The sequence below is a fragment of the Poecilia mexicana genome, unplaced genomic scaffold, assembly GCF_051168715.1.
Source record: "Poecilia mexicana isolate PSO_F unplaced genomic scaffold, ASM5116871v1 scaffold_23, whole genome shotgun sequence".
In the NCBI taxonomy this organism is placed as follows: Eukaryota; Metazoa; Chordata; class Actinopteri; order Cyprinodontiformes; family Poeciliidae; genus Poecilia; species Poecilia mexicana.
This window is the reverse complement of record NW_028263392.1, coordinates 17,746,310-17,814,618: the sequence shown is the minus strand read 5'-3', so window position 1 is coordinate 17,814,618 and position 68,309 is coordinate 17,746,310. Positions and strand designations below refer to the sequence as shown.

General features: G+C 43.2%; 7 protein-coding genes and 1 long non-coding RNA gene across 14 annotated transcripts in view; 4 read left to right on the top strand and 4 right to left on the bottom strand.

The window, feature by feature from the left end:
- sfmbt2 (Scm like with four mbt domains 2) overlaps window positions 1-9,091 on the bottom strand; it is a 25,494-nt gene extending 16,403 nt beyond the window's left edge. For 2 of the 4 annotated variants that reach the window (XM_088003012.1, XM_014985839.2), the window contains exons 1-4: window positions 8,963-9,091; window positions 8,078-8,166; window positions 6,415-6,655; window positions 4,758-4,778 (exon numbers count right to left, since the gene is read on the bottom strand). In XM_088003012.1, coding sequence (XP_087859138.1) covers window positions 4,758-4,778; window positions 6,415-6,655; window positions 8,078-8,166; window positions 8,963-9,020 — 409 coding nt within the window. In that variant the 5' untranslated portion in view covers window positions 9,021-9,091. The remainder of the gene's footprint in view (window positions 1-4,757; window positions 4,779-6,414; window positions 6,656-8,077; window positions 8,167-8,962) is intronic. The other 2 variants (XM_088003013.1, XM_014985840.2) reach the window with 1 other exon arrangement.
- On the bottom strand, window positions 2,511-4,522 carry LOC148152554 (uncharacterized). The gene is made up of 3 exons (XM_088003518.1): window positions 3,574-4,522; window positions 3,342-3,446; window positions 2,511-3,243 (listed from the first exon to the last, which is right to left on the bottom strand). Exons 1-3 carry the CDS (start codon window positions 3,778-3,780, stop codon window positions 2,953-2,955), a joined length of 603 nt encoding a protein of 200 aa, XP_087859644.1. The 5' UTR covers window positions 3,781-4,522; the 3' UTR covers window positions 2,511-2,952.
- Window positions 4,646-9,055, top strand: LOC148152553 (uncharacterized). Its single transcript, XR_015762083.1, has 4 exons — window positions 4,646-4,767; window positions 6,188-6,286; window positions 6,373-8,817; window positions 8,922-9,055. It is a non-coding gene; the product is annotated as an uncharacterized LOC148152553 (long non-coding RNA).
- Window positions 9,092-17,954: 8,863 nt separating the features above from the next.
- tmem110l (transmembrane protein 110, like) lies at window positions 17,955-25,813 on the top strand. Its single transcript, XM_014985842.2, has 8 exons — window positions 17,955-18,303; window positions 19,235-19,283; window positions 19,365-19,460; window positions 19,639-19,760; window positions 20,526-20,638; window positions 21,333-21,416; window positions 21,496-21,627; window positions 24,753-25,813. Exons 1-8 carry the CDS (start codon window positions 18,105-18,107, stop codon window positions 24,861-24,863), a joined length of 906 nt encoding a protein of 301 aa, XP_014841328.1. The 5' UTR covers window positions 17,955-18,104; the 3' UTR covers window positions 24,864-25,813.
- A 158-nt stretch (window positions 25,814-25,971) lies between these two features.
- itih5 (inter-alpha-trypsin inhibitor heavy chain 5) lies at window positions 25,972-41,134 on the bottom strand. The gene is made up of 14 exons (XM_088003359.1): window positions 40,916-41,134; window positions 40,799-40,843; window positions 37,950-38,113; window positions 37,233-37,334; window positions 35,404-35,639; window positions 35,046-35,215; window positions 34,847-34,963; window positions 33,204-33,375; window positions 32,741-33,050; window positions 29,955-30,595; window positions 29,309-29,362; window positions 28,622-28,738; window positions 27,589-27,966; window positions 25,972-26,412 (listed from the first exon to the last, which is right to left on the bottom strand). The coding sequence occupies exons 1-14, from the start codon at window positions 41,009-41,011 to the stop codon at window positions 26,147-26,149; spliced, it is 2,868 nt and encodes a 955-aa protein (XP_087859485.1). The 5' UTR covers window positions 41,012-41,134; the 3' UTR covers window positions 25,972-26,146.
- A 1,018-nt stretch (window positions 41,135-42,152) lies between these two features.
- Window positions 42,153-55,337, top strand: itih2 (inter-alpha-trypsin inhibitor heavy chain 2). The gene is made up of 20 exons (XM_014985844.2): window positions 42,153-42,368; window positions 43,315-43,347; window positions 43,434-43,472; window positions 44,720-44,892; window positions 44,961-45,228; window positions 45,296-45,403; window positions 49,131-49,259; window positions 49,344-49,460; window positions 49,571-49,739; window positions 49,812-49,937; window positions 50,011-50,192; window positions 50,372-50,557; window positions 50,642-50,781; window positions 51,631-51,803; window positions 52,086-52,223; window positions 52,294-52,407; window positions 53,167-53,365; window positions 53,434-53,606; window positions 53,959-54,070; window positions 55,062-55,337. Exons 1-20 carry the CDS (start codon window positions 42,273-42,275, stop codon window positions 55,207-55,209), a joined length of 2,823 nt encoding a protein of 940 aa, XP_014841330.2. The 5' UTR covers window positions 42,153-42,272; the 3' UTR covers window positions 55,210-55,337.
- Window positions 55,261-59,463, bottom strand: kin (Kin17 DNA and RNA binding protein). 3 transcript variants are annotated; one of them, XM_088003040.1, is made up of 12 exons: window positions 59,231-59,463; window positions 59,039-59,133; window positions 58,920-58,963; window positions 58,697-58,819; window positions 58,440-58,624; window positions 58,306-58,354; window positions 58,178-58,223; window positions 57,903-58,080; window positions 57,703-57,834; window positions 56,896-56,995; window positions 56,724-56,824; window positions 55,261-55,479 (listed from the first exon to the last, which is right to left on the bottom strand). In XM_088003040.1, exons 1-12 carry the CDS (start codon window positions 59,342-59,344, stop codon window positions 55,420-55,422), a joined length of 1,227 nt encoding a protein of 408 aa, XP_087859166.1. In that variant the 5' UTR covers window positions 59,345-59,463; the 3' UTR covers window positions 55,261-55,419. The 3 variants fall into 3 exon arrangements, with proteins under 3 accessions (XP_087859166.1, XP_087859168.1, XP_087859165.1); XM_088003042.1 differs by having other exon boundaries at window positions 57,903-58,062; XM_088003039.1 differs by having other exon boundaries at window positions 57,903-58,098; window positions 59,231-59,462.
- A 370-nt stretch (window positions 59,464-59,833) lies between these two features.
- atp5f1c (ATP synthase F1 subunit gamma) lies at window positions 59,834-64,409 on the top strand. 2 transcript variants are annotated; one of them, XM_088003043.1, is made up of 9 exons: window positions 59,835-59,942; window positions 60,244-60,278; window positions 61,284-61,415; window positions 61,488-61,695; window positions 61,774-61,917; window positions 62,709-62,773; window positions 62,900-63,055; window positions 63,829-63,925; window positions 64,260-64,409. In XM_088003043.1, the coding sequence occupies exons 1-9, from the start codon at window positions 59,863-59,865 to the stop codon at window positions 64,261-64,263; spliced, it is 921 nt and encodes a 306-aa protein (XP_087859169.1). In that variant the 5' UTR covers window positions 59,835-59,862; the 3' UTR covers window positions 64,264-64,409. The 2 variants fall into 2 exon arrangements, with proteins under 2 accessions (XP_087859170.1, XP_087859169.1); XM_088003044.1 differs by lacking the exon at window positions 64,260-64,409 and having other exon boundaries at window positions 59,834-59,942; window positions 63,829-63,929.
- The last annotated feature ends 3,900 nt before the right edge of the window (window positions 64,410-68,309 follow it).

The window sequence follows — 68,309 nt, the reverse complement described above, 5'->3', positions numbered from 1 at the left end:
CTGAATGTTTTTAGATTTTTCTGCATGTTTCCTGAATGTTTTTAGATTTTTCTGCATGTTTCCTGAATGTTTTTAGATTTTTCTGCATGTTTCCTGAATGTTTTTAGATTTTTCTGCATGTTTCCTGAATGTTTTTAGATTTTTTTCTGCAGGCTTCCTGCAGCTTCCCTGCGGCCGTCTTTCATCGGGAGCCAAGCCGCCTCCGTTCGGCTTCCTGATATTTGCTTCCTGCTCTCCGTCTCTTACTGGAAGTTATTAAACGCGGCCGTTCTGCGTCACTCAACCAAAATGTTTTACAGATTATTTTTCCTCAGAAAACGATCTGATAATCTGAGAGGAAATGTTTTACTCAGAAACTCAGAAACATTCCCAAAGAACAAACATTTGCCACCGACAGTTGAACATGAAAACAATTTACTGTTAAATTTTAGACTTCATGTTTGGGATGTTTGTAAAGTGAAACTGAACCAAATTCCTTATTTGTGAAAACAAAATGGGCCAATAAAACTGATTCTGATTCGTTGAGTTTATGGCTGATTTTTTAATCTGTCCAGAATAAAAAAGCAAAAATATTTATGTTTGTTTTAAACAACACGGTTAGAAATTCATAATTTTATTAATTCTCATCATTTATTTACATTTTTATTTTTTAATCTTATGATTTTAAAAGTTATATGACTTGAATCCTCTTTAGTACCGGCGGATCATCAGGAGTTTTAATTCCTACCAAAATAAAAGGTCCTGTTTTTGGTTCTACATACAGAACCAGGAAAAACCCAATCGGATCGATCCAAACCGGATCCGTAATGAACAGAATCTATTTACTTCCTGTCCTGACAACTTTGTCCACAACCAAAGAGAAGAACCAGACTGTTCCGGATCAGAACCAGATCCAGAACCAGAACCAGAATCAGGATCAGAACCAGATCCAGAACCAAGATCAGAACCAGGATCAGAACCACAGGCCCGGCCCGTAAGTGTCTTTATTTTCAGGTTTGGGTAACCATTTCTGTTTGCAGACTCTTCCCGTCTTTTTCTCACTTTGTTTTTGTTCGTGTGAAATTTACTGGAACTGCTGTGTGGCTGTGTGTGTGTGTGTGTGTGTGTGTGTGTGTGTGTGTGTGTGTGTGTGTGTGTGTGTGTGTGTGTGTGTGTGTGTGTGTGTGTGTGTGATGTAATCATCAAGTGAGAAGTTGTGGCTTTTAAAAAGCAGCAGTTGTGTTTTCACACTCTGACATTTAACGCTTATTGGTGATAAATTCAGAGAAGTTTCTTCGTTTGGTTCCAGTTTAACGTCGACTCAAATCAGGATTTTAAACAAAATTATTTCAGTTAAATGAATCAATAAGTTGATTAACAAGCAGCTGTAATGTTCTGCTGGTTAGTAGGAACTTTATTTTCTCTCCACCTGCAGAGACTCGTTCAGAAATAGAAGAACTATTTTTACAGATCCTGTCCAGATTATCTGCTCACAGCAAAGCTGCTGAAATTAAAGATGGTCTAATCTGAAATAAACAGATCAATTCTCACAGTGAAGATGTGCAAACCGCGGCTTGAGCAGCTCATCCTCCACACAAACTATGGAAGATCTGCTTCTGAAACAGTTTGCATGTTTTTAAATAAAATGTTCAGAAAATCCACAGAAATGTGTGAAAATCTGCAGTTTCCTGTTGTGTTTGTTGTGCAGGAGGTTTGAAGAGCATCTGGATGAGAGCAGAGGAGTTCACAGTGTTCTGCTGCATCAGGACCGGCTCACCTCCCATTTCATTTCCACCTAAGATAATCTGAGAATAAAATATTACAGCTTTATGACAGAGAATTATTACCTGAGTTAATCTCAAAGTTGGTAAACTTTCAGTTTCAAGCATCTATCATCCTGATGTGAGTGAAACCTCTTCACATCCCACTGAGGGTAATCTGGTTATTTCTTATAACTGCATCAATAAATTTCAATCATGGAAATCATTCTAAGGCTGAGGATGAGCATTTATCACATCGTTTATCATTTATTGTGATAACTGATAAAAAATGTTTAGTTATTGTCACAATGGGGTTTAATTATTGATTAGTTGATTAATAACTGGATACAAATGTTGATTAGTAGGATGTTTTTTACAGAACCAGGTGAAGCTAAAACTGCGTCTGGTCGAGTTCTGACTGAACAGATGAACAAAGTTGTTTTCATTTTTAATGAAAAACGTTTGCATTTTGTAGTTTTGGTTTAATATTTCAGCAAATGGTCCGTTCACTCAGTTAACATTAGTTAATTATTTCAATAATTCATTTATTGCAATTAATCATTTCAGTCTTATTTCACATTCTTGTTTTTAAGATAATTATAATTTTATAATAAAGTTTGAACGAATTAAATTAAAAAATCAAATCAATATTTGACAGATGTGGAATAATTTCTGTGTTTATGCAGAAATTTGATAATCAAAGATTCTTCCTCACAAACAGGAAATGTTTTCACAAAGTTTATGGAAATAAAATCAACTCAAACAGCAGCTAAATGTTGAATTCTTTATGACACAAAACATGATTTATTGCTTAAATGTGAATAAAAACAGATTAATTTCTCTGTTGTTTCCAGGCAGAAATCAACTTCCTGGTTCGTCGCTCTGAACAGGAAGCAGATCAACACAATTTATGAATAATTAGCTAAATTTGTTTAGCCTGAAGTGAAAAGAAACACACACACACACACACACACACACACACAGTTCTGGCAGGCAGGAAGCCATGTGGTGAATTCATTATGCAAATCCTCAGTCAGGAGTTTTTCTGCAAGCAGCTACTAAAGCACATGACCAAATGGAGCCTGAAACATTAGAAAACTATGTCCTACACACACACACACACACACACGCACACTTATGTCTGTTCTTGTTCCAGAAAATATTTTACTAAATGAAAGGGGTCTGAGTTTCTGAGGGAGCCGAGGCGATGAGTCTAACGCTGCAGCGGCGCCTCAACCTGATTGGCTGATTCTGATGAATGAGTGAGCGAGTTAGACCGGAGAGCAAGGCGCGTTTGTAGAGAAAAGTTCAGACCGACCGCCTTCTCCCTCCAAACGTTCCCTGAACGCATCACGCTGTGCCCTGAACGCATCACGCTGTGCCCTGAACGCATCACGCTGTGCCCTGAACGCATCACGCTGTGCCCTGAACGCATCACGCCGTGCCCTGAACACATCACGCCGTGCAGTGCCCTGAACGCATCACGCCGTGCAGTGCCCTGAACGCATCACGCTGTGCCCTGAACGCATCACGCCGTGCAGTGCCCTGAACGCATCACGCTGTGCCCTGAACGCATCACGCTGTGCCCTGAACGCATCACACCGCGCAGTGCCCTGAACGCATCGCGATGCGCCCTGAACGCATCATGCCGTGCAGTGCCCTGAACGCATCACACCGCGCAGTGCCCTGAACGCGTCGCGATGCGCCCTGAACGCATCATGCCGCGCAGTGCCCTGAACGCATCACGCTGTGCCCTGAACGCATCACACCGCGCAGTGCCCTGAACGCATCACGCTGTGCCCTGAACGCATCACGCTGTGCCCTGAACGCATCACACCGCGCAGTGCCCTGAACGCATCACGCTGTGCCCTGAACGCATCACGCTGTGCCCTGAACGCATCACGCTGTGCCCTGAACGCATCATGCTGTGCCCTGAACGCATCACGCTGTGCCCTGAACGCATCACACCGCGCAGTGCCCTGAACGCATCACGCTGTGCCCTGAACGCATCACGCTGTGGCCTGAACGCATCGCGCTGCATTCAGTTACTTTATTTTTGTCTTGAACAACTATTTCTTAATTTTACTTGAGTAGAAATAATTTATTTTTGATCCTCCTCCCACCTGGATAGATTTTTATTTTTAATTAAATTATCAGCTTTGAATGTTTTCTCAGATTTTCTTTGATACTAAAATAATTTTTTGACTTAAAAATTGAAGTGAGACAAAAATGTAAAACCAAATTAAATCTGGAAAGGGGTGAAAACTTTTCTCAGCTCTTTTTACTGCCATTAAATACTAATTATGAAGGAATGTGTCGTAAAACAGAATCATTTGTTTCAGGTCTCTGATTATCTGCAAGTTTTTTTATTTACAGACGTTTGTTATTTTACATGAAAGTCTGAATTTCTAGACACATGAAGAACATTTTACGGTGATTTCTACTGAGTTATTAATATTCATTTATGTTTTGTTTGACTTCTGGATCCGTTTGAGTCCCAAAGCGAAACAAACAGCTTCAAAATAAAAACCATGTTTCAGCGAGTCTGGAGAACAGAAACGTCACGTTTTCTGTTCTGTCTGCGTCTCTGACCAAACTGATGCATTATGGGTATAAAAATGAGAGATGGCTGAGAACAAAAACACAAAAAGAAATCCAAAGAATAATTCACCTTAATACTTGCTTAATATTTTAAAATCCTCATTTTAAATGGTCCAATGAGAAGCTGCAAAATCCAGCTCAAACTGGAATCAAGCGATCTGATTGGACGATCTCCAGCTGTTGGACTGATGACCTTCAGACAGGAAGCTGTTTGTTTTTATTTTATTTTTTATCAGAGCTCCATGTTTCTGTCTGAACCGCCTCGCTTTATCGCCGCTGCACAGCAGCATGTGTGTGTGGGTGTGTGTGTGTTATCTCGGCTAAGACACTCGCTCAGCACTCGCCTACAGAGCATGCAGGAAGAGGAGAGCAGTGAGGAAGAGGAGGAGGAGGAAGCATGCAGCTGGAGCAGCTTACCTGTTCTCAGGTAAAAGTTCTCTGAGAAGTGAAAGAACAAAACGAGACGGAAACAGATTAACACAGGTGTAAGCTGTCTCACACACACACACACACACCAGAAGATAAATTTATAATATGAGGTATTTTAAAAACAATAATTTTATAATAATAATAATGTATAATAATTTTTTTACGTTGTGTAGAAACAGGAAATCAGAGTCGATGTTCAGGTTTGTTTTAAACGGATTAAAAAGTTCCTACGGTTTTGAAAGCAGCCAAACCAGATCAAACTGATCGATTATCGTTAACTGGAATACTGAGCCTGGAAAAGGCCAATCGCTGGAACTGGACAAAAATACCAACATTTTACATTTAAATCAAAACTCATCTAGTCACAACTTTAACATTTTGTAAAAAAATCTCCTATTAGTCACCTTTGACATCCAGTTACTAATCAGGTAATCAATAATTAATGGTCTTTGCTCTGTATTGATGTTCAGCTTCTGTCATGTTGATGGATTTTAGCTGCAGATTCAAACATTCAGTGAAGTGAAAATAATCAATAATATGATTTATAACTAAAATAATGACTAGATCACGATCACCAGGCAGATCATTTATTTAACAAATTCAGCCGAGACCAGAACCAGAACCAGAACCGCTGGCTGAACAACCGGACCTGAAAAACTAGCTTTTTATCAATTGTTCTGATAATTAATGTTCTAATTAATCAATAGCTGTTGCCTTCATGCAGCCTGGTCGGGGGTTTAATGAACTCCTAATATGTTGACCTTTGACCTCTTACATCAGCTGAACTGAAAGCAGAACTTGTCAGAACTGATGGAGAACCAGCGGCTCCTGTCTGAGCTCAGACGGCGTCGTGGTGGAGGAACTCGATCCGTTATCAGACGTTTTCCTGAGTCACGTTTGGCCCGTCGGCCGACACTGAGGCAGAGCCGATGAGTTCTCCAGCATCGGGTCAAACCAACGATAAAACCAACATTTTCTCAGCCAGAGGAGGAATGAGGAGAACAAAGTCTCACTGGATGTGAACGCTGAGCAGAAACTGGTGAATAATCACATCAATGATTCCGGCTTCAGCAAAATGCTTAAAAATAAACATTAGCATAAAAATCTGCAGCATGTTTTCATGCTGTCATAGCTACCATTCCCGTCTACACAGAAAATCAAGCTTAACTATCCTCAGTTACTGATCTTTGATTTGACCACCAATAAGAGGTGTAATGACATAAGATGGGATGTTTTCTACCTTCATACAGAGGAACATGTGGAGGTCTGAACATGAGGTCGGCTGCAGAACTTTAGCATTATTCCAGACTCTGTTTGGGTTTTGGAAATGTAATAAATCATGCTCTGTCCTCTAAACGCTCCGGGTGACGGCTGTGACCTTCATCCTATTATTTTCCTCTGAATTTCTCTGACCGCAGCGCGTCAGCGACGACGAACCCCGGCCATGCTGACGGAGGTTCGGTTCCTCCAGATAACGGGCGACAACTTCAGGACAAACAGTGACGGCCGATTGGCGAGTAGGTCACCAACACGCTAGCATAACTGACAGGTGGCGTCACGCCGACTGATCTGGGTCCATCCATGACGTCGACTTATTCATCAGAAACCAGCAGCCATTATGTGAGGAGCCAGCGGGTGGCCCTACCTTCTGGAGGCGTCAGCGTCTTGTGGTTCTGGGCGCACCAGCCCACCGGGTGCAGCTCGGCCGTCATCACGTCGCACCAGAAGTCGGCCCTGCGGTCGTCGCCGTAGCCGCTGTAGCGCAGCAGCAGCAGCTGGCCGCAGGTGGTGATGATGGTGGCCACCCAGTAGGTCTCTGGGCTGCTCTTACTGGCCACCTCCAGCTTCATGCCAGGCTGGAAGCTGCTCTGCAGGCTGACCTCCACCTGCAGGGGGCAGCAGCGAGAGGAAGTCGCCAACACACTGCGATTAGCTTCCACTTTTAACAGAAGGTTAAAAATGTCCCTGAAACAAACTGCTGCTGATTTACAGCTAAACAGGAAAACACAAAACTGGTGGATATTTATTATTAAAAGTGTTTTAGGCATTCAATAAAAATAAGATGTTGCGTTAGAGAAAACCGCAGAATAACGCATTAATTATGATAAATTATTAAACTATAACAGAAAAGTTGGTGTTAATATCTGACAGAAATACATCCACATATTGATTAGGGCTGAAACAATTAATCAATTATTAAAATAATAAGAATTATGACTTTTGTAAAATAAGAGTGAAATGATGGAATAGTTCAACAATTTTCTTTAGAAAGTTGTTTTAAAAAAAATCACTTTTTGTGACTTAACCTGGACTTTTACATTTCTGGAAACCTGAGAAATTAAATATTAAAATTAAATTTGGTGAAATGAGAGAAACAGCGAACAAAACTAACAACACAATCATTTTTCATTCATGAGTTTTGTCAGTTGAAAATGGAAGAACGAGAGTGAAACAGATTCTACTGAAAATAGTTTGATTGTTTTAAAACCGTCGGCCAGAGAAAGGAAAACCGAATCCATCGGCAGCCAACAGGAAGTTCAGCCTGAATGAAACAAACATCTCAGAAATAAACAATACAGGCGACTTCCTGCTGCAGCGCCGACAACCAGCCGCTCGCAGTCTGCTGGGGTTACGGCCAGAGTGTGTGTGTGTGTGTGTGTGTGTGTGTGTGTGTGTGTGTGTGTGTGTGTGTGTGTGTGTGTGTGTGTGTGTGTGTGTGTGTGTGTGTGTGTGTGTGTGTGTGTGTGTGCGCGCCCAGGAGTCATCATTGTTTCAAGCAGAGAGAAGAACGAGGGCAGCTCTTCACTGAGATTCCCAGAAACTCGTTTAGCCCCGCCCCCTCGCCCACAGAGAGCCAATCACCACGCAGCTTACTCAGCATCAGGACCGACTGCGTCTCCTCCACTGCTGAAACACCAACACACTTTTAAAATCCAGACCAGGAAACCAGCTGGAGTCTGGTGGTTGCTATGGAAACGCAGTGACACCAATTTCACTGCATTTCTACTAAAACTAAATGTTTGTTTTGCAGGAATTATTGGATGTTGGTGTGGAGCCAGATCATAGAAATGCAATAACAGATTCTATTTAACATTTTATGAATAATTTTTGTGCTAAAGTGTAAAAAACAGTTTTATCTTTTTAAACTATTTAAAAAAACTAATAATCACCACTTAGAAATCTAACAGAGGTGAAGAACGGGACTGTGTTGATCAGAGAAAGTCACTAAATGCAACTTCACTTGGAAAAGAGTTTACAAACAGCTAAAGGTCACAGGGTCAAGCAGAAAGAGCGCGGCGGCGGCGTACATGTCTGAAGATGGTGTGCGGGGCGGCGGTGCCTCCCGTCTCCTCCAGGTACTCCTCCCACATGAACTCTTCCTCCATGGACTCGGCACCTGAACGCAACACGAACACACCGCAGCTCAGCGATAACACAGATTATTCCTTTACTTAACATCACATGTAGCAAATATTCAGGAGTTTCTAAACCTTTAAAAACAAGTTTCAGAGATTAAAACATTTTCTTTCATTTTTTCTCTTCCAACCACTGAGCCACAAATGAGAGAAAAAACATTGAATCGTGTTTCTGCTGCTGCAAACTGAATTTAACCACAATTAAAAAATATTTTCCTTCCTTTATAATTATGATCTATGTTGTTTTTGTCATAGCCTGAGGAATATTTACATAGTTTCGTTAACATTCTGGTAATAATTTCCAGCCGCTGCAGGTTTTCTGTTGGTTTGTTAGAAAAGTCGAGCCGATAAAATACTGAGCCAAGAGGAAAAACAAAAACTTTTTATTTCTGAATATTTGTTTTTGGAGCCGTCTGCATCAGGATGACTTTTCTTTGGTGCATAAAAGTTGATTATTAATTAAATGTTGGTGTCTCCCATGCTCAGTTTAGTGTTGTGTAACGGCGGCAGGTGGTGAGGCGTTCAGGAAACCTCTGAATTTCAACACTTTCTACCATCAAGTAAATTCTGTGGGAAGCGTTGGGACAGTCTGCAGGCGGTCAGAGCGGCTGCAGAGTTCTGACTCAGTTTGGGTAAATGCAGATGCATGCCACACTTTTCAGATTTGTTCAGAAATTGTTGAAAATGGCTCCTGATGAATAAAATCCAGCTGAAGTGAAGCCGTCGCTGATTGCAGACAGAAAAACGGTCCTGGCCTCCTGCAGTTACTCATCTCACCTGTGGTCACCTGTTCCTCCTTCCCATTGGTCGGCTGATCCTGAGCGCCTGTCTGCATCCTGCCGCTTCGACCTTTGAACTCTGTGCTTCAGTCCTGCCTCAGAGCATTGCTTCACGTCCCGATCAGACCTGCAGGACAAAAGTTCAGACGACAGGTTCTTCCACAGACACTACAAACAATTTTTTACCAAATTTGCATTTTGATATAAACCTCTTAAAAAACTTTTTTCTGACTTTATATACAGATTTTAATTATTTTAATTTTCTTACTTTTTGTATGAATGTTTGTATCTTGTATTTCTTGTATGGATACAGATGGAAAAAAGCATTCAGATAAATCTAATACATCTACATTGATTGTTTATTAATTATTTCACAACCAGAGCAGCACATGAAACACCAACAGCTTCACAGCGTCGGTCCAACATGATTAATCTGTTGGACAAATCAGGAGCCAAACAGCAAATGGAAAATAAATAAAGTGACAAAAGGTTGACTAAAAGCACTCAGCAGGAATAAAAGGAGAATTTCCAGTTTGTTTAGAATAAAATCAAAAAGATGCAAAGCAAAAATCCTGCAGACATTAAAGAGGAAGTTTGTCTAAACTCTGCAGTTATTTATCAGCCTGTAATTGCAGCGTCTGCAGCATCTGCAGCATCTGCAGCATAACATCTGCCTGACGTCTGCACGCAACAATCTTATAAAATATTTATCCAAAAGAACCAGAGATGGCGGCTTCATAAGAGCAGCTCTGCAACCGACTGAGGTCATTCATGTCGCAGCTGCTGGTGGTTAGCCTAAACCTGCTAGCCGTTAGCCTAAACCTGCTAGCCGTTAGCCTAAACCTGCTGGCTGTTAGCCTAAATCTGCTAGCCATTAGCCTAAACCTGCTAGCCGTTAGCCTAAACCTGCTAGCCGTTAGCCTAAACCTGCTGGCTGTTAGCCTAAATCTGCTAGCCATTACCCTAAACCTGTTGGCTGTTAGCCTAAATCTGCTAGCCATTAGCCTAAACCTGCTAGCCGTTAGCCTAAACCTGCTAGCCGTTAGCCTAAACCTGCTGGCTGTTAGCCTAAATCTGCTAGCCATTAGCCTAAACCTGCTAGCCGTTAGCCTAAACCTGCTAGCCGTTAGCCTAAATCTGCTAGCCATTAGCCTAAACCTGCTAGCCATTACCCTAAACCTGTTGGCTGTTAGCCTAAATCTGCTAGCCGTTAGCCTAAACCTGCTGGCCGTTAGCCTAAACCTGCTGGCCGTTAGCCTAAACCTGCTGGCTGTTAGCCTAAATCTGCTAGCCGTTAGCCTAAACCTGCTGACCGTTAGCCTAAACCTGCTGGCCATTAGCCTAAACCTGCTGGCTGTTAGCCTAAATCTGCTAGCCGTTAGCCTAAACCTGCTATCTGTTAGCCTAAACCTGCTGGCTTTTAGCCTAAACCTGCTAGCAGTTAGCGATCTGTCTGGAAAACCAGACAGATCGCAAAAACCCGGATAAATGGAAACACTCGGCTGCTGTTTGGGCTCAGAGGGAGTGTGTGCAGAGCGGTACAAAGGCTGACAGTCTCCACACACACACACACACACACACACACACACACACACAAACACACACACACACACACACACACACAGATCCCGTTGTGTAAATACACTGGACTAACGTGGCTCACATGACACCTCTCCTTCTGAAGAGTTTGTTCATTTTTTAAAAACACACTTCAGTATCTTCCATGTTTTTCAGTATTTTTATATGGATTTTGTTCAGCTGGCCCTGAACACACCGTCCCCATCATGGTGGTGGCAGCATTATGCTGAGGCTGTTTTCCAGCTAATGGAAGCTGCTTCAGAGCTGATGGAGAGAAATCCAGGAGAGATTTTAAGAAAACTGAACAAAAACAGTCCAGATATTAATTCTGACGTGAATCTGATCACCATTAGATTATTGAAATAATCGTCAACTAATTTAGTAATCAATCGTTAACTGGAGACTTAAAAATGGTATTTTGTTGAAAGAATAACACTCAGACTGTTAGTTTTAGTTTTATCTTCATCTGGTTCAGATTCACTACAGGAATGTTGTTATATTAAATGTTTATTTTCTTATTTTAAAATGATTTAACTACTGGTTTATTAGAATATTTCAATGTATTTCTAATGTTACAAAGTTTTAAGTGGTTCAATGAAAATCTGCATAATGTACCAATTTTGTTTTATTTCATTAACCAATTAATCACTTAAAAATCGGCACATACAGAATTTTCATTTTCACTCTTAAGCCTTTTCATACAATAATAGAAATACATTAAAAGATGCAAATAAACAAATAGTTACTTTTCTTTTTTAAATAAGAAAATAAACTTTTTTGGCCCAAAATTTAATAATTTTCCTTCAGTGAATCTGAAACAGATGAAGATAAAACTAAAACTTTACAACTTCAGAAGTTTTGGTTAAATTATATTTACAGACAAAAAGTTTTCATCTTAAATTCAAAATGTTTATATTTTGTAATTTTTGCTGGTTTTTTTCCACCAAATGGCCTTTTTGAGCCTCCAGTTACGAATTAATCGATTACTAAATTAGTTGATAATTATTGTAATAAATGATTAATCACGATTAATCATTTTCAGCGCTTCAGGTTTTGGCTGAAACTCTCAGACATGATTCACCTGCATGAGATTTGGTCCAACATTTTATTGATGGACGGGATGTTTACGGAGTTTTCCAGCCTCATTCCCAGTTTTCCTCCATGACCCTGTGGAGCGCCCCCTGCTGCTCACACATTTCATTACAATCTCGTAAAAAATCACCCAGTCTGCACTGGGCAGCTCCTTCTGGTTTTCTCTGGATTTTAAGGATGTTTGGTTTCCAGGTCTGGTTTCCAGGTCTGGTTTCCAGGTCTGGTTTCCAGGTTGTGGCTCAGTGGCGCCTCCTGCAGGAAGACGCCATGTTGCTCGGGGCAGATTAAGCGGCCGCTGCCGTTAATCTGAGCGGACGGCTGGAGGCCCCGGCGCCTCAGATTGAGAGTTTTTAACTGATTGGGCCCAGATGGGCGCCGGGCGCCACGTGCCGCCCTTCTGCCATCCACCACAGATTTAACGAGGGATTAGGAGATTAACTCCCACTGCAGGCCCGGCTTACCGCCGGCTAGGTTCTGCTGTTCCTGACCCGTCCAGAAACATTTCTGGTTCTGGTTCTGAATGGATCGACACAAACGACCCAATGAGAGCCAACAGAATCACAGGACTAAAGATCTGATCCGTCAAAAACCTTTTGGGTGATTTTAAACCAAACTGGACTCTGAATAATCTCCTGTTGAGATTTTCACTTTTCATCTAAAACCTTCCGGTTTTTCCTCGTCTTCCTTCTCCACATCGGAACATTTCCACAGGAAAAACTGAAAATATATGAAAAACGGAACCAGAAGCTGAAACCTTTACAGTTCTGCAGGTTTAATGAAGTTCAGGCTGCTTCTGATCAGAGCAATAAAAATATTCAGTTTTCAAACGATTTTCTGATCTTTCAAACCAAAAATAAAAACTTTGGGTGTTTTTTAATTTTATTTTTTATTTTAAACAAAACTGACTCTAAATGGTTAGTTAATTGAGCAACCATTCAGGAAAATGTAGTTTTTAAATGTTCATCTGAGAAAAAATGGGATTATTGAGTTTTTGACCAATCAGAGCTGATCCTGGATAAATTGGCGCATCCTTCAGGATAACTCAGAAAAATCAGAAATAAGAGCTTCAGAAGCGGATAAATATTCAGCCCGATTCTCTGCTCAAATCTTTGTTTTCGGGTTTGTTTGTTTGTTTGTTTGTTTGTTTTTTGTTTTTTTTTGTTTTTTTTGCTTCCGCCGTTGAATCTGGAGCAGGAATCTTCTGGAAAAATGACCAGAACTCCCAGCCAGAAATATTCTGGATGCTCTCGGAGTGCGTGGGGTTTGCGTGGGGTGTTGCGTGACGGCTCCCCGCGGCCCCCGCCGCGTGCCACGATGAAAGAGCGTTTTGGGAGAAAAGTGAAAGAGGAAACGCGGCGCGCTCAGAGGAAGATGAGGCTGGGTGGAACCAGCCGCCCTGCAGCTCTTAGACTTTGCACACTGAAAAACTGCAGCGGAAAAAAACTCCCACGGAGCTGCCCCACGCGCACTTCGGATTTAATTGATTAAATCTCGCGTGTGTCCATCAAAAGAAACCGAACCGGAGCCGGTCGGAGCCGCCGTTCGGTTTTTTCCTCCTTCAAAGATTTTCGGAGGCAGTTTTCAGCTCTTCCACTCGACCAGCTCACAGCCCGCCATGTTGAGACTGCCGTGACATTTCCACACTGTCCGGTGCTTTCCCACGGACTTATTTCTCTCACGGCTGACGAAGAAAAATGTCCCGCGAGTCGCGTCATCGGCAAAAACACACCAAGAAACCATTTTTACATCGCGAGGGAATTCAACTTAAACCCCACGAGATTCGGTTTTTATTTAATTTCCTGTTTTTTCTCAGCGTGGAAAATAAAATGAAATATTTTTTACCGGTTTGCGGGGTCCGCTGCGGTTCTGGGGGCAGGAAGAGTCCCGCAGAAACTAGTTTATCGCTTCTTCCTCCTGCAGAAACACACCGACTCACTCCGAGAGCGTCTAAAAGCAGCAGGAGGAGGAAAGAACTCGCTGCGTGGGTCCGCCGCGTCCACGCAGCGCAAACCGGAACCCACGGAGGTAAAGAGGCGTCGGGAAGCGGGCCGGGGCCCTCACCTGTCTTACCTGTCCCGGTTTGTCCTCCGCAGACCCCCCCTCCTCCTCTCTCAGCTGCTGCCGCCGCTGCCCCCGTTTCAATATGGCATCTCCCCACTGCGCATGTCCGCAAACATGTAGAGATATTTTGGAGCCAACTCCTCCACTGACCTTTCAGCGCAGAGAGAAACGGCGCAGAAAAACCCAAAGATCAGGCTGCGGCGAGCAACCGACGCACACGCAGCGTCAGCGCACGCTCAACCAGGAAGTCCGTCTGTTCGGTGTGCGCGAGCTTCACAGCAATAAAAGCAACAATAAAAAGGTTTTATGGGAAGTTTTTCTGTTTCCATCTCTCTGCTGGAGTTTCTCCTGATTTGGAACCAAATTGTTTTTGGAGTTTTGATTGAAACTTTGGTTTTATTTTATAGTTTACTTGTTGATTTAATCAATTAGTTTCAACAACTTAATTCGGTTTTAATTTTGTCTCATTTATTATTGAGTTGGTATATTTGTTTCAACAGCCAGACTCCAGTAAAACATCTGTTTTCATCTGGCTGAATAAAATTACAATAAAAACTTTATTATTTATTTATTAGTGTTTTTATGTTTCTTCATTCTCAGAATCCTAACCGGGTCATCATCTGTTCTCCGACCTGTTTCCTATCACTGTCTGATCACAGATGGCTGCCAGGTTCTGGTTCTGGTTCTGGTTCTGGTTTCCTGCCCACTGTTGCCACATGCTTGTTCATAAGGAAGGACTGAATCAGAACCAGATGATTCTTTCCATTCTGATCAGTTTTAGGATCTGATTGGTGAATCTGATCGATTATTTTAATCTGTTTTTCTTATAAAATGATATTTTGTTGTGAAATTAATCGATCATCTATTGACTGAGTCTCGGTTTATTTGATCAGATATTTTGTTCTTTTGGTTCCATATTTTCATAACAGATGATTTTTAAATCCAGACATTCTTCACATCCGCCTCGTTTTGTTTTGTGTTTCTGATTCTTTGGACCAGATTAAAATAATCCAGTTTGGATTCTTCTTCTTCTTTTTCAGCATATTTAGTTTGAAGCTTTGATCTGGATCACTTTGGTCTGTTGAATCTCCTCCAGTTTGTTTTCTTCATAATTTCCATGTTTCATTTTGTATTTTATTATTTTAAAAGTTTTTTTTCTCTTTCATTTTCTTCCACATCTTGTTTCTCTGTTCTGCTTTATTTGAAGCCATGTTTCATTCATCATTTATTTCATGCATCCACTTGTTTTTGTCTCATTAATTAATGTTCAGTTTGTTATTTTTATCAGTTGTAATAAAAGTGTTTGATAATCTCATAAAACAAATCATTTTATTTAGCAGTCAGCGAATCAACATGATTCTTAGGAAACCAGTCAGTCATTTTTCTCCCTCAACTCTTTACTAGTTTTTTTTCTCCAGTTAATCCAAATTATTTTATTTTAATTTTTTCCCTTTGTATTATTATTGTTTTTTTCTTAAATCTCACTTTTTCTCTTTACACCTTCAAAGTTTCCCAGTATTGCTGGCCCACGGCGCCCCCTAGCGGCTCCACGCTGCATCTTCTTCCTTCACGAGGCTCTTTGCTAAAATATAAACAATCATTTAAACCAAACTTGTAATTTTCACCAATGAAAATGTGACTTTGTAAAGATGTTGATCCACCAGGAAGCCGCTGCAGGTTTGATGGGAAATTTAAATGTAATTTTAAGTAAATCAGTTCCTGTCTAGAAGTTTGACCTTTGGAAATGATTATGAAACAGAAGGATTATGATTTTAATGTGTTTCTCGGTGTTTCCCAACAAAATCCCAGTTAAATGTCTGACAGAGTTTAAGGAACAGAAACGGAATAAAGTTCAGCCGACAGACAGTTGTGAAGATTATAACCTGATTTTAATATCTAAACGTTTTTATTTTATATAAATAGATGTGTTTTAGCTCCAGCTGGCTGATTTCCTCCGACTGGGAGTTTGTCTGCGGCGCAGTTTTTCTTTGCGTGGCGCAGTCCGCGGCGGTGCTGCATGGCCTGGACCCGTCCAGAACCAGCAGAGGAAGCTGCCGGTTCTGCAGGAACAGATGGCCGAAGCGTGGCTCCGTTTAATCTGCACGAGAAGGAGCTTTTCCGGGCGCGCGGGGAGAGGATTAGCCTCCAGAGAGCGCGCGCAGGCGGACACGTGCTGCGGATGTTTCTGTTCTCCACACTGGACCCAAATATCAACATGTTCAGAACCAACTGCAGGAGACATTCTGTCATCAGTGAAGAACGAAGGGAGTCCGACTAAAATGCATGCCACACTTTTCAGATTTCCCTGAAATGTTTTTCACTTTGTCTCATAAAGTTTCACTAAAATCTCTGAGAGTTTTGGAACAAAGGAAAGGTTGAAGGGTGTGAACACTTTCTGTGTTTATCAAATCAATCTAATTTCAATTTTTCAAAAATCGATGTTTTAAAATGTTTTGTGGTTTTTGGACGTTTTCAGGTTCTGAGAATCTGAACTCGTTCAGAGAGAAACGATCAGATCTACACACAATTATTACAGTCCTTGATTTATCCTCACTGGTCCTGGTCCTGGTTCTGGTTCTGGTCCTGGTCCTGGTCCTGGTCCTGGTTCTGGTTCTGGTCCTGGTCCTGGTCCTGGTTCTGGTCCTGGTCCTGGTCCTGGTCCTGGTCCTGGTCCTGGTCTTGGTTCTGGTCCTGGTTCTGGTCCTGGTCCTGGTCCTGGTCTTGGTTCTGGTCCTGGTTCTGGTCCTGGTCCTGGTCCTGGTCCTGGTCCTGGTCCTGGTCCTGGTCCTGGTTCTGGTCCTGGTCCTGGTTCTGCAGGTTGGTCATCTGAAAACATTTCTTGGTTTTTATAAAATGAGATTTAAATTTTTTCTCGTTTTTCTGTCCAGCAGCACAAACTAAAAAATATTTTTTGTTTCTCGTTTTGCTCATTTTGTCTCATGTTTGATGATTTTTCCCATGTTCTGTTATCAGGTTCATGTTCTTGTATGGTCAACCCGGCAGAACCGGGCCCGACCCGGGCCGTTGGGGCCGGTTTTACTGTGAACCCCCGAAGAATCTGGGTCATCTGTGGATTTGTGGGGATATGAGGCAGATTAATTTCACGGAGTCCTGAGCCGTAAATATAAACGTTTGATTCTTCAAACGTCGGTCAGGAATATTCTGGATTTATTGTTTTCATGGAACGATCCGGGTTCTACAGAACTATTTCTGTTTCCTGTTTCTGATTTGAAGGTCATAATTTAACTCCACTGATGACCCAAAAAACACAAAGACTTCTGGGAAAATATTCTGTGGACTGAAGTTGGTCCGGTTGGATCTGAACACAAGACTCCAGAACCAGAACGACCCGCCTGGTGGTGGCGGTGTGGTGATGTGGGCTGCTTCAGAACCAGCAGAACTAAATGGATCCATGAGTTCTGCTCTGCAGCAGGAGAAGGTCCGACCAGACTTGTCGGACCAGAATTGTACTGTTTGTACAAACAGTACAATTCATGTTTTAGGATGGCCTAGTCAAAGTAAAGTACAAAATCTGATTGAATTGCTCCGGCTTGACCTCCAGCAGGGGTCAGAACTCCTCCAGTCACGGCAGACGGTTCGTTAGGAGAGAGTTTATTATTCTCATAATAAATGAAATTTATAACTTGAAAACATTTTTTTTCAAGTTATAAATTTGAAAAAAAAATATAACTTATTAAAATTATTTAATAACACAAATAAATTTTGTGTTATTAATATTCAGTTTATTATCTAAACATCAAAGCAACAACAAAACACATCTGTAAGGAGTTATCTGTTTTTAACAGCGCGTCGCCACAGCATCCATAAAGTTCATTTAAATTAAATACGTCATATCTGGTTTTTAATATCAAAATAAAAGTCTATTTTATTTGAATACAGTTTTAAAACTAAATACTAATTAAATGTCACAATTTTAAATACTTTTAATCACAATCTGGTGATTTTTTGGTGCTTTATAGAGATATTAATTCGATTTTTTTCCTTATAACTGAAGACATTTGGATATCAGAAAATATTTCACTTTTGTCACTAAAATATTTGACATTATTCCCGATTTTTTTGTATAACATTTCTCAGATAATTAATATTTTCAGTCTTTATTTACTTTATCTGTCATAGATTTTAGAATAAAATATATTCTTAATCGGTGATCGATCCGTTTGAGTTTGTTCCAGCTGGTGCTTTTATTTTGAAGCGGCGTAACCGGAAGCTGGTGTTGGTGTCGCTGCGCCGCTTTCCGGTGGGTCCATCCCTGTTGTTGTGGGTCGGAACATCGATGCTGCGGTTCGCCTGAACTCCCCGGGATGTAGCCACTTTCTGGGCCGGCACCAAGCAGAGCGGAACCGAAGGCCGCGCCGGTCCAAACGGAACCGAGTCGGGGTGGATTCATGACAATAATGGAGCGGTTCGGGTTCGGCGGGGTCGTTCTGGTAAAGCGGGTTTTGGACCTCGGTCCGGTCGTGGTGGCCAACATGTCCGACATTAACAAGGCCGGACCGCACGGCTGCGATAACGGAGCTCTGACGGACCGGTTCGGGGTTCTGATCCAGGCTCTGCTGGCCGTCGTGGCCTTCAGCACGCTGATGTGTGAGTACCGCCAGGGTTCTGGTTCTGGTTCTGATTCTGGTCCTGGATGGCCTTCATGAGCCAACGTGGCATCTGGTTCCCACTGGACAGAACCAGAACCGCTTCCAGAACTTCTCCACCCAGAATGAACGAGCTTCACACACATTGGAACAGAATCGAGTCTTTGGTCCGGAATCGATCTGATCTGAGGCCCGGTTCTGGACAGAACCTGAACATCAGAGTTCTGACCCGCTCCGGTAGGCAGGATGGCTTTAACAGACTCCTCTCAATCAGATTCAGGTCCAGGCTTTGACTAGGCCACTCTGAAAGCTTCTTTGTGGATCCTCTCTGAGGTGGTTCCGGTCAGCCCAGTCTCTCGTGACCTTTGACCTTAGCTTGTGCTCTCGGGTTCATCAGGAATTGATTGTTTTTCCTTTAAGTTTCTCATCTTATCTTTGATTATTGATCGGTCAGAGTCCTGCGGCTCCTGAGCCAATAATCAATTAGGCTGATCGATTCTTCATCCTGACGTCTTCCTCTCTCCATGTGGGGTCAGAGCGCCCCCTGCCGGGCTCCGCTCCGACCTGCAGCAGTCTGAAAAAGCCTGGAGTCAGATTCCAGGATTTTCCAGGATTTTCCAGGGTTATCCAGGAACCCTGAAGGTTCTGACCCGGTTTGGCTCCAGAATATTCAGAGTCAGGAAATCCCTTTTGAAGTTGTTACTGCAGCTCTAAAGCACGGTGGAGGGAGTGTCATGCTTTGGTCATTTCCATCTGTAGAGTTTTTACAACAATTAATTTATTTGAAACAATTTATTGACACAAAACAGCTTTTAATTAAAACCTGAAATAAATATGTGTGTTTCTCTAAAGTAGATAAAACATGAAGTGATGAAGCGTTTCTCCAGCTGAAGTCGGTGTGTGACTGATCTGCAGCCTGTGTGTGTTTGCAGTGAAGCGTTTCCGGGAGCCAGCAGGCGTCAGGCGGCCCTGGAGGATCTGGTCAGGCCTCTTCCTGCTTTTACTGTCCGGATGGAAAACCGAGGACGTTTTTACATTTTTAAGGTGTTTTGTCTTTTCCAGGTTTTTCGACACGTCCAAGCAGGCCATCGGAGCGCTCTTCATCCACTTCGCCAACGTCTTCCTGTCCACGCTAACCAAGGAGGATCCCTGCTCTCTGTGAGTCCCAAATCCAACATGGCTGACCCGACACGCTGCTAGCTACTAGCTGCAGTCACTAAGCCGTAGTCTAACATCCTTACATGTAGTTTTTTCCCCTGTGAGCCAGAATCCTGAAAACAAACAGAAATAAAAAAAAAAAACAGCGGTGTGGTTATTCCGGTGTTTTCCTCTGAAGGTACCTGATGAACTTCCTGCTGGATGCGACGCTGGGAATGCTGGTGATCTGGGCGGCTGTGAAACTGGTTTCCAGACTGGTGGAGATCAAGCAGTGGAGTCTGCTTTCCTTTGGAGAATACGGTGAGAGGAAATCCTTCAGCTCACGAGAAAACACACAGAAACTACACCAACAGCTGGCTGAATCACGATTAATCACGATTAATCAATGATTTAAATAATCATTAGATAGACTAGTTGTCGATTAATTGTTAATTGGAGTAAACAGAGGCTAAAAACAGACATTTGATGAAAGAAGAACACAATCAGAGCAGAAATGAAGCCAAAACTCAACAATAAATATCAACATTTTCCATTTCAGATAAAAACAAATGATTTTCCTGTAAATCTGTTCAACCAGAACTCCTCTAGTGGCAGCTTCAGCTTCACCCGCTTCACGTTCTGTGAAATAATCACTTCATTAAAACAAATAATAATCAACACATTAATAGACAGAATTTTTTAGCTGCAGATTTATCCTTTAATACAAATAATCAAGCATTCATAAAATAAATGCTGTTATTACGTTTTAGGTAAGAAAATCTCATTATTCAAAAATGTAATTGAGTTTTTTGTTTATTTGCATCTTTTAATGTATTTCTAATATTCTGTAAAACATGGCTTAAGTAGTTACATAAAAACTCTGCAGAATTTCCTATTTTTAAATCCAATTAATTGATTGACTGTCAGAATAATTGATACTAAAATAATAGTCTGAATACAAGTGAGGGCAGGAGGAGCAGTTCCAGAGTCTGCCACTAGAGGGTGCTGTGGTGAACTAACCCAACCGGTTGTGCTGCTTCCTGTGTGCCTGGATCAGCTCAGGTTGTGAACGTCTGTCTCCACCAGGCGACCCTCCGCAGGCGGCGGCGTGGCTGGGTCAGGGCGGCGTCTACCTGCTCATCATGGTTCTGGAGAAAGGCGTGATCAGCCTGGTTCTGCTCGTCCCCGGATGGTCCAGAGTAAGTCGGGTCAAAATGGACTGAAAGTTTGGGACCTGGGGTCCAGATCCGGTCCTGAAGATCCGACATCCTGCATGTTTCACATCACGTGTGTCAAACTGAAGGCTGGGGGCCAAATCCGGCCCACCGTAGTTTCTCATGTGGCCCTCCAGACTCCAGAGGGACGCATGAATATAACCTTCAATATTACAACTGAGCTGAAATATTATTTCATTAACCACATCAGAACCATTTTTATCTGTTTACTGACAAATTGAATCAGTTTTATTTTGCAGAAATTTAAGTAAAAATCAAAACTTCACAATATTTTGCAAATGCATAATTGTGAGTTTATTGCAACTTTTCTGCAGAAATAGTTGAAAACGTTGGATTTAAGTGATTCTAACTCCCACCTGCAGGTGGCAGTATTTCCTTCTTATACTGTACTGCCTTATAGTTACTGTCATACATAAATGCAAATATTGCAAATTTCCTTATAAATATTTGTAATTTAGCCCAGATTCAGTGATTTAGTGGGAAAAAAATCCCCAAAATAATCCTGAATCCTGATGAGTTCACTAAAGACGTGCTCGGCTGTTCATTTTTATTTTAACTTTCATTTTCTGGGATCACCGGCCCTTTAAGAACCTCCCTGATGTGGAAATGAGTTTGCTTTGGATGTTCCCCTGAGTTAACTGTAGTTCCTCTGTTCCAGCTGCAGGAGGTGCTGCTGAGCTACATCGCTAACCCTCAGCTGGAGCTGGCGCTGGTCATGCTCATCGTGCCGTTCATCGTTAATGTAAGCTGATTCAATGGCCGGGTCGGGTCGGGTTCGGTCAGAGAGCGACTTCATGCTGTTCCTCTGCTGCCCCCTGCAGGCCATCATGTTCTGGGTGGTCGACAGCCTGACCATGAGGAAGTACAAGACCATGACGGGCCTGGAGCACAGCGGAGAGTCCAAGCAGAAGGCCGAGGCTCTGCCAGCAGGGGGCAGCAGCGAGGAGGCCCAGGTGAGCATGAGTTCATTGTTTCTGTACGGCGCCCCCTAGAGGCCATGGGAGCTGGAAGTGTTTCAGTTTTAAGGTTTGTTAATATTTGAAGTTTTATCTTTTTCTTTAGGATATAAATGAACCTGAAACTTATGAACAAAAATCGAAACAGGTCAAACATAAACTTTCCGTCTATTTTCATGAACAGAAACTTTCTGTAAGAAAGAAAAAACTATTTCCAAACTATTTGGAGTATTTTTGAGCTATAAAGTTTTTTTCTTTTCATGCGCCGTCTCCTCTCCTCTTACACAAACAAACATGATTAAAAATCAATTTTCAGCCAGTTTCTGCACCAGTTAAAAATGTAGAAACGTGTTTGAAGGTTAATTTTAAATGAACATTTGTTACTAAACGCAACACGGTGCTTTTGCTCATTTATTGAGAGGGAACTCAGAAGAACAGACATTGCCCCATGTCCCCCACGGGGCGCCATTCGTCTTGGCTTTCAGTCCAGGTTCTGGTACAGTTCTAACCTAAATTGGGTTCTGGATCAGAACCTGGTTTGTTTCTCCAGGACCAGATGAGAGATGGTGTAAATTAATATCCACAACATGATGCAATAAACCGGTAAAAATAAACTCAACTCTTCAAATGATTCGATAACCTCAGAGCTCCAGTCGACCGCTGAGTCTGTAAGATTGGAGATGTAAAGTTCTGACTGTGGGAGAACCTGAGGGCCCCGAGAGGCCCCTGTCTGTCTGCTGCAGCTCCATCACTGACCCGTGCTCCGGTCCACGCTCCAGTAGACGCTCCGGTAGACCAGGGTTCCCCAAACTACGGCCCGCGGGCCGGATCCGGCCCGCCACGTCATTTGGTCCGGCCCCCTGAACAATGCCGGATCCGGCCCGCCTGCTCATACCAGAGAGCATTCAGTGTTTTTTTTCATATATTGTATTTTCCGGTTTATATGTGGATTTTTCTTCAACCACCAGGGGGCTTTTGAGCAAATGTGAAACTTACTTTCCCTCAATGGAATATATACTCGTCAGTCACCGTTTCACTCACGGTTTTTTCCATTTGCATTCTGGGTAAAAATCTATCCAAAAGCGCGAATGTGTCGTCGTCTCCCCCCCCCCCCCCCCCGCTCGACAGTTTCAAATACAGAACAACCCCCCCCGTCGACAAGAATTTTTTTGTTTTTTTTTACTGCAAAAACTAAGACCGGCCCCCGACCACAGAAAGGAACAGCTATGTGGCCCTCGCAGGAAAAAGTTTGGGGACCCCTGCGGTAGACAATCCGGTAGACACTCCAGTCCACGCTCCGGTAGACGATCCGGTAGACACTCCAGTCCACGCTCCGGTAGACGCTCCGGTAGACGATCCGGTAGACGCTCCGGTAGACACTCCAGTCCACGCTCCGGTAGACGCTCCGGTAGACTCTCCGTTAGACGCTCCGGTAGACGCTCCAGTAGACGCTCCGGTAGACGCTCCAGTAGACGCTCCGGTAGACGATCCGGTAGACGCTCCAGTCCACGCTCCGGTAGACGCTCCAGTAGACGCTCCGGTAGACGATCCGGTAGACGCTCCAGTCCACGCTCCGGTAGACGCTCCGGTAGACGCTCCGGTAGATGCTCCGGTAGACACTCCAGTCCACGCTCCGGTAGACGCTCCGGTAGACTCTCCGTTAGACGCTCCGGTAGACGCTCCAGTAGACGCTCCGGTAGACGATCCGGTAGACGCTCCAGTAGACGATCCGGTAGACGATCCGGTAGACGCTCCGGTAGACGATCCGGTAGACGCTCCAGTCCACGCTCCGGTAGACGCTCCGGTAGACGATCCAGTAGACGCTCCAGTAGACGATCCGGTAGACGATCCGGTAGACGCTCCGGTAGACGATCCGGTAGACGCTCCAGTCCACGCTCCGGTAGACGCTCCGGTAGACGCTCCGGTAGACGCTCCAGTAGACGCTCCGGTAGACGATCCGGTAGACGATCCGGTAGACGCTCCGGTAGACGATCCGGTAGACGCTCCAGTCCACGCTCCGGTAGACGCTCCGGTAGACGCTCCAGTAGACGCTCCAGTAGACGATCCGGTAGACGCTCCAGTCCACGCTCCGGTAGACGCTCCGGTAGACGCTCCAGTAGACGCTCCAGTAGACGATCCGGTAGACGCTCCAGTCCACGCTCCGGTAGACGCTCCGGTAGACGCTCCAGTAGACGCTCCAGTAGACGATCCGGTAGACGATCCAGTAGACGCTCCGGTTCAACGTTGGATTTTGTTTCTATTTTAAGGTTTTGTATCTCAGGATTCTTGTTTGATCGTCATGTGGAATTGAGACGCTGCAGTTTCATAAACTGACCCGTTTTTTTATTCTCCTGAAATTTCTCTGTTGAAATCAGTTTTCTGAACACAGAGGCCATGTTTTCAGTTTCCATCATCTCAGGGGTCGTGACCTTTGTGCGTAATGCGATTAGAGGCTTTGTTCCTTCCTTCCCTGGCGCGCTGCCAGGCAGCCATGAGTCGAGCCTTCATCCAGGGAATAAAAGTGACATTTATGGAGCGTCTGCAGGCTGATGGGATGGAAAGCAGAGGAGGAAGAGGAGGAGGAAGAGGAGCGCTCTTCACTGATGCTCACAGCAGAGTTCAGCTTTCAACTTGCAGGAATATTTCAGCTGTTTAAACTATAAATCACATAGAACAAAATCAGCAATAAAAGATTTAAAACCGTTTGTAGAGATAAAAATACAGTTTAGAAGAGGGGTGTCCAAAATGTGGCCTGGGGCCATTTGTGGCCCTAGAAATGATTTTGTTTGGCCCCTGACTAAAGTTAAGAGTGGATAAAATTAGGCCAACAAACAGAAAACAACCGATTACACAAAAATAAGATATTTTTCTGTTTTACTGAAAATCTTTTTATGTTTTGGATCTTTAATGATAAACAGATTTCATAAAAAGATGTTGAGAAACTTTTCTGGTTTAAATGATTTATGATGATAACAAACAGCAGCATGTTGTTCTACATTCATAAATCTGATGGACTCTAACAAGGAGTGATGTCACTTCCTTTGATGGTTTGGAGTCGTAGATCCAGAACATCCAGACTGGGAATGCTGAACTGGGATAACTGGTCGGCTCTCCTTCCTCAGGTTCTGCTGGCTGAGAGCGACTCCGGCGAGGAAGAGGAGGAGGATGAAGAGCAGCGGGTCCATGTTCAGTACTCAGGCGGGCCGCTGAGACCCAGCTGGGTGGTGGTGTAGAAACGGTCCAGTCAAATCCTCAGCCTCATCTTTATCACTAGGCCTTCAGTTTCCTGCCTTTTTGTGGAAGAAACTCTGAGAGGAATCAGAGTGATGATGTCATCAGAACAGTGACATCATCAGAACAGTGACATCATCAGAACGGTGACTGTTCCAGAACCAGAACCTCGGGTTCTGCTCTTGCAGTAAATCCGGATCAGAATGGTTCCACATTTCAGGAGGAAAATGAGTTTATTAAAAAATAAAGTTATTAGAAATGAGCCGCTGCTGATCCTCAGAGATCAATCTGATTATTATTAACAGAGTTTAACCTCTGACCTTTGACCTGAGCTCCCAGCAGTTTATATTATCAGATTATTTTGCATTCCTTCTGCCTTTGTTGTGAAGCGTTAAGCTGAGGCGGTTCTGTTTGGGTCAGAAGCAGAACCTCAAGCTGTCCAGAAACAAATCCATCTACTCTGCTGCTCAGTGCACTGAAGTTTTTCCTTCCACCTGATTTTCCACTGAATCATTCCTCTGCAGCTCCAGAATCAGAATCTGTTTTGTTGGTAAAACAGAACATACAAAATGTTTCGTGAAGAATTATGATGTTTTTCTACATAAATAAAGAGTAATATTTGGGTTAAAAATAATTTCTCTAATAATTTTGGTCGAATGAATTTTGTCTTGAATGAATTGAACTCCACATGTAGCCAAAGGAATGTTTAATAATCTGTGCAGTAATATAATTATCACATTTATTTGTATTTGTTTACTGAGATACTTATATTCTGGGATCGATTCTTTAATCATATTTCTGTTTCTGTTTATTCCTCATTGTTTCATGTTTTATTTCTACTTGAATGTATTTTTAATAAACCAAATAAAGGATGAAAGGTTCTGCTGGTTCCGGTCAGACCCAAAGGCCCGCTCTGCTCTGAACCTGAATAAACATGATTATTCTGAGACCAGAGCTGCTGTTGGAGTTCAGTTCTTACCACCGACACCTGTGTGGGCGGGGCCTGCAGCACACCTGTGTGGGCGGGGCCTGCGGTGCAGCTGCAGGTTAATGAGGCCAGGTAGCAAACAGCTGTTACACCTGAGAGACATTCAACAAATGAGTCTAAAACTAGTTTAAAGGTTTTATTCACCTCAACATGGAAAATATTAAACAGCATAAAACATTTCATTTCATTACAAATAGAAAATAAAACGTACAGGTACAAACATGACGTCATTAAGTCATATTTGGATGCTTAGTTAAATCAGATAATAATTAATAATAATGATAATAATGACAGTGCTCATGCGTTGTTGGTGTTTCCGGTGTCGAACAGGTGAGCCGTGACGTAATCCTCGTACCGGCCGTCGATCAGCTTCTCTGCGTTGTTCCGGGCAAACCAGCAGTCCACGCTCTGCTTCCCGCCGTAGATCCGCCTGCTCTTCCGAACCACCGGTACCGACCGCTCCTTCACCTTCAGGAATGCGGTCGGGTTCAAGTCTCCCGCATCTCCCGGCGCGGGAAGCGCGGGAAGCGGCGCCACGCCCACTTCCTCATGCAGGAACTGACCTGGAGTCAGGAAGAAACAGTCAGGTTCACTTCCTGCTTCTGCAGTTTATCCAACTGAAACTAAAACGATTCAGTTTAAATAGCAGCAGCAATGAGCCGTTAGCATCAGCCGTTAGCATCAGCCGTTAGCATCAGCTGTTAGCAGGAGAGGGAAGTCAGATGGACCTCAGTTTGTAATTCAGAAATTCTCCTTATTTTTCAGGATTTTTGCTTCTGTTGAATGTTCATAGCAGTTCATATCTTACCTGCAATAGATAGATGACATTTTCATTTAGCATAAATCCAGATTAGTTAGTGCTGGAGGATGTTGCTAGGCTAGCTAGCATGTAGCCCCACAAAGGTTAAAGGCAAAGTGAAGATCTACCACCTTAAAGCAGCACAGTTTATTAAGTTTCATGTTTTTATTTTATTCTGACCAGGAACATCTAAAATGTTCTGTTTTCAGGAAGATTATTGGTGGCGCACCGCCTCCACTGTGGGTTTATCCTGTCTGGAGCATCAGCCTGATCTGAAAGAAAGTTTTTACTGCAGGTAAGATATGAACCAACCAAGACTGAGCTTGTTTTTAGTTCTGCATATTTCAGGTACCAATATTTACCATCTAAAAATGAACAAATGATAACGATGAGGACGGCTGAAAATCCAGCAGGTTGTGTCTGGAAACTGCAGCTAATGTTAGCATAGCATTAGAATAACCTCAACATTACTATCCAAGAACATCTGATGGTTTGATCCTAATGCATGTTTACATTTTTTAAGTTTAATTATGAAGACCAGATGGAACTGTTGGGACACTTCAGGGCAGGGGGTCCAAAGTGTGGCCAGTGGGCCATTTGTGGCCCTTCAAATGATTTTGTTTGGCCCCTGAACACAAATCATGAATGATAAAAATGTATCAGTTCAAAACCTTTTTTTATGTTTTGGATCTTCAATGATATATTGTTAAGAAGGTAAAACTAAAAAAAAAAAAAACCATCAAAATAAAATCTTTCTGCATTTCTCCTGTAATGCAGAAATGCATAAACTACTGCCAGTAGTTTGGGTAAAAGGTTTGGACACGTCTTCTGTCCTCCAACCGTCTGAAACTCGGTTTAGACTTCAGCCCCTCTTCATGTCTGAATGTAGCTGCTCTGTTTGCGGCAGCAGCCAATCAGGCGGCAGCTTGTTGGGACGTACCCAGCAGGCCGTGGCAGCGCGGTGAAAGCCCGGCGCTGTTGCCGATGTAGAACCCCAGGTGGTCTCTCTGGTAGGGGCTGGGGTTTTTGTACCGGTGCAGCAGGATGACGAAGCTGATGTTTCCTCCCACTGTCACCGTCACATTGGCCCCGCCCACCACGGCGACGGACAGCCGATCGCTGTCCACAGCCGCGGTGGCGTGGCAGGGCAGGACGATGCGGTCCCGCCCATCCAGGATGACCTTGGTGGGGGTCACTTCGATGTAGGCCCGGTGGGGCCGATCCATCACCACGGCGACGCTGCTGAAGTACGTCCGCTGCTTCTTATGGCTGCCAGGGGGCGCCGGAGCACCGACTAGCCGGCCGTTCACCGTCACACCTGGAAAAGTCAAAGAACCATCAACTAAGTCATCTCAGGCTGCGGCTTAAAGGGGCGGTGTCATGAAAAATTGATTTATACTTTTTTAGCTTTTCATCATGTAAAACAAACTTGGAGTTTTGCTCTGATTATTATATTTGATAAATCATTTAATCCCCATGGCAACCATTCAGCTGCATGACCTGGGTGGGCCTAGCCCCGCCTTCAAGGCACAGCTCCGCCCCCTCTCAGCTCCTCCACCACTCAGCTCCTTCAGACTAGCCAGAAGCAATTAGCAAACAGCTGCTGAGCTCATTAGGAGCTGCTGCTCAGAGCAACACTGGTAAAAACACTAAAAGGTTAATAGAGGAACCATGTTGGATGACTTCCTGGAGGCGGAGCATCAGAAAGAACAGGAGCTTCTTAAAGAGACAGAGGCCCAGTTTCAAGGCCTTATATTACAAAATCAAATTTCTTTTAAATCTTATTTGTTATATGTCATTTTATAACAGCTGAAGTGACATAATAACTTTGTGATGCTATAAAATGTCACTGTGTGGCTGGAAGCAGATGCTGGTGGCCCTGTGGGGGTGAAGCCTGGTGGCCCGCCAGGCTGATGATCTGCTGGAGGAAACCTGAGAAAGAGTCAGTGACTGAGATCAGCCCTGAGGCTCACCAGAATACAGGTGGTCAGAAACCAGACGCAGGACGTCTCCAGGCTCTCCGTTGATGTTGAAGCAAACGGTTAGCTTACTGAGAGGGAACTCCACCACGAAGTGAGGGTCGCCGTCCGCTGAGAGAGAGCAGCACAACCAGGAATGAGGGATCACTGAACACATTTACATTCATTTCAGATTTTCTTTTTGGTTAAGATCGTCTCCCTGATATGAAAGAAAACTGGTTAGGCTGCAAGTATTTCAGCATTTTCTTTCTAATATTTCAGATGCTGTATGGATGAATCTGTGACCAGGCGAGGGTCCCTGTTGTTTTTAATCTCATTAGTTTTCAGTTATTTTACATTAGAAATATCAGTGTTCAAATTGTAGCCTGCTGTTTCTGCTGTCTGGATTGTTTTTGGTTTTTGTCTTTGGGATGTTTTAAAAGTTGCTGCAGCTCTTTGGAAGCAGCTAAATGAGATTACAGAGCGACCCTAATGACAGGGGCATTAGGCCGTATCTGCCCCCGATGCCCTCTCTTTACTAAAACAAACATCCAGGATCGGCTGCTTAAGTACAACGCAGAGCTGCTGCTGGCGCCTCAATTAGAGCTTTTCAGAGGAAAGCAGGCTGATCAAAGCTGAACGACAGGCCTGGAGGCAGAGACGCTTCAATCTGATGAAATTCACAGAAACGTCACGACTCACCTGAGGTTTTGGAGATGCTGATGGATTTCCTGAGCGGTTCGCTCTCAGCTTTTCCTGCAGAGAACAAAATATTAAAAAAGTGTCAAATAATTTAAGATATAATGATTTATAAACAATAATCTGAGATGAAAAAGGACTAATGTAGGATTTTCATCTGTTAAATGGTTTATGTTTGAATTTTTAAAAATGTTTAGTCAAAAATTTAGCAGATAGTAATTCATACATGAACATTAATACTTGATGCTCCATCTGGTTAAAGTTTTACAAATGAAGCAAATGCACAACATTCTGGTCCAGGTTTAAAACAGATCTAATAATCAAACCTGAATAATTTCTGCTGAATGTATTTAAAAAGAAAATAGCAAAGAGCCAAACATGAAACCCTGAGGAACCCCGCAGGTTAAATAAGCTCCTAGAAAACCTTTGATCTTTAAATCAGAGGAAACCAGCTGTGAAGCATAAACCTGATCTCCAGTAGATTAACAGTTTATCCTGAATAATTTAACATTATTTATTGGTTTGTAGTGAACCAAACTGGAGGAATGGATGGATGCGCCACCAGCTTCCTGCTGGGTGAACCTGGATCTGATGTGAATTGCTCTCCAATGTTTTCCTCAGCAGAATCCCGTCTGGTGTGAAGCCTCACCCGTCCGGCTGCTCAGAGAGGAAACCGGGCCGCTCAGGTTCCCGTCTGGTTTCTGTGGCGGCTCGTCGTCTGCAGCTGGCAGCTCATTGGCCGGTGAGGCGGCACCAGGTGTGGGCGGGGCCACGGAGGCCTGGGTCAGGGGGTGGGGCTGGTCCAGCACCATGTGGGTGAGCGGGGTGAGGAACCGGAAGGTGAGGGACAGGTTGGTGGCCTGCCGGGTTTGCTCCTCCCTCTCCCTGCTGGAGCGGCTGCGTAGCCGCGCCCGCAGCCCCTCCTTCACGCTGAGGAAACCCCAAACACGCTGCACAAAGTCTGCAGCCACTGAACCCAGGGAGCTCCCCCACCCCTGCGTGACCCCTGACCCCACCACCGCAGTGGCCGCCTTCACGTGTTTCTCCGTCTCCGCCTGCAGGCGGCGCAGCGGCACGTCCGTCTCCATGGTGATGAGCCGGTCGTTGTTGCTGGCGGTGACCTGGACGTGGAGCGACTCGGCGCTGCGGTCGGTCAGCTTCCCGGCCACCACGATCTCCGAGCCGTTGAAGTAGTTGGTGAAGAGGCTCTGGGTGACGTAGCCGACCGAGTTCTGGGTGTAGTTGATCCGGATGTCGGACAGAAGCGGCGTTCCGATCTCACTGTAGAACCTGGAGAGGAACAGAGGTGATGAAGGAGGTAAAACCTCCCCAAGCTCACTCTTAGAAGTCACCATAGCAACCAGTAGAGTCTCCACAGCAACCATTAGCTAACTGGACGTTGAGGCGCCATTTGTCCTACCGGCACAAACGTAAAAACGTGAAACTTGCTGAGCTTAAGAAACAAAAATTTAACAAAGATGCGTCAGCAGTTTTCACCCGGGTTCAGACATTCTCAGTCGTTCTGGAGACTAGAAGGACTTTAATGGTTTAATGCTGGAGGTCTAACAAAAACAGATCCCCAGGTCCAGAAGCAGCTCTGATCTGCCAGGGTTCAAATCCAGAAACCAGGACTGGGCAGAGCGCCTCCCTTTGGTCAGATGTGTAAAATGATGTGACAGAAACATGGAGGGGGTTTAAAAAACCAACAGCAGAAAATCTGGCAAACATTTAATAGTGTAATTTTTTTCTCTGCTAAATAAAGACCACAAACTATCCACGGTGCCTCTACCTCGTCGGCCATGTTTGTTTACTCTGAACTCACGACCAAAGATCTAAAATCCTGAAATCTAAATGTTGGTGAGTGAAATCTGAGAGTTGAGTTCCTCCTGCTGTGTCTCCATGTTAGATGTTTGATCATCATGAGGGGAACCCGGCCGGTCTGGGCTGCCACGTTCCAGAGAAGGAGGCGTCATGACGAGCTGCTCAGCCAATCAGAATCACTCTAAACATGAACAGCCTGGTTGGGCCTGTTTTCCCATCACTATTCAGACATGCAAGCACTGAAGATAAACCCTGAAATCTTTAAAGCCTCATATTAAAGCCTTTAGACTCGGCAGCTGATGGTCTCATAAAAGCCTTCATATTTCAGAGGCTGGACGCCTCCAGCCAGGTTTGGTTGGACGTTTTAAAGGACCAGCAGCAAAGCGGTTATTTTAGTCTAGGCTGGATGTTTGTGTGGTTGCAGCTTCCATCATCAGTGGATCATGTCCATCCGGATTGAAACCTGCCGGCTCTTTAAGCCGCTCACAATGAGAGCATGAATGTGAAGGTGGAGGAGCGCGTCCTGTCAGCTCAGCAAACCTGCAGCTGTTTGTTCAAGTCGCAGCGGCTCTGTTATCAGTCTATTCGTTAACCCCGCACACACACTGAAGACGCAGGATGCACAACACACACATTCCTGAGCGACTGAACCAACGCCTGTCTGAGAGCAGGATGGAGAGCAGCTGATCAGAGGACGGCCTGCTGCTGCAGCTGATTACAGGTCTGCTGTCAGCCTGCGCCTGGTGAGGGACGGCCGGGCAGCTCGTAAAAACACAGCATGAACAAGGATCACAATGTCTGGAAACTACATCAGTTTAATGTCCCTGCATGCGAGAAAAGACTTTAATTCTGATATTTGAGAAAAACTGATTAAATTCACATATTTGCTGATTCACATCCCAACCTTTCAGCTTCCTACCCATTTATCTAACCAGTTAGTTTCTCTTCAGAGATCAACATGATGACCAACTAAAGAGAAAGATGACAATGAGAGCCAGATTCTGGATACTCCTTCCACTAAACTTTCCATTCCCATGCTTGGAAGCAACAACCAGCTTCTATAGCAGTAACTTCTGCAGCTTTATTAAAATCATTCTGGGTCAAAGCCTGACTTTACAGAGTTTTTCCTGTTGCCATGACAACCCATCATGACCGAATCTGACCAGTGAAGCGTCCAAACTGACCCGTCGCTAATGGCTCCACTATTGTTGACCCCCGTCACACTAACCCAGAGTCGTTCTGCTCCCAGTTCAGACCAGATACTGGACCAGTTCAGAACCAGTATCAGACTGCTGCAGACCAGTTCTACACTCACCCTGTTCTCTAAACAGTAGCCAGTTGCCACTATTTCAGTTACTTCAAAACACAGAGTGGAAACACAAGTAATGAAGTTCATCAGGACAGAATCTTACAGGAAGCAGGAAGGAGTTACTGATGGGTAAAGAAAAACTCCCAGGTTTGGGAACATTTGTGTTGAGAAGGTTTTGGAAACGAGTAGGAAGGTAAAGCAGGGTGTCGTCTGCATAGCAGTGGGTTTGGATCCATTCAGGCTGGAACCTCTGTCTGAAACAGCAGCTGAAACTTTCTGTTCAGAGGAAAGCCGTAAAGCGTTACCCTTTGAGCATAGCGCTAGCATTGGCTTCCTCGCTGATGCGTCTCGTCATCCCGCAGTTCTCCAGAGCCATGAGCTCCAGCAGCCGGTAGTCCACATCGTTCCCAATCCCGATGGTGAAGATGCAGAACTTTTCCTGCACGGCGGAGCGAGTGTTTCCCAAGATGGAGGCGGACTGAGTCTCTCCGATCGTAGGTCGGCCGTCCGTCAGAAAGATGATGAGGGAGACGCTGTTGGGTCCGGTGTCGGGGTCCGACAGGTAATCCCGAAGCAGAGCAGATCCGGTCTGGATGGCTCCGTCAATGTTTGTGCCTGAAGGGAACAAACTAAAGTCAAGGCTTGATGGAAAAACCTTTAATTGGTGGCTGCTGCTGGATTTAACAAACATTAAGACATGAGATGCACTCAGCCTCCAAACAGCTGAGCTCGGCGCTGAGGGTCAGGGAAGAGGCCGCTGTGTCTCACCGCCGTTGGGAATCAGCGTGTAGATGAACTTCTTGGCGTCTCGGATGTTCAGCGGCGTCGCCGGCACCAAACCGTCCGGCTGCCAAACCTTGACCCTGTTGGAGAAGCTGATGAAGTTGAAGTGGTCAGCAGGTCTCAGGTCCCTCAGGATGGTGAACAGAGCATCTTTTGTCTGTAAAAATCACAGGAAACTACAGGTTAGTCTGTGCAGAAGTTTTAAACCATCCCTCATCTTCTAAAACCTCTTCGGTGTCTGTTTGTCGTTCTGATTTCCAGAGCAGACAGAATCAAATCATGAGACGGTAAAATATTCCCACCAGTGTTTACAGGCTTTATGGCCCTTCCTTTGACTAGGACATCTCATTGAGCATGTGAGAGAGCAGCTGCAGTCATAAACATGGCCGTCTGGTTAAAAAGCTTTCAGGAAGTCCATTAAAACCTCGGCAGTCCTCTCTCTCCTCTGTGGGCGGGCGATTTAATTTGGGGTTGGGGTCCTAAAATGACAAACTGACCCCAGCTGAAGACGTCCATTGTGAAGCATCAAAACACGCTTGTTCTGATCCGGGCCGGGCTGGGGGCGGATCACAGGGTCAGGGGTCGAGGGGTCGAGGGTGTTGTTGTCCACAAAGCTCCGTCGCCACGGAGACGGTGACCTTCTGCTGTACTTTTCCACTTTGCTTTGCTTTAGCCTGTTTCTGTAGTTTGTGAGCCGCTCTGGCCGGAGCCGGAGGGTTACGGCGCTGCCTTCCTCAGATCGATGCTCCAGTCAGGGAGGAGGCGGCGCAGCCTGTCGTCAGAGTTCCTCTGACTCAAATGGAAAAAGTGCTGAGGATGATTTCATATCTGCTGAAATCCCAGTATGAATGGATTTCCTGAGAGTTTGTGCAGAACTGAAAGCAGGAAGCAGATCTGAATAATTAGTATAAAACTGGAACTCTGCTAAAGTTTGATGCTAAATACTGAAAGTTTCTGTCGATGTTCATGTCTTCAACCTTTAATCCAGTTTTCATGTTCTGGGCTCTAAATGTCTGAAAACTTTCTAGAGTTTCTGGAGGAAGCTGTCGGCCTGCGCAGGTCCTGCTGGATCTGCTGCTGGAAATCATTATGGCCAGTTCTACCAGAATATATCAGTAAATCCCATTAACACACTGGTAAAATATCAATAAATCGCTAATTCAGCTTCCTAAAATTAAATAATATCGAACATCTTTTCACACTGATGTTCATAAGTTTATGATTTTTAAACATTTTGTTAATCTTGTGGAGCTAATTTAGAAATGTTTGCAAGAAATTTTGCGATATGATGACAAATGTGACATTTTATTACTTGCCAGATTGGTCCGTGGTAGAAGTGAAAACACTGCCACCTGCAGGTTGGAGTCAGCATGGCTCAAAGCCAAACTTTTAGTGATTTTAGTGATTTTAGTGATCTGTTGATTTTGTGTGAATTTGCGTAACAAACTCGAGGGACTGATTGATGTAAATAAGGAGATAAAAACGGCTTTGGCTTGACTGATGATGTTTAAGCTGTTATGTTTGAAGGTGGCTGGATTTGGACCGAAGCTTTCAGTAGTTCAGACCAAACACAGCGAGGTGTCCAGGTGGACAGTACAAACCGTCATCCAATCAGAGCGCTGCTTTACCTGCCTCATCTTCTTCCCCAGCATGGAGGCGCTGCTGTCGATCACAAACACGACGTTCTTGGGAACGACCGGCAGATCTTTGGGAGCAAAGTAGTGGACGAAGTGTCCGTTCAAAACCTGGAATCAGAATAAATCCGAACATTGACATGAAGCACAACGTGAGGCTGGAGGACCGTGAGCGACACGCAGGACGTCTCACCTGGATGTCTCCGATCCCCGTGTCCCGCTGGACGTCGTACCGGATCACGAAGTCTCCCAGGACGCCGCTGGTGGAGATCTTGGCCTGCTGGACGATGTTGGGGCTGAAGGTGACCTTCCAGACGTTGTTTTCGTTGGTGACTGCAGTCGTGATGGGAACCTCTGATTTGGCTGGACCACAGAGACAGGAAGTGTGTCATAGATTAACTGGATCAGAACCAGAACCCTGGGATGGTTGGACTGGAGCCAGACTCAGGGTTGTTGACTGAGGGGAATCCGGTTTGCTCTTTGGCGTGAGCTGCACTTTGAGCTTCTGTTCCCATCCCGCCTCCTGATGTGATTTACTGTAGAACTCAAACCTGTGATCTTTTCGCCGCGGAGCGGCAGAACCTCCAGGTCCACGATGGGCGCCTGGTCCACGATGGTGACGTCCAGGGTGAGGCGGCTGACCAGCTGCAGAGGCCGCAGGCTGGTGACCAGCTCGTAGCTTCCCAGCCGCCGCTGCAGAAGCTCCTCGTACATCAGCAGGAAGACGGCCCGGTTCCGGCCCGGTATGCTAACCGTGGTCCGGAACAACTCCACCTCCGGTTCCGAGCTGCACAATGAAAAGTAAAGACGAAATCCTCACAGTCCCTCATTTGGCATAAAGATCAGAACCGAGAACCGGTACCGACGGATACCTGGGAGTGTTTTAGTTCTTTACCAAAGATGTTTCAGCAAACATTCAGAATCAGAACTTTACTTCCTAAAAGGTACCGAACATTTCTGGTACCGATGAGAACCAAGATTCATCCGCCGCCTCAAACCAGCAACGAAGCTGAAGGACAGAAGATCGTCTGGAGAGAATCGATGAAACCCGAGATTCCCAGACCAGAGTCTGCTGCACGTTACTGGTTCTGATGTTACTGGTTCTGGTTTAGATGTTACTGGTTCTGATGTTACTGGTTCTGGTTTAGATGTTACTGGTTCTGATGTTACTGGTTCTGGTTTAGATGTTACTGGTTCTGGTTCTGGTGTTACTGGTTCTGATGTTACTGGTTCTGGTTCTGATGTTACTGGTTCTGATGTTACTGGTTCTGGTTCTGATGTTACTGGTTCTGGTTTAGATGTTACTGGTTCTGGTTCTGATGTTACTGGTTTTGATGTTACTGGTTCTGGTTCTGATGTTACTGGTTCTGGTTTAGATGTTACTGGTTCTGATGTTACTGGTTCTGGTTCTGATGTTACTGGTTCTGGTTTAGATGTTACTGGTTCTGATGTTACTGGTTCTGGTTTAGATGTTACTGGTTCTGATGTTACTGGTTCTGGTTTAGATGTTACTGGTTCTGATGTTACTGGTTCTGGTTCTGATGTTACTGGTTCTGATGTTACTGGTTCTGGTTTAGATGTTACTGGTTCTGGTTCTGGTGTTACTGGTTCTGATGTTACTGGTTCTGGTTCTGATGTTACTGGTTCTGATGTTACTGGTTCTGGTTCTGATGTTACTGGTTCTGGTTTAGATGTTACTGGTTCTGATGTTACTGGTTCTGGTTCTGATGTTACTGGTTCTGGTTCTGATGTTACTGGTTCTGGTTCTGATGTTACTGGTTCTGGTTTAGATGTTACTGGTTCTGATGTTACTGGTTCTGGTTCTGATGTTACTGGTTCTGATGTTACTGGTTCTGATGTTACTGGTTCTGGTTTAGATGTTACTGGTTCTGGTTCTGATGTTACTGGTTCTGATGTTACTGGTTCTGGTTCTGATGTTTCTGGTTCTGATGTTACTGGTTCTGATGTTACTGGTTCTGGTTCTGGTGTTACTGGTTCTGACTGGGAAATGCAGAAGGACCTTCTGCCATGTTGGACTCGAAGCTCCTCCTGATGTTTGGGTAACGTCAAAGCAAAGCCAGAAACATTTGGAGGATCTTTTTTCTCTGCAGCATATTTAAACACACCTCTGTCTGTTTCCATGGAAATTACATCATGTCATTTCCTCCAGCTGGGGTCAGAGGTCGCCATGAACGGCTGCTCACTGCCTAAAGAGTTTTAATCTGAAAATCATGGCTAGGAGGCTGCAGACGGACGGGGGCATGGCCACACACACACACACACACACACACACACACACACACACACACACACACACACACACACACACACACACACACACACACACACACACTCTCTCTCTCTCTCAGGGTTTTCCTACCTTGTGTCACTCGACTCTCTGTTCCTGGCTTTGCCGTTCCTCGGTTTGGCCGCCTTTTCCTTCGGCCTGACTTCGCTCTGGTAAACACGCCCTCCGATAATCCTGGTTCAAGGAGGTCAAAGGTCAAGCCTTAGAGCACCACACAATTCAGCACTACTATTGTCAGAGCTCAACTGGGTTTTTATTCAACAAAGGAGCCAGAAAATGCTGTCAGTACGTATTCAGAGGTTTCCTGCACATGAATGAACAGATCTGTGCTTGTCTCAACTGTTAGGAAAATGTTCATCTTTCTGCCTGAAATCTCCATGGCAACGGAGACAGGAGGGGCGACTGCAGCCACCAGATTCAGTTTGGGATCTGAAACTCCAGATAAACCGGTTCCTGATCTGGATTCAGGTTTAGTTCGGATGGTAAATCTAGACGATCCTAAAATGGTCTCCATTAAAATGAACTAAACTGTAAAAGAAAAAGAAATAAAACTATTTATAAAGAAATAAGAAAAAACAAAATATTACTGACCTCCAGTCAAAACCATCCATCCATATATATATATATATATATATATATATATATATATATATATATATATATATATATATGCTGTCAGGTTTTCAGTCTGACATGTTGGAGGGAATCCCTGACCAACCTGGTTGTTTTTTAATGATTTTCTCTTCCTGTTGATCTGGATCGGCTCCAGGTGAGGCTGCAGGTTCTTACATGGTGAAGTTGGAGACGTAGGCCGCAGCGGGGATCTGGATCTGGAAGACGGCTTCAGCTGCAGCGCTGTGTCGGTTCAGCATGGAGCAGAACACCGCCGTGAAGGCGTAGCGCGAGATGACGCTGGTCTTGATGGACAGTTCCTGGATGTGAGGTTTGTTCTCCTGACAGAGAGAAATGTGACAACAAAATGTGGCAAAGCCCAAATCCAGAACCAAAGTCACAAAGTTTTTGTTTCATTCATTCGCTGGGATTTTATGTCACAGCAGCAGAAAGCAGTGGAGGAACTGATTTATGGTTTCTGTCATTTTTACTTTAAAAATCTGAAAAGTGTGGAGTGTATGTGTAGTCAAAACGTTACTGACTGGATCTCCTCCAGAGAACATCTGACATCATCAGCTTCAAATCTAGCACTGATTCTCAGTGGGATTCAGGTCTGGACTTTGACTAGGCCATTCTAACCACTGAATCTGCTGCATGTTCAGGGTGGAACGTGAACTTTGACCCCAGTCTCTGGACTTCTGCAGGTTTTCCTCCTGATTTTAGCTCCATGCATCTACTTCTCTGTACCCAGTGGTGGAGAAAGTACTCAAAACATGAACTTCAGTAAAAGTACAAATACACAGACAAAAATGTACTCTAGTAAAAGTAAAAGTACCACATTAAGATTTTTACTTGAGTAAAAGTAAAAAAGTACTGGCTTTTAAAAATAATTAAGTATTAAAAGTAAAAGTACTTGCTGAATGCATTACCTAATCACTAATACAATATCATTAAGTGAACTGATCTTATTTAATTTTAATACATCAGTAATGTGCCATTTTAATGGACAATACCACAGATAAAGCATTTTTATTATGTTTGCTCTCTGTAACATAGTTTAGATTTAGATATTTGATTCCATGCATCATAATTTCAGGGATGGAAACATCTTGTCTCCTGTCCTAACATAGCATTTTTTTGCCACTAGTGACTTTTATTTTGAAAGAAAACCAACAGAAAGGTGGGGGAGGACATGGAACCAAGGAGCCACGTAGCAGAGTTGTAGTCAAGACCACCGAACCAGAGACCAAGACCAGTACCCTGCGCTACATGAGACAATAAAATTAAGTGCATCTATCAAAATTGCTTCTCAAATTGATCTGAAAGATCCACATTCCCATAAAACACCTAGATATTAAATACTTAGAGCTGAAATAAATTTAACCAGTATCAATTCAAACTCTTCTTCATTCTGCTTTGCTTTCATCTCTGTGCTACAATCCGCAGAGGTCTCCTGCCATCCCTAAAACAAATAACACCCTGGGCAGTTGCCCATATTGCCCATGTCAAAAACCACAACTGTCTGCACTATTAAACATAGCAACTATGAACACTATCCAAGACGCAATAAGCTATAAGTAACCAAGCAGAAGGAGCACCGTGACTGTTTTCATCTTCCCTCCTGCTGCAACGTCTGACACCATGACAGGTGACGAAAACAAACAGTAATGAGCATGCTCTGTGTTCTTACGTTCTTGTTTTATTTATTCGCCAGTTAAATAAATTATATATTTTAATGAAATAAAATAATAATATCTACTGCAGTGTACCAGAGCATTACAAGAACAAAGAACGGCTCTCAGTGAGGCTTCAGTCCTACAGGACTTAGTAAAGATCCGTCCAAAAGAATCGGATCGTTCCTGAATGTCATATTACTATATTGCACTTTGGTCACAGCGTTGTCCCATATATGCGACACCTCAGTCAACACCTCCACACAATAATTCAGCGAATGGGTGACAACAGACACTAAGTCACATTATTGCTTGGATTTTACGGCGCCACCTTAAATGTTAAGTCCCTAAACTTCACATTTTAATGGAAAAAAGCGCAACACGACTTGGATGTAACGAGTAACGCGACAGTTTAGTAGAAATGTTATGAAGTAGAAAGTACAGATACTTACTGTAAAATGTAGTGGAGTAAAAGTAGAAAGTATCCATTATTAAATCTACTTAAGTAAAGTACAGATACACGAAAATTGTACTTAAGTACAGTAACGAAGTACTTGTACTTCGTTACTGTACTTAAGTACTTCGTTACTTCCCACCACTGCCTGTACTGCTGCCACCACCATGTTTCATGGCTTGTAATTATTTCACTCTAAATGTATCTAGTAAATAAATACAGAGTGACATCATCATGTGCAATTTTCAATGGATTTATTTTTTAATTTCAAAAGTTATATTTAAATATTTAATGGAATATTAATTTATTTTATAACATAATATTCACATTTAATTATCTCATTTAGTTTTTTTTTTTTTTTTTGCTGTTTTGGTGCTCCATACAGCTCAGGAGTCGCATCATGATGAGTCTATGAATCATCTTTAGACCCCGACGTGGCGCCTCACGGCCCCAGCGGGGTCCTGACCCCCACTTTGGGAACCCCCTCTAAAGAACCTCTGAACTGGAACTGGATTATCCTTCAGGGTATCAGAGGAAAATGCTTTTTAGATTTTTAGCTGTAAAAATGTTTCACAATAATAAACCATAAAATCGAGATGAAACAACGATGGAAATGTTCAACAGGGAGCGAATAACGGGAGTTTCTGGCTCGTCTGGTTTTCCTCCGGATGAATCATCCTCATCTCAGCTGCAGCAGGAATCTGCAGCTGATCCAACATTACAGAAACTCCTGGCGGATCTCCTGCGCGTCACGCCCAGAGCGCAGAGATCTCTAACTAGGTCACCGATCAGGAGCGGAACATGAAGTTTACTAAACCCAAAACTTTCTGAAAGCCTCCTGAACTCCGACTTGTTTTTCCACAAGAAGCCGCATAAAGACGCGCTGGATGACTTCCTACCTTTATCAGAATGGTTTTCACCTGCCGCGGGACTCTGCGCGGCTCCTGCAGACACAAACACTCAGAATGAGAAGTTCATCACGGAGCTGCACACTGCGCTGCAGCAGCTCCTCTTACCAGGTCCAGGTCAAAATCTCCCCAGTCTGGATCCGGATCCTCCTGCAGCCGGAAGCCCGGGCTGCAGCTGAGCAGCAGAACCAGCAGCAGCAGCATCTTATCTGCAGGTCAGCCTGTTAGAAGCAGGAATGCGCCATGACTCCCAGTGTTCCCAGTCCGGGTCTGACTGAGCGCAGAGAGTCTGCAGCGGGAGAAATCCGCCCACCAGGAGGAAGATGAAGCTGCTGCTGGTTTCTGCTCTTCTTGATGAAGGAAACATCCAGAAACCCGGAACCTCCTCCAGAAACACCTAAATATGCGTTTCTCCTCTTTTAAACACCCGAATCCTCTGAATGGGCCACTTTTCTCCACCAGGGGGCAGAAGATTTAGAAACAAGTTTAAATCTAGTCTGTCTGGTTCTGAGTCGGTTCGGGTTTGTTCTGGATTTTAAGCCCGGATATTGAATGTTTGGGTCACATTGTTACTTTCTGACCTCCATTTATCAGTTTATTATTATTTGGTGTTACGTTTATGAATTATTCAGACAATAACTGATTAATTTTATTGAATACCTGAAAACTTCCGGATTGTTCTGGTGGTTCTGATCCGTGTTTGATTCTGGTTCTGCGTTGAGATAGTCTTCCCAAATATTAAACCTGATATAGAAAAAATATGATTGATAATAAAAATAAGACCCCAGTTCAAACCTGTGTACGCAGGAGTCGCCCCCTGTCGGTAGATGTAGTTTAATGCATGATGTTGTGAGCTGAAGTCATATTTCTTATTTGTAAACATAAATTCTGGTGCAAATATGTTGATACTCCGGAAATGAGATAAAACAACAGAAACTTATTTTAAGCAGTTAAATATTTTAATATTTCAGTACTTTCACTGGCAGATTATTTTACTTATGGGAAAATGTCTTGTTATAAGTGAAATAATTATTTACTTAAGCTCCAGTATTTTGCTGTAAAGTTACGTGTAAGTTAGTTTTGTCTTATTTTAGGTGTAATAAAATATTTTCACTGAAATCTAGATAAAAGTCTTTGTTCAGATTTCCTGCTTTTACAATGTAAAGATTTAGATTCTGAATTGAGACTTCCATGAGCCTCTGTCGACATCTTGTGGTCAAAATGAAACATTACATCTATGTTTGAGAGGGAGCCGTTCGTCCTGCGCCTCCAGGTCAGGGGTCAAAGTTTGCTTCCCCTCTGTGTTCCTACATGCAGCTCAGTAAATATTGACCGGGTTGGAGTCGATGGGATCAGTTTGGTGGATTTTAACCTCTCAGCTCGCTGCCGTTCCTCACTGCTCTTGTTTTATTCTTTATAGTTTTGTGTAGAAATATGAGTGTGTGAACCTGAGGAGCGTGGAACCATGAGGCGTCCGCTGCTGCTCGCTCTGGGGCTGCTGCTCCTTCATCACAGCTGCTGCTTTGAGTTTGTAATAAACGGAGACTGGGAGGACGAGGAGGTGAGGCTGCGCAGGAATTTATTATAAATTAATTCATTTATTTCAAACAGAGAAAACCAAGATCAAAACAATGGGCTTATTTTCCTGTTTAAAACCTGGGGATCACAGTAAGCAGACTGTTAATTTAATATATATACATAAACATTTACATGACCTGTCAAATAAAATATCCACGTTGTTTATTAATACAAAATGCAGGAGAGGATGAGACATCGCGCTCAGATTGGCATAAATATTGTTTCTTACAAGGTTTATTAGTTTAACACATTTCAGCATCACAGCAGATCATAAAAAACCATCAAACAGTCAGAAGTGAAGAAACCAGAAACAAACATTTCATTGAGAGACATCATCAATAATCATTAATATATTGATCAGTGTTTCATTGATTATGGTTCAAATCACCTCCAGCAAGATGTGGTTGGAGGTTTGAACCCAAACCTGACAATAAAATCTGGATTTAAGGAACTCAGGGTTTCGGCTGTTTCTGAGTTTTCTGGAAGTTTGTTCCAGATCTGAGGTCATAGAAGCTGAATGCTGGTTGGTTCTGGTTCTGATGCAGAGCAGAAGGTGTAGAACTTTGTGATATAGAAATTTGTGATGTAGAACCAGGTGGGATGAATAATGAACATGAATAATAACTACATGATGTTCTGAAATATACATAGTTCTTAACTTTATCACACTTTCTGAGAAGTTAACCAACACACTTCAGTTGAAATATATGAATCATTTTCTTTGGTTAAACTATTTTGTTTTGGAAAAAAGAACCAGAAACAGAAAAAAGTAAAACTTTCCTTCAGACACAGAGAATCAGAATCATGTGAAACTAAAAGCTCAAATTAAACAGAATCATTTTTATTTTATTGTTTCAACTAATAAAAATCAGTTTTCAGTTTTTCTTCTAATATTTGTCTGATTTTTCTTTCTTTGTTTCGTCCGTCAGCCTGGAGTCGACCTTCCTCAGGAAAGGCAGAAGGTTCGTTCCTCGGTTCTGATCCGAACCCAGTGGGTCCCTGGGAGCCGCCTGCTGCTGACTCATGTTGTGTTGTTTGTTGGTTCCAGAGAGCCGCGCTGACCAGCGAGGAAGACCAGACCTTTGAGGTAAAGAGCCGAACACTGTGGCAGAGTTGAGCCTTATCTAGTAATCAATATCCGACTGTTTGAGGAGTTCCTCGTGGCAGGCAGGGCGTTGACCTGCTGGGGGTCGGCCACATTCAACCCCAGCAGTTCTGATTTAAACCTTAGTGAGCTTTAGAACCTTCCAGGACTTTCCAGAACCTTCCAGGACCGTCCAGTCCGGCTGTTGGATCCGTACCAGAACCTTGCATGTGGGTTGTCTGGTTTAAACCCAGAATGTTTGGGTTTCCCGTCGTCTTCATGATTTAATCCAGCGTCTCGGAACCACTGGCAGCCACAGGCCCACAGCATGACGCTGCCAACACCATGCTGACATTGGTGTGAAAAGTGTTTCCTCTTTCCTGATTTCCTACTTTTTGCATGTTTGTCACTCATTATTTAAAGACGAAGAAACACCAAAGGCTGTTTTAAAATAAAAGTTTTTATTAAACATGATCCTGTGTGAGAACGGGATCGCCCCCTGCTGGTGGAGCTTACCTGTGGCTAATCACACCTTTCTTCAGCCTCATGCCTGATCACTGCCACACCTGTTCTCCATCAGCTTAACAGGAAGTGGATCCAGGCAGGAACCAATCAGATTCCAGATCTGATAGTTAAAATGTTTGTGAAGCTCCAGAGAACCCGAAACGACCCCTAGAGGTCAGCGCCGACCCATCCTAAAGGTCACCAAAAACCCCACAACAACATCCAGAGAACTGCACTGTGTGGTTAAGGTCAGAGGTCACGCCTCCTCTGAGCAGAAAGGACGCTTCCACTCGACTCGGTTTCTGGATGAGCCCAAAGCCTTCTGGGAAATCTGGACATGTGTGTCGGTCACCTGGTTTGGCCGACCCGAGGTTCTGGTGCTGTTCTGATGACCTGCTGACCGTTTCAAGCCCTCATGGTTCTGGTTCGGTTCTGAACGTCTGAGTCCAGTTCCCTTCATGATCCTGGAATCTGGTCAGAAACCGGTTCCTCCTGAATCATCTGTTGCTAGGCAACCCGAGGTTCTGAGGTTCTGATTGGTCGTTATGTTTTAGGCTCCAGGTTGTTTCACATATTTTTTAATATTAATTGTCAATGTTAGGAGGAGGAGTTAGGAAAATCTAAAGATTATTTTCATAACATTTGAGACTAAAAAGTGAAGAAAATGTAATGAGACATTTAAATATTTTTCTGTTTTAATTTTTCTTGTTTGTTGTCGGTGCGCTGCCTCCGCTCTGCCCCCGCAGGCCATCCGGGGCGATGACATCACGGTGAATAGTTACCGGGTGGAGAGCCGCATCACGTCCCGCTTCGCCCACACCTCGGTCCGCAGCTCGGTGCTCAACTCCGGCTCCAGAGCTCAGAGCATCGGCTTCAACGTCCAGATCCCCAAACGGGCGTTCATCTCCAACTTCACCATGTGAGACCGACGGAGCGTCCTCCGCCCGCTCTCAGACGGGAGGCCAACTGCTTCTTCTCCTTCTGCAGGAACGTGAACGGCATCACGTTCGTGGGCTCGGTGAAGGAGAAGGCGCTGGCCCGGCGGCTGTACGCCCAGGCCAGCTCCAGGAACAAGGCGGCGGGCATCGTGAGGACCAACGCCCAGGACCTGGAGACCTTCACCACGGAGGTCCACGTCCCGCCGGGCAGCAGCGTCGCCTTCGAGCTGCACTACCAGGAGATGATGGAGCGCCGGCTGGGCGTGTACCAGCACAACCTGTTCCTGCAGCCCGGAAGGCCGGTTCCGCACTTCCAGGTGAGCGACCCGCGCCCGACTCTGACCTTTCTGCTGACCTCTGACCTCTGACCCCACACCTGCCCAGGTGGACGTCTACATCTATGAGCCGAAGGGAATTTCAAAGCTGGAAACACCAAACACTCTGGGAGAGCGATTTGTGAATCTGATCCAAGTCACAGCAACAAAAGACAAGGTAACCTGGAGAATACTACTGTAGTACTACTATTACTATAGTACTACTACTGTACTACTACTATTACTATAGTACTACAACTATAGTACTACTACTATTACTATAGTACTACTACTGTACTACTACTATTACTATAGTACTACTACTGTAGTACTACTACTATTACTATAGTACTACTACTGTAGTACTACTACTATTACTATAGTACTACTACTGTAGTACTACTACTATTACTATAGTACTACTACTGTAGTACTACTACTATTACTATAGTACTACAACTATAGTACTATTACTATAGTACTACAACTATAGTACTACTACTATTACTATAGTACTACTACTGTAGTACTACTATTACTATAGTACTACTACTGTAGTACTACTACTATTACTATAGTACTACTACTGTAGTACTACTACTATTACTATAGTACTACTACTGTAGTACTACTACTATTACTATAGTACTACTACTGTAGTACTACTACTATTACTATAGTACTACTACTGTAGTACTACTACTATTACTATAGTACTACTACTGTAGTACTACTACTATTACTATAGTACTACTACTGTAGTACTACTACTATTACTATAGTACTACTACTGTAGTACTACTATTACTATAGTACTACTACTGTAGTACTACTATTACTATAGTACTACTACTGTAGTACTACTACTATTACTATAGTACTACTACTGTAGTACTACTATTACTATAGTACTACTACTGTAGTACTACTATTACTATAGTACTACTACTGTAGTACTACTACTATTACTATAGTACTACTACTGTAGTACTACTACTATTACTATAGTACTACTACTGTAGTACTACTATTACTATAGTACTACTACTGTAGTACTACTATTACTATAGTACTACTACTGTAGTACTACTACTATTACTATAGTACTACTACTGTAGTACTACTACTATTACTATAGTACTACTACTGTAGTACTACTACTATTACTATAGTACTACTACTGTAGTACTACTACTATTACTATAGTACTACTACTGTAGTACTACTATTACTATAGTACTACTACTGTAGTACTACTATTACTATAGTACTACTACTGTAGTACTACTATTACTATAGTACTACTACTGTACTACTACTATTACTATAGTACTACTACTGTAGTACTACTACTATTACTATAGTACTACTACTGTAGTACTACTATTACTATAGTACTACTACTGTAGTACTACTACTATTACTATAGTACTACTACTGTAGTACTACTATTACTATAGTACTACTACTGTAGTACTACTACTATTACTATAGTACTACTACTGTAGTACTACTATTACTATAGTACTACTACTGTAGTACTACTACTATTACTATAGTACTACTACTGTAGTACTACTATTACTATAGTACTACTACTGTAGTACTACTATTACTATAGTACTACTACTGTAGTACTACTATTACTATAGTACTACTACTGTAGTACTACTATTACTATAGTACTACTACTGTAGTACTACTATTACTATAGTACTACTACTATTACTATAGTACTACTACTGTAGTACTACTACTATTACTATAGTACTACTACTGTAGTACTACTACTATTACTATAGTACTACTACTGTAGTACTACTACTATTACTATAGTACTACTACTGTAGTACTACTACTATTACTATAGTACTACTACTGTAGTACTACTACTATTACTATAGTACTACTACTGTAGTACTACTATTACTATAGTACTACTACTGTAGTACTACTACTATTACTATAGTACTACTACTGTAGTACTACTACTATTACTATAGTACTACTACTGTAGTACTACTATTACTATAGTACTACTACTGTAGTACTACTATTACTATAGTACTACTACTGTAGTACTACTATTACTATAGTACTACTACTGTAGTACTACTATTACTATAGTACTACAACTATAGTACTACTACTATTACTATAGTACTACAACTATAGTACTACTACTATTACTATAGTACTACAACTATAGTACTACTACTATTACTATAGTACTACTACTATAGTACTACTACTATTACTATAGTACTACTACTATAGTACTACTACTATTACTATAGTACTACTACTATAGTACTACTATTACTATAGTACTACTACTATAGTACTACTATTACTATAGTACTACTACTATAGTACTACTATTACTATAGTACTACAACTATAGTACTACTATTACTATAGTACTACAACTATAGTACTACTATTACTATAGTACTACTACTGTAGTACTACTACTATTACTATAGTACTACTACTGTAGTACTACTACTATTACTATAGTACTACTACTGTAGTACTACTACTATTACTATAGTACTACTATTACTATAGTACTACAACTATAGTACTACTACTATTACTATAGTACTACTACTATAGTACTACTATTACTATAGTACTACTACTATAGTACTACTACTATTACTATAGTACTACTACTATAGTACTACTACTATAGTACTACTACTATAGTACTACAACTATAGTACTACTATTACTATAGTACTACAACTATAGTACTACTATTACTATAGTACTACTACTGTAGTACTACTACTATTACTATAGTACTACTACTGTAGTACTACTATTACTATAGTACTACTATTACTATAGTACTACTACTATAGTACTACTACTATTACTATAGTACTACAACTATAGTACTACTACTATTACTATAGTACTACAACTATAGTACTACTACTGTAGTACTATAGTTGTAGTACTATAGTAATATAGTACTATAGTACTATAGTACTATAGTACTATAGTACTACTACTGTAGTACTATAGTTGTAGTACTATAGTAATAGTAGTACTATAGTACTACTATTACTATAGTACTACTACTATAGTACTACTATTACTATAGTACTACTACTGTAGTACTACTATTACTATAGTACTACTACTATAGTACTACTATTACTATAGTACTACTACTATAGTACTACTACTATAGTACTACTATTACTATAGTACTACAACTATAGTACTACTACTGTAGTACTACTACTATTAATAATAATCATCATAATCATAATAATATTAATAATATTGATAGTGATAATAATAATCATAATGGCCTCTGCATAGACTTATGGTTAATAAAGTTAAAATAAAAAAGGATACATGTTTGGAAAAAATGCATCATGTATATTAATAAATAAGAAAATAATGTTTTAAACAATTTCATAGTAAATATCTTTAAATAAAATTAGAAATTATATATTATCGCATTTTATAATAAATTAAAATATTTCTGATTTCTCTCCCCATTTTAATATTTTTAGGATTAAAATGTTGCTGAAGTGATGAATCGCTGGAAAATGTTTTATTAAATATTTAATTACATATGAAATATTTTGATTATGAATGATTCATTATATTTTTCATAGAGTTAAAAATAAATGGGTTAGGCATCAAGTATTAATTACAATTTTATTAATATTATATTATATATATTATGAATTATGATGCATTTATTGCATGGTCTAAAGATTTATTAATAACATGAACTAATTCACTGTGTTTAATTGTGGACATATATTTTATGCATTTAAGGCTAACGCTGGTCATACATAATTATACATTTTGATCAAAATGGATTGTTTCATGCACGTATTATAAATAGAAATAATAATTTGTACATTTTTGCTCAGGCTCATGTTGTCTTCAAGCCAAATTTGCATCAGCAGAGAAAATGTGAGAATTGCTCCGGCAGCGCCATCGACGGCATCTTCTCTGTCAAATACGACGTGACCAGAGACAGCAACGCGGGGGAGCTGCAGGTGAACTTTGACCCCCAGCAGGAAATAACATCCACTTCCTCAAACATAAACAGAGATGATTATGATTATGACTCTCTATTTCAGGTGTCAGATCTTTATTTTGTTCATTTCTTCGCTCCTTCAAACCTCTCTCCTCTTCCTAAAAACATTGTTTTCGTCATCGACGTCAGCGGCTCCATGTGGGGGGTCAAGATGAAGCAAGTAAGTGACCTCTGTTGACCTCTAAAGTCTTCTTTCTTCCCGTTCGTGTGGAACGCTGCCACCGTGTGGCCATTTCCCAGAATGCACAGAGCTTTGCGGTTCTGCTGTAGACGGTGGAAGCCATGAAGGCGATTCTGGACGACCTGAAGATGGAAGACCGCTTCAGTATCATCGACTTCAACCACAACGTGCGCTGCTGGAGCGAGGAGCTGCTTCCCGCCTCTCCTCTGCAGGTGGCTGACGCCAAGCGATACGTCCAGAACATCAAACCCACCGGAGGTACAGAGGTAGAGTGTGACCCAGCGCCGGGCCAGGAGCCGCTCCCATAACAGCTGACCATGTTCCTGACAGGCACCAACATCAACGAGGCGCTGATCCGAGCCGCTCAAATGCTGGTCAGGGCGAACAGCCAGGGCTTCGTCGACCCACGCTCCGTCTCCATGATCATCCTGGTGTCTGACGGAGACCCCACCGTAGGTAGGAAACCACCGGAACCGAAGAGCCGTAAACCTCAGGCAGCAGGTTCTGATCCAACATGGGCTCCCTGCAGGAGAGATCAAGCTCAGTAAGATCCAGAAGAACGTGAAGCGAGTGATGACGGAGGAGCTGTCTCTCTTCTCGCTGGGCATCGGCTTCGACGTCGACTACGACTTCCTGGAGCGCATCGCCATGGAGAACAGGGGCATGGCCCAGAGGATCTACGCCAATCACGACGCAGCTGAGCAGATCCGGGTAAGACAGTTCATTTCATAACACCTGCTTAAGCAATGCCTTACCATCATTAGCAGGAAGTAGCTGCTGAACCCACAGACTTTACCAGTCCACTCTAAGCTACTGTTGTACAGGTCAATATAAACCAAAGATTTTGAAGTTTAAAAAGCCTTTTCCCTTGTCTTCCCCTGTCTCTGCAGGCCTTTTACAGCCAGGTGTCGTCCCCCCTGCTGAAGAAGGTCACCGTCCATTTCCCAGAGGGAGCGGTGACCGACGTCACCCAGAGCCACTTCGATAAGTTCTTTGGCGGCTCGGAGCTGGTGGTGGCCGGGAAGGTGCAGCTGTCAGACAGCAACACACTGACCAGCTTCACCTCTGCTTCAGCAGTGAGTACAACGCACCGAGACGTCTCTGAGGCTCTGGACGCCTGCTGACGTCCGTGTCCATGTCTCTGCCTGCCTGTCCTGCAGGCCAGCCTGCAGCTCAACCTGGAGACGGAGACTGACATCACGGAGCTGGACATGGAGCTGGCCACGCAGCAGCACTCCTTCACTGGCTTCGCCAGGCAGATGTGGGCTTACCTCACCATCAAACAGCTGATCAGGGAGAGGTGAGGCCCACAGCACCACATCTTCACACGGATACTCTGGAACAGCCGAGGTTTGGCTGTTTAATCAGGAACATTTACGCAACCAACCAGAACACAGTAGGTGGTTTCTGGGTGGTAAGTGGAAAAGCCAGCTGACCAAACATGCTGGAACTCCTCTTGTGTTGCTAGGTAACGGGCTGGGCTTCAATGGGGTTGCTTGGTAACGGGCAGTGCCTGCTGTCTTGTGATGTTACATTTTCCAGACGTCTTGCGCCATCTGAGCGCTTTTTAGAAACAGTAGAAACCCAAATGAAAGCACCAAAATGTGCAACATGTGAATTTTGCATTATAGTTCCTCTTTATCTTCTTTTAATGAGGAATTTGTGTTGATTCTTCAATAAAGCAAATAAATAACCAAAAAACCTGACAACAACCAACATCCAGTCACAACACGACTGTCCCTGTAAATATATATAAAAACAAACTCAACTCAGGCCTCATTCAGGTTAAAGGTTAAAGGTCATGACCCTGAACCAGTATGGCTGTTTGGAAGGGTTGAAGGAGAAATCCTCTTTGGTCTGGAATCAAGATGGCCGCCAGACTGAGGTTAGCAGAGCTGGATCTAAAGAACCAACCAAAGTGTTGATGTTTGGTCCATATGCACAAAACCAACCAGTGAACCTTTCAGTAAACCAAAGTAATGTAGAGTTAATGTGAGTCCATCTGTTCAGGGTCAGGGTCCTGGACCTGAACAGGACCCTGACCTCCAGACGCCGCCACCTCTCTGCACAATGACACAGCATGCTTTTGATTTTCTAAATATCCGTCGGTTATCTGTCTGTACCAGCTGCTCTCTGGCTCCCCCTGCAGGTCTCTGGTTACAACAGTCGGAAAAAAGAGAAAAATCACCAAGCAGATCACAGAGCTGGCCCTGCAGCACAGCTTTGTGACGCCGCTGACCGCCCTGCTGGTGGAGAGCGAGGACGCCACCGAGAGGCTGCTGGCCGACTCGGCCCGGGACCCGAGGCACGGCTGCTGCTCAGGTCCCACATACACACATACACACATCTATGGTGTTATATCTACAGTATCAGAACGTTTTGGATTTCCTCCAGAGTCTAAGCAAAGTGTTTAGAAAAATCATCGAACTGAATTTACTTTGGGTCAATGACTTATTTCTCAGGTTAGCAGAAGAGAGCTTCTGATTGGCTGATCAGTCCTTCCTGACGTCTCCTCCTCCAGAAGCTGCTGAGACCAAAACTTAAAGCTGACTAACATTTCTCTGCATGTCTACTATAAATATGTTATTGTTGTGACCAATGCAGGCGTCCAGATGCTGTCTGGTCCTCCGACTGTGGTCTACGCCACTCCGCCTCCCTGGATCCAAGTCCCCATCACGACCCCTTCCAGTCAGGTCCTGAGTGGCCCTGTGGAGACGGTCCTGCCTCCAAAGGTTAACTTGGGTAAGACTCGCATCCACCTGCAGGCTGCAGAAACACGTTTCCATGTTCAGAGTCTTTGTTTGTCATCCAGTGGACGGAGACCCTCACTTCATCATCCGCCTGCCTGGAAGCAACATGGACGTCTGCTTCAACATCGACTCCAAACCGGGCCACATCCTCAGCCTAGTGTCCGACACGGGAACAGGTGCAGGACAACTGGAGATGTTTTCGTATTCTGGTCTCGTTAGAAAGCCCGGTTTGGTTTTTTCTCTTAAAAGTTGCTAAATGTAGCGACAAAGTTGCTAGGTGGGTAAAATGGCCCAAACTGGGTCATTAACAGAACCATGAACCCAAACACAGCAGCAGATCTACAAGAGAAGGTGCGGCAATGGCCTAGTCAAAGTATAAACTTCAAATTCAGTTTGAGCTCAATGAACTGAAGCAACAGGAGAGCGGACCAGAACTCCTCCAGAACCGAGTCAGGCTGTGCTAGTGAAAATATCACTCCTGCTGCGTGTTAGTTATTTTCACTCTATGAGCTCCTAGAACTGACATCTAACCCAACGGTGCTCAAAGTAGGGCTCCTGGGCCATTAGTGGCCCTCTTGACCACAATTCAGGAATACATTAGGACAAAACTACGACTTTCAAATCGAACTACTTACACAATGGTTTGATGCAGGAAGTGTTTTCAGATGAACTCTGACCCAGGTTCTGTTTTTGCTGAGAACAGATGAAATATGACAGAGATCAAGATAAAAAGCAAACTGGACTCCTTTCATTTAACAATTTTGGATTTATGATTCTATTACTACAAAAAATCTGATAATAAAGAAATCACAATACTTTTGTGGTTTCAGTTTTTAAAAACATGTTTTTGGTCTATGAGAACTTCGGAGCTGACATAAAGTTGGTTCCCCTGGTGTGACCGGTCTACCTGCGGTTCTCCTCCATGCTGAGTGCAGGTGTTGTGGTGAACGGCCAGCTGATCAGCTCCAAGCAGCCTCACAAAAACACAGTCAGCTCCTACTTTGGCATCATCTCTGTCTACCACCAGCCTGCCAGGGTCAGCGTGAAGGTCGGCACCGACCGGATCTCCATGGCCGACGGCCGCAGCAGCCACTCGTTCACCTGGGGCGCCACGGCTGACATCACCCAGGACAGGTAACTCTGCCTCCACCAGCTTCCTGCTCTGCTCTGATTGGTCCTCAGAGTTCTGCTTCCTGCTTCAGCGTCAGGATCTCCATCGTGAAGAACTCCCATGTCACCGTCACCATCGACAACAGCATCCGGGTGACGGTGCTGCTCCACCGGGTGTGGAGGAAACATCCAGTCAACGTGGACTTCCTGGGTCTCTACATTCCCAGTGATAACCAGTACTCTCCACTGGTCCACGGACTGATAGGTACGACTCCCAGTCCTGGACGAGGCTCCGCCTTCACCTCTTTAACCCTCGTTATTTAATAACAATCACATAAACTTTATTCTCTTCATAATTTGAGAGAAAAAAATGAACCAAAGCATAGAGCAGTTAGCATTAGCAACTTTTAAGCATTTAAGCATTTTTACCCCTAGTGGTCAGTAGTAGTACTGCAATTGAAAGTGAGTGTGACTTTTTATTGGAAAATTAAAAGGGGAAAAAAAAATAAGTTAGAACAAAAATGATATAAATTATGACATTTGACTGTTTTGTCTTCCTAAAGAGCTTGGCTTTCTGTTCTTAAGTTGAAATAAATGAATCATTTGTGGTAAAACAGGGCAGTTTTCCCGGGAGCCAGAGGTGAGCGTGTACGACGTCCATGAAGGACCCGACCCGCTGAAGAAGGAGGCCACCATGGAGGTGAAAGGTCACACGCTGCGGGTCACCAGGTACTTCCTGTTACTTAATGTTGCGATCGGTGAACCCAGACTGAAGTTTAACCTACAGTCAGGAACGTGTGTGTTGCTGCGTTACTCTGTGTGTGTTGCTGCGTTACTCTGTGTGTGTTGCTGCGTTACTCTGTGTGTGTTGCTGTTACTCTGTGTGTGTTGCTGTTACTCTGTGTGTGTTGCTGTTACTCTGTGTGTTGCTGTTACTCTGTGTGTGTTGCTGTTACTCTGTGTGTGTTGCTGTTACTCTGTGTGTGTTGCTGTTACTCTGTGTGTGTTGCTGCGTTACTCTGTGTGTGTTGCTGTTACTCTGTGTGTGTTGCTGCGTTACTCTGTGTGTGTTGCTGTTACTCTGTGTGTGTTGCTGTTACTCTGTGTGTGTTGCTGTTACTCTGTGTGTGTTGCTGTTACTCTGTGTGTGTTGCTGTTACTCTGTGTGTGTTGCTGTTACTCTGTGTGTGTTGCTGCGTTACTCTGTGTGTGTTGCTGCGTTACTCTGTGTGTGTTGCTGTTACTCTGTGTGTGTTGCTGTTACTCTGTGTGTGTTGCTGTTACTCTGTGTGTGTTGCTGTTACTCTGTGTGTGTTGCTGTTACTCTGTGTGTGTTGCTGCGTTACTCTGTGTGTGTTGCTGCGTTACTCTGTGTGTGTTGCTGTTACTCTGTGTGTGTTGCTGTTACTCTGTGTGTGTTGCTGTTACTCTGTGTGTGTTGCTGCGTTACTCTGTGTGTGTTGCTGTTACTCTGTGTGTGTTGCTGTTACTCTGTGTGTGTTGCTGTTACTCTGTGTGTGTTGCTGTTACTCTGTGTGTGTTGCTGCGTTACTCTGTGTGTGTTGCTGTTACTCTGTGTGTGTTGCTGTTACTCTGTGTGTGTTGCTGCGTTACTCTGTGTGTGTTGCTGTTACTCTGTGTGTGTTGCTGTTACTCTGTGTGTGTTGCTGTTACTCTGTGTGTGTTGCTGTTACTCTGTGTGTGTTGCTGTGTGTTTCAGAGGCTGGCAGAAGGACTTCAGACACGACAGGAAGCGCGGCTCCAATGTCTACTGCTGGTTTGTCCACAACAGCGGCAAAGGCTTCATCGACGGTCGCTATGGCGACTACATAATGCCGGATCTGAACAGCTTCCTTCAGACGGTCTAATCAGTTTCTCCACCACTCTCATTTGTAATCATTTTCCACAGAACACACAGAGAAACTTACCGACTTTATTAGAACAAAATGTACATTTTCAACCATTAATGTTAAAAAATAAAAATAATTCCACCAAACTTTTCTTCCTGATTGTTTCTGTACAGATCTGGGAATAAACTCTGACACGGTAGAGTCCCGCAGCATGACGAGTGTTCCAGTTCAGGCCAGTTTGGAAAAGTCTTCATAGGCGATGTCCACCATGTCCCCTTTCTGTGGCCCCTGGGGACACAGCACAAACGTTTAACCTTAAAAAGAATCATAATATCATAATAATCCACGATGAAAGAAAAGAGAACTTCGAGATCAGATGGTGTTACTACAGATGAGAAGACAATTTAGGTCATAATCTCTGGAGATTGAAATATTTTCTATTTTTTAATCTGCTGCTGCTAAAGTCACTCTACAGGCTGTTGCTAGGCAACCAAAGAATGAGTTGCTAGGTAACCAGGGAGTGAGTTAGTTGATCCCACTTTCTTAGTTCTGGATCAGAGTTCAGTGAAATTATTGAATATTCTATCAGACGTATTATCTGCAGATATTGATCATGCGTCTGTAGCAAGGGCGTAGGTTCGGTCTAAGTTTTGGTGGGGACCTTGACCCCCCCCCGCAGCACAGTGAAATGCCCAAGAGCACCGAACATTTTTGAGAAGGGGGGGGGAAACCACATTGGCTTAATAACCCCTCCCCCCAACCATAACCATATCATACATCTTATACAACCAGATACAGTCATACTCAGCAGATCAGTTCAAGAACACTTTACTTTTTCCTTTACAAAATTCAGCAAACGTTACAAGTAAGATCAAAAGAAATATCCTCTGGATACAGGAAACACAATTGCAGATAAGAAGAAATCAATAATAAAAGAAAAAAGAAAAAATATTACATAATTAACAGACCTATTCTACCTCACATTCAGTGCTGACCTTACTAAACACCGGACTTTACAACAAATGCGTTGCGTGATAGATATCTAACTTATGGGTCCACTCACTGTACTTACAGCCGACGTAGCGAAATAACTTCTAATGTCTGTCCTTTTCTTTTTTGGTGGCGACATGGTCTCGGAGACTCAGAAGGAGACGCGTGTGCCCAGCTAGCCGCCGCCTTTTGCAGCTAATCAAAGAACGTCCGACGATTCAACTGACCCCCCCTCCCCCCACCCCCCGACAGCACCGTTCCGACACGGTCTCGGAGGCTCATAATAAATGTCAAACTAAGAAGCTTCCGTTCCGCGCACCGCCTGTTGCTGCTAATCAAAGATCGTAGATCCACGTTCTTTGAGCCAATATGGCAAAAATTGGTCGGGACTTTTTCATATCCCGTGAATATTGGTCGGGACATGTCCCTACCGTCCCTACCCAAACCTACGCCCATGGTCTGTAGTGATATATAATATTGATTTATTGTCTATGAAACACGTGACCATGATCCAGCTCTGGGTGAGGAAGAGGGGAACCTACGGAGTCCAGCGTTAGCGTGGCGCTGAACTTCTTCTCGTCGATCCCCTCCAGCAGCGCCTCGGTGTCCCGGTACGGCCCGTTCAGGATCAGAACCCGTTTCCCTGCAGGAGGCCAGACGTCAGAACCTGGAATCATTTGAGCAGAACCTGCTGGGCTGGAGGCGGCGGCTGACCTGGAGCGGGGATGACCGTCTCCAGGTGGTTCTGGTCCAGCTTCAGTTTGTCCCCGGAGTCGATCAGCTTCACCACGGCGCCGTATTTCTCCTTCACCTCCTGCAGACGGACGAGAGCCACGGGAATCAGAAACCACAACAGCTCAGAAAGAAAGTCTACATTTATTACAGACAAGATCAGATTTTAATTTGGTTTTTCTCGTTTTCTAAAAAAGACATTTCAAATGAAAATGTATAAAAAGTTGCTTTTATTTCAGTCTGTCAGTTTACAGCAGGGAATTTGAGTGTTTCTAATTATGAGAATATAGTTATGTTAGCAGAATTAAGACAACTTTTACCAGAGGAAAGTCTTAAAATTACTTAAAAATTGAAGATCTGATGTGATTGCTGCAGCTGTCTGGTTCTTCCTTTGAAACGACGGTGGTGCAAACGACTGAATTTATTTCAAAGTTCTGCTACTGAGAATAATTAATGCTGAAGTGTTAAAAGTGTTATTTCCTTATCTGTAAAACCAAATATAACTTCACAGATGATAAACTCTCCTCATTTTGATGTTAGAGTTATAGTAAAATTACTACTTTAAGACTTTATTCTCATAATTGAAAAAAATTGTGGTATGGTCCTAATATTCGCTGTAAAGTTGATTTGAATCCAAACTATAAATAAACAGCTCAACCAAGATGGCTGCCGTGACATCACTCTGATCTGTGGGAACCAGAGGAGAGAATAGGTGGGGAAGAAATCCAGATCTGTAAAAACCAAAGATTTCTATTAATTGATAAAACTGATCTGACGCCCAGCTGTTACCATGACGACGGCCTTCTTTTTGTGGTACTTCTCTCCCAGCTTCTTGGTGACGATCTTGACGACGATGTTGGGCTGCAGCCAGTAATCCGTCCTGACCGCCGAGGACTGCTTCTTCTTCTTCTTCTCCTCTAACTGCAGAGAACATGATCAGAACCTTCATCATCATCATCATCAGTGGAAACCAAACAAACCACCAGAACCTCCATGATCTCCTCCAGAGCCGATTTCTTCTTTTTCTCCCCTCTGGAGTCAGAACCGGACGGCGCTTCTTTCCGTTTGACCGAGGACAAGGATGCTGGAGCTTTCAGAGCGCCCAGAACTGAGCTGGCACCCAGAACCGAGCTGGCACCCAGAACCGAGCTGGCACCCAGAACCGAGCTGGCACCCAGAACCGAGCTGGAAGAGGTCAAAGGGCGGGTTAGAGGACAGGAAGCTGGGTGGAGGCAGCCATGACGGCTCGGCGGGGCATCAGTACCTGGACCTGGATGAGCTTGCCACCGGAACGCTCAGGTTGAAAGCAACTGGAAGAGAAAAGCAGGAAGACATCAGGTTCTGTCTGAGGCCCGGTTCAGGCCCAGATCGCCCTGCAGAACAAACACCAACCTTTCTCTTCTTCACTCTCACGTTTGAGTTCTGTGTAAACGGGCTGGGCCTGCAGGGGAAACAGAGGAGGGAAGGATGAACTCCGCAGCTTTGGTTCTGTTCATCCAGTCGGGTTTGGGCCGGTCAGAACTCACCTCGGCTTCCTTCCCATCCATCCCTCTTCGGACCTGCTCCTGGATGAACTTGGCGCTCCTCTCCTCGTCGTCCAGTTCCTGCTTCTTCTTCCTGGCCTGCTCCTCCTGGCGCCGGATGGTTTCCGGGTCGCGGTCCACATACTGGATGTACCAACCCTTAGGAGTCTCGTCTACTTTACACAAACCTGCCGGCGACCCAAACAGGTTAGAGGGACATGGAGCCGCACGGACCTGAAACCAAAGCAGGAACCAGTTACCTTTCCTGCCGAGCCACTTGGTGAAGTCGGTGAGGGTTTCCCACTGGGTGGAGTTCATGTGGACGTGTTCTCTGTGGCTGATGTATTCGTTGTAGACAATGTTGTTGTGGACTCTCTTGGTTCCTGTAAACCAGAGGACCGGAAGGACGGACCAATCAGAACAGTAAGAACGGACCAATAACAAACACTTTGGTATCTCTCAGAACATCTGTGAGTTTCTCACCGAAGCGTCTTCTGAGCAGCTCCAGGAAGTCACTTTTGAACTCACTGTGGAGAGAAACGACACCGTTAAACAGACCTGCAGCAGCAGATGCTGCGGCGTTGCCATGGTGACGGACTTACTCTGAGAAGTAGTCCATGAACTTGGTGGGGTTCTCCGAGGCCAGCAGAAGCTGCCTCTGGTGGGACTCGGACATGCAGTGACACTTGAAGCCATTCTGTCTCACAAACAACAGTTTATGTTTAAAGTCAGAGCAGCAGCAGCTGGCAGTGAACGCATCATACACCAACTCCTGTGGAGCTAATTAAACTCACCTCGTCTCGACACTGTTTCTGACACATCTGGCAGTACCATCTCAGCTTCTGGAGACCTTTGGACTTGATTCGGTTGCTAATCGCCTTGGGGGACAGGAAATCAGCTTTTCCCATGGCGACCACCTTTCAAACGACCCAAAAACAGTCGTTACACTGCTGAAAATAGGACAACAACGCTATAACACAGGAAGCAAACCGCCATTACCTCTCGAAGGACTGGAAAATTCGCGAGACTTCTGGTGCCGCATTCATAAGCTCAGGAATTTATAATTTTCAATCAGCATGGGTAAATGATAATAATGTTCAATTAGATTAACAGAAATCCAAACCAGTTGGCACTACACCTAAAGTATTTTGACTCGAATGAAAAAGTCACTTTGTTGACCTTGTGTGGCGTAATATGGATAATAAAAAAATAATAAAATAAAAATAAATAATAATCGTTATTTTCTTCCACTTCCTCATGCCAGATTTCTTAATAAAAATAATTTTACGATGGAAACCGAGTAAATATTGAACTTAATTTAAAAAGAGTATTTCACTCACAAGCGCCACAGTGTTAAAGTTAATTTTACCAACATTTTCATCTGCCTCTGAAGGCAGCGTTAGTCCATCTTGATTCGACTTTGCGCATGCGCAGTCCTGCCTGTCTGACCTTCATAGCAGTAAGGATGTTCGCCAGGACCTGCGCGTTGGTGTTCTCCCCACAATGGTGAGCCTGTTTAAGTCCACCAATGCCTTTATTTTTTCCTGCTCTATGTGTGGCGTTGAAGCGGACATGAGGCTGAAGTCAATCCGGGTTGGAAGGACCGTGAAACGGGGAGTTATTGAGCGGAAGGACGCGCTAACCTGTAGGCCGCAGCTAATGAATGGAACTGAGGCTAATGCTAACGCAGTCGTCCTGAACGTTAAAACTTAAAACAGCCACTTTTACCTCGTGTTAACGTCATCATGAGCTCATTATCATGTTATACTTGCTAAACAATAACTGTTGACGGTGTTTGTTTCCACAGTGGGCAGGTCAGGAACATGGCTACCCTGAAGGACAGTAAGTAATCTCCTTAAACTGCGGGGGAATGTTTTTAAAATATAAAAATCTGATAAATCTGAGTATGATCAGTTTAATTTGAGTTCTCTTTTAGACAGACACCTTGGAGTGTGGGGAAATGCTTTGAACAGTTACACAACTACCCCAGGAATATTTTCTATAAATGTTTTCCTCACGTTTTTACCTGGTGGAGGCCAAAGTTTTACTTTGCTGATCTATTTTGGTGAAGTTTCATGTCGGAGTTTGATCTATTTTATTATAGATTTGTTGAAATCAGGTGTTTCAATAGACCCTGACGTGGCCCTGCATAAATCAGTAAAACTAGCTGTTTATCTCAGCCTGTAATTTGATTTGCAAATGGTATTCTTTTTATTTTTACATTGAAATTATTAAACTTTATATCATGACTATTGTGGATTGATTTTCATTTTGACAGATGATTAAAAAGGAACAATTTGTATTTTTAGTTATGTATATTTCATATTAAATTCTGTTTTTCTGAAGTTTGAATTCGAAGTGGTTGAAGCCATCTAACCTGTAATTACATCCAGAAAAATAAATACTTTCCTACAAAAGCTGCATTTTGAAGGCATTTTTCTGAACAAATTGCTGCTTTTCTAGATTCCTTTCCTCTGGGTCCCACTAGCTACATTCATCAGTTTGTTTATAAAGTTAATTTTCATCTCTGTGCTAACAGAGCTAGCCACCTCAGGCTAGTTGTTTATCATCTTTGGATTAGAGCCTGTTGAATATTTAGGTTTTATTTTAAAATTCATAAATGTCAAGGCTTGATGTCAGTTTTTGGTTTGTTTATGCCGGAGTTGGACTGATGCGTCCAAATGTTTAGTTTCTGGAGCCAATAAATTCATAAACAGAACTTACTTTAATGTAATTTTTTATGTTAATTAAAAAATAATATAAATAGATTTTAAACTGCAGATCTAGTTATTAATTATCACATCAAACTGTTGTCATGGTGACGGATCTGACTGACTGTTCTTTTAGTCACCATTCGGTTGAAGTCCATCAAGAACATCCAGAAAATCACCAAGTCCATGAAGATGGTGGCCGCCGCCAAGTACGCTCGTGCTGAGCGGCAGCTGAAGCCGGCCCGGGTCTACGGCACCGGCGCTCTCGGTACGCCATCTTAACCCGGTTCCGGTCCAAACGGACTCTGCCTCAGACTCAGAGCGTTTCTTCCTCTTGCAGCTCTGTATGAGAAGGCCGACATCAAGGCCCCCGAGGACAAGGCCTCCAAGCACCTGATCGTAGGCGTGACCTCTGACCGCGGCCTCTGCGGCGCCATCCACTCCGGTGTGGCCAAGACCATCAAGAACGAGATCGCCAACCTGACCGGCGCCGGCAAGGAGGTGATGGTGATCAACGTGGGAGACAAGTTGAGGGGCCTGCTGTACAGGTGAGAGATGCTGCAGAACCGGGCCTGGAAGTTCTGATGGGCCTCTGCCTGACCTCTGCCTGACCTTCTCTTCGTCAGAACTCATGGGAAGCACATCCTGCTGAACTGTAAGGAGGTCGGCCGTAAGCCGCCCAACTTCGGCGACGCCTCTGTGATTGCGGCCGAGCTGCTGGACTCTGGGTACGAGTTCGACAAGGGATCCATCATCTTCAACAGATTCAGGTACCGACCCGGCCCAGACGCCTGCCGCTAGCCGCTAGCCTGCTAGCCGATAATTAAACCATTACATCAGATGATGCATCAAATTGAGATCATAACTCCTGTTCTTGTGATTAATAATTCTGAAAGGCATTTTTCTTCAGAGATATTTCAGTCCGTTTTATTTTTGGTTTCTGTTGTTTGGCTTTGATTGTTGTTTTTATTCTGGATATTTAAAATGTCTTCCAGTTTTTCATATTCTATAAAATATTACAGTTTATTGTCGTTAAGAGGACAAACTTTCATTATTATGTCTTTCTGGATGTATTACAGGAAGTGATCTCACAACAACAATATTATCGTTTATCTGTTGGTGATTAATTCTCTGATTAATCCATTATTTGGATGAAAATTCTCCACATTTTACAGAATTTTTTATTAAGTCTTTTTATGTGATATTAGAAATGCATTAAGATGATTATTTAACTATTAATGAGAAACATTTTATTGCCTCCTTCAGTAAATCTAAACCTGCTGAAGCTGAACAACCACTCCATGAGTTTCTGCTGAAACATTTACAGAAAAAAAAACAAATATATATATATATCTATAGATATAGATATATATATATATATATATATATGTTTTTTTGTTTGTTTATCTTGGATACAAATTCTGTGTTTCTTTATTTGTACTTTTTTCTCTTAAGTCTGATGTGAATATTTTGTCTGTTTGCTCCAGTTATCAGTTATTGTTTGCTGATTATTTCAATAACTGATCAATGTTTCCAACCAGAACCTGTTCTGCCCCTGCAGGTCCGTTATCTCCTACAAGACGGACCAGAAACCCGTGTTCTCCATCGACACGGTGGCTTCCTCAGGTACCGGCCCGCGTTCTGCCGACTGGTCCCGGTGCTGTAGGGGTTCTGTTGGGTTCTGGTTCTGTTGGGTTCTCTTCATCACTTCCTGTTCTGATTGGGTTCTGATGCCGCCTGGTCTCCTGACAGAGAACCTGGGGATCTATGACGACATCGACGCCGACGTCCTGAAGAACTACCAGGAGTTTGCTCTGGTGAACGTTCTCTATCTGGCGCTGAAGGAATCGTCCACCAGCGAGCAGAGCGCCAGGATGACGGCCATGGACAGCGCCAGCAAGAACGCCTGTAAGGCCACATCTCTGGAATGATTGAACTAGGACGTTAGGAAGCTGAGCACACTGCTGAACCAAACTGATATGAGCTTTGATTAGAAAGGTTAGATATACTACAAAATAAAAGCATAAATATGTCGTAGATGAGGCAAGTAAAAAAATCTTGATAACAGGATTATTATGGCCTTTCAAAATAAAACCTAGACTAGATGATTTCCAAAGTAGATTCCACATTTTAAATGAAACGATGTAATCGTCTCCCTCCTTGTAGCAGGAAGGTTGAGGGTTTGAATCCCAGTGGGTTTCTCTCCAGCTGCTAATGGTTCTGACCCGACGTCTGACATTTACAACCCAAAGAGCCGTTTCTACCAACATCACATCTGAAAACGTGCTTTTAATACAGGAAAGACCTTTTTTAAACTTTATTTTTAGGTTTCAATATTTCACTTTTTTCTCATAATGAATTGATATTTGCACAAATTTTCCAGCCCGAGAGCAACAAAAATAATGCAAATACAAATAATTTGTACTTTTGGTGTCATTCTGTCTTGGAAACTAAATGTAATTATTCCATAAAAACCTGAGAAATGGCCAGAGGAAGTTTTTATGTCCAGAGAGCCGATCCTGGCCCCGACCCGCACACCCTGGTTTACAACATGGAGATTATGTTGGCCCTTCAAAATAAAAGGGTTGGCTCCATCCCACTCCATCATCTCTGATGGAGTGGGATGTTTTCCGGTCCGGAACGTTCTCCACTCTGACTCCATGTTTTGTGTTTTGGTCCAGCTGAGATGATCGATAAGTTGACCTTGACCTTCAACCGGACCCGGCAGGCCGTCATCACCAAGGAGCTCATCGAGATCATCTCTGGAGCTGCAGCCCTGTAAGTCTGCTCTTCATCACTTCCTGCTCTCTCTTCGTCACTTCCTGCTCTCTCTTCGTCACTTCCTGCTCTCTCTTCGTCACTTCCTGCTCTCTCTTCGTCACTTCCTGCTCTCTCTTCATCACTTCCTGCTCTCTCTTCGTCACTTCCTGCTCCTCTTCCTCCTGCATGTCTAACTGTTCTCTGCTTCTCCTCCTGCTGAACTCAGGGACTAACAGGAGGTAACATGGCATAGCGGTGTGGATCTAGGCTAGCGTTAGCAGCTAGCTGCAGCAGTAGGAAGTAGCTTCTGCTCAGATTCTGGTTGGTTCTGATGGCTCTGTTCTGTCTGCAGATAAACTGGACCGGACCGTGATTTCTGTTCCGGACCGGACCGGACCGTGGATACTATTCCTTCGCTGCAGACTTGATGTTTGTTTGAGTCAAATGAAGATTTCTGTTTGTAAAATATGTGGAGAAAATAAAGCTCTAATCAGAACCCGGATCCGTTTTCTGTCTCTGGATGACATTAATCAGATAAAATAAAAAAAATTACAACCTGCTGTCAGCGTTTGGTCCACATTAGTCGGACACGCTTCATCCCAAAGAGATTTTAAACATCATAACTGATCAAGTTTCTCCAGACTCTGGTAGTGATGCTGCGGGCCAGACGGATCTCCAGTAGCAGTCAGGCATGCAGCAAATCCAAACAAGCTTCTGATTGGAGACTGTTGTAACATGCTAACGGCTACACTTCCAGGCAGCAGAGCTGATTTTCTACAGTAACTCTCCATCAGCTGTTAGCAGCTCTGCTAATCCACCTCCTTTGCTTTTGCTGCCCCTCTTTAAACCTGTACGGTTAGAGACGGAGTCGTTCAGACGTTATTCAAGATGCTGATCAGATCCTGACACTTGTAAAAACGTCTTGTCGTGGTTACAGAAGTAAAAACTATAAAATCCAGAACCATGAATGTCCAACATGCTGCTGCCATCATGGTCTGGAAAACCTGGAAAACTGCAGGATTCTGCCATGGATCCAAACAATCTGACTCATTCTATAGAAATCATTTCATTCAGGAATAAACTGATTTATAGTTGGTCTTTTTACTCTGAATTGGACCAGAACCACTCTAGTATTTTATGTCTATGAACTGGACCTGTAGTTCTGGACCGGGTCTTCCTGGTTCCTCTGAGGTTCTGCAGCTCGTTAAACTCACAGCTGATCAGGAGGATCCTCAGACTGGGTGAGCATCAGAAAACTAAACTAACAAACTAAACTTCACACTCAAACTGCTGGAAAACTGAAAACATTCAGAAATCATCAAATGTCATTTAAATCCTTGTTTGATTTACAGCTCTTCATTTCAGATCCTAAATGTTTAGATTCTGTTTTAAAACGAAACAATATTTCACCACCTTTACATCTTTTATATAAGGATTCATGGAAGTCTTTTGGTTCAACAGAAAACTAAGCGTTTAAAGTTTGAGATGTTTGTTTTGGCTGAATTTGGGTAAAACCCCCAGATTGTTGAAATCATTTCAAGCTGCTTTGTTATTTTACTGAAGTTTTATGACGCGTTTAAACGTTGATTAGTGAGGGAATAAAAACTTTTTACACATAAGACTGATTTAAAGGCAGGAGGATCCCTGCTGCTATTTTCATAGATTCCACCAGGTGGCAGTGTCTGACAACAAATAGAAAGTTAAGAACCGTTTTCAGAAGTTATGAAATAAAACTTAAAATCGGATCAAATGGAACTAAAATGATGCTAACGCCGAAGTTTAGCTCAGATCAGGTTTCCCATGTTGATGCAGGCAGAACTGAAATATTTTAGTGCAGAAAGCAGACGGTGGGTGTTTATTATTGTCGGTGTGTGTGTGTGTGTGTGTGTGTGTGTGTGTGTGTGTGTGTGTGTGTGTGTGTGTGTGTGTGTGTGTGTGTCCTGCAGACCTTGTTTGTCTTTTGTGTTTGAGCTTGTTATTGTTTACTCCTGAGGGGAGTCGGGAGCGATTGCATCTGAACACTGAAATTACAGCGATGCCAGACGGTGATAAATGCAGTCGGAGCGGGAGCAGCCTCAGCCTCAGCACCGGCCGAGGCCAGCAGTCCTGCTGCAGCAGCATGTGGGGGAGGGGGGACGGCAGCAGGAACGGAGCAGCTTGGAGATCTGGGAACTTCCTTGGGTTCAGAAATGAAACCAGAAAGAGGAGCAGCTTGTCGTCACAGCAGGGAGAAGATGTTATGATGCAAATATGTTTCTAATGGTTCATAAATTTCACACCAGATGTTACAAAAACAAAAAGAGTTCAGAAACCTCGAGCCTGAAGTTTAGCCACAGGAAGAAGAGTCATTTCCTGAACTTTTGTGTGACCTCCATCAGACACGTGCAGAGGGAGGGGCTGGGGGGGCTTGAGCACCTGCCCTTTTGGTCAGTTTGTTATTATTATTATTATTATTATTATTATTATTATTATTATTATTATTATTATTTTATTTTATTTTATTTTTTATTTTTTGGTATTTCCTAAACCCTCTTCTGACACATAATAACATGTACTAAAATTATTTGTAATTATTTGTTTTTTTCTCTTTTTTTTGTTGTTGGGTTTTTTTTTTTTGTACAACATATTAGGTCTTCCGGTCACCTTGTTACCTTTGACCTTTTCCCCGTGACGTATGACCCAGTTGCCTCTCGCGCAGTGAGATAAGGCGGCTAACTGGAGCTCAACTAGCGAACATTCCAGATCACAGATCAGTTTTTGGTGAATTAAAACGTTTTGGTGAATAAAGTGGAGCAGACCTGCTGCTTGTCAGATGATGGAAAACGTTGAAGTCTCGTTTCTGCTTCAGCGGTTTAAGCAGAGAGGTAATGAGATACAACAGACACTGACAGGCCTCTGTCTGCCTTTCTCTGAAGAACTACTGAGGGGAGGAGACAGCCAGGTGAGGAGAAACTGTTCTGATCTATCATTCAGGATTTTTATCATACAGACATTAGGCTGTTGTGCTATTAGCTAGCTGCTAGCTACGACTTTGCTAGCAAAGCTAGATAACTGAAAAGCTTCTTCCCTGTGTACGAGGCACATCGCCCGTCCAAAACTTATCATCTCCATAATGGATATATTCGATCTTCTAATTTCCTTTGCTGCATAATGTACATTGCATTTATTCCAGCTTTAGGTAAACATAGCACTTAAATAAAAGTCCAACAAGGATATTCATTTAGAATTAAACATAACTCACCCTGAATTACCATGATGGATATAATGTGTGTCATTAATGAAGGGGAAACAACTCAACCAGACTTTAAGTTTAGGGTCTGGTTCGCAGAGTATGAAGTTATTTTTCCCCAATTATTCAATGAAAAAAAAAAAAAACTAACCTCAGTTAAGTAAAATAAAATTGTTAATAAAACTTTTGGAATTGTAATGATTTAAAAAAGAAAAAACATTTTTTAAAAGACTTTTTTTAATTAAATAACACATTTTTTCAAACATAAACTTTTATGTCATGTGAGAATCACAAATAGTTTTTTCACTTCATGAGACAAAAATGTTTGATTTTAATAAAAAAAAAAATTAAGCAAAAATTAATTAAAATTAAAGCATTATGCATGGTGACATACATTAACAATTCAATTTTTGCTTTTGTTTTTGTCTTTTTCTGCAGTTCCACATTAAAGTTTGATGCAGCTCTGCTTTCCTGGATGGACCATCTTCATCTCCACTGCAGCAACCAGGCAGCTCTGTTTATAGATTACAGTCACTAAAAGGTACATTGGGCCCTTGTTTATATTTTAATAGTGTAATTCTGTAAAGACAAAATATGTCTGGTGGTCCAGCTCTGATTTACATATTCTGCTAAATTGCGGGTTTGAATATTGCAAAACTTTCCTATAACAAAATAGACCTGCAGAAAGAAATTACTAATAAAATATCTGAAATATGCATAGTTGTATGATCTATATAGAGATTTTTCTTAGCTTTGATTGCAAAATGACAAAATTTTGTAATTTATCATTGTTTTATTAAACTCTGAAAGCTGAGTGGCTTTAATATTCTGTCCTAAAATGCGGTTTTGAGCACCTGCCCCTTTGGTGGTCTCTGCACGGCCCTGACCTCCATATTCAGTCAGATCCTCCAATGAGACGGTTTGGTTTGTGTGGCTGATGAATCTCAGCAACAGGCTGCAGGAGGAGAAGCTTTCTGAAGGATTTCTGCTGCTGTCCGTTTCTTCTAAAACATGGACATGCTCAGAAGTTTCCAAAGTGTTTGTCTTAATTTTTGCAACAGCAGAAAGAATATTTTAAAATCTTGGAAAGTGAGAACCTCCATCAGTCTTCCAGATCTGATCAAAACTAAGAGGCTGAATGAAAATATCAAAATAAAAATGTTGAACTGGAAG

Excerpts from the sequence above, each read along its gene's own strand:
- itih2 (XM_014985844.2), top strand. The coding sequence starts at position 42,273 with ATGAGGCGTCCGCTGCTGCTCGCTCTGGGGCTGCTGCTCCTTCATCAC. Across the intron at positions 42,369-43,314 it reads GAGACTGGGAGGACGAGGAG|CCTGGAGTCGACCTTCCTCA; the intron begins GTGAGGCTGCGC and ends TTCGTCCGTCAG. Across the intron at positions 52,408-53,166 it reads AGTGTCCGACACGGGAACAG|GTGTTGTGGTGAACGGCCAG; the intron begins GTGCAGGACAAC and ends TGCTGAGTGCAG.
- kin (XM_088003039.1), bottom strand. The coding sequence starts at position 59,344 with ATGGGAAAAGCTGATTTCCTGTCCCCCAAGGCGATTAGCAACCGAATC. Across the intron at positions 58,625-58,696 it reads CAAGTGGCTCGGCAGGAAAG|GTTTGTGTAAAGTAGACGAG; the intron begins GTAACTGGTTCC and ends GGTCGCCGGCAG. Across the intron at positions 56,825-56,895 it reads GACGGTCATCCCCGCTCCAG|GGAAACGGGTTCTGATCCTG; the intron begins GTCAGCCGCCGC and ends GGCCTCCTGCAG.
- atp5f1c (XM_088003043.1), top strand. The coding sequence starts at position 59,863 with ATGCGCAGTCCTGCCTGTCTGACCTTCATAGCAGTAAGGATGTTCGCC. Across the intron at positions 61,416-61,487 it reads CTACGGCACCGGCGCTCTCG|CTCTGTATGAGAAGGCCGAC; the intron begins GTACGCCATCTT and ends TTCCTCTTGCAG. Across the intron at positions 61,696-61,773 it reads TTGAGGGGCCTGCTGTACAG|AACTCATGGGAAGCACATCC; the intron begins GTGAGAGATGCT and ends TCTCTTCGTCAG.
- itih5 (XM_088003359.1), bottom strand. The coding sequence starts at position 41,011 with ATGCTGCTGCTGCTGGTTCTGCTGCTCAGCTGCAGCCCGGGCTTCCGG. Across the intron at positions 40,844-40,915 it reads GAGATTTTGACCTGGACCTG|GAGCCGCGCAGAGTCCCGCG; the intron begins GTAAGAGGAGCT and ends TTGTGTCTGCAG. Across the intron at positions 35,640-37,232 it reads AGAGAGTCGAGTGACACAAG|CTCGGAACCGGAGGTGGAGT; the intron begins GTAGGAAAACCC and ends TTCATTGTGCAG.
- LOC148152554 (XM_088003518.1), bottom strand. The coding sequence starts at position 3,780 with ATGCAGCGCGATGCGTTCAGGCCACAGCGTGATGCGTTCAGGGCACAG. Across the intron at positions 3,447-3,573 it reads GTTCAGGGCACTGCGCGGTG|GGCGCATCGCGACGCGTTCA; the intron begins TGATGCGTTCAG and ends TGATGCGTTCAG. Across the intron at positions 3,244-3,341 it reads TGCGTTCAGGGCACTGCGCG|GTTCAGGGCACTGCACGGCG; the intron begins GTGTGATGCGTT and ends ACAGCGTGATGC.
- tmem110l (XM_014985842.2), top strand. The coding sequence starts at position 18,105 with ATGACAATAATGGAGCGGTTCGGGTTCGGCGGGGTCGTTCTGGTAAAG. Across the intron at positions 18,304-19,234 it reads GGCCTTCAGCACGCTGATGT|TGAAGCGTTTCCGGGAGCCA; the intron begins GTGAGTACCGCC and ends GTGTGTTTGCAG. Across the intron at positions 19,461-19,638 it reads AAGGAGGATCCCTGCTCTCT|GTACCTGATGAACTTCCTGC; the intron begins GTGAGTCCCAAA and ends TTTCCTCTGAAG.